At 41.0% G+C, this 62598-nt stretch overlaps 1 protein-coding gene across 1 annotated transcript; it reads right to left on the reverse strand.

Annotated features, from left to right (window-relative positions):
- Positions 1-17457: 17457 nt before the first annotated feature.
- On the reverse strand, positions 17458-51245 carry ERICH6 (glutamate rich 6). Its single transcript, XM_024769036.1, has 14 exons — positions 50966-51245; positions 50132-50189; positions 45640-45731; positions 41545-41607; positions 41202-41257; positions 40985-41101; positions 37913-38026; positions 36634-36791; positions 36120-36190; positions 35128-35273; positions 27790-27875; positions 25638-25793; positions 22980-23208; positions 17458-17721 (listed from the first exon to the last, which is right to left on the reverse strand). Exons 1-14 carry the CDS (start codon positions 51243-51245, stop codon positions 17458-17460), a joined length of 1890 nt encoding a protein of 629 aa, XP_024624804.1.
- Positions 51246-62598: the final 11353 nt, after the last annotated feature.

Here is a 62598-nt window from a genome sequence, read left to right on the forward strand (position 1 = left end):
AGTAGGGCTTCTCAACGTTTTTGCTGAAGCACAGGTCTGCCTGGGACTACGGCTTGATGTGATCCTTTGCAAAATACAATTTTGCCAAATACTTATTTTAAAATTCATGCAAGAAATTCGCTCCAAATTGTTCATGTTGCTTTTAACATAAAAATTTTGTTTTATTGTTTTAATAACTCCCTAAATCTTCAAGCAAAATTCAGATTCCAGGAAACCGTTTCTCCTGAGACTGTGTAATCCCTGCTCCATTGCTTATTTTTCTTGGTGTTGGTGTGTGAGTGTGTGTGTTTGTACACACCATCTTAGGAAACATGGAGTGATCTACATTATAGTCATTTTCTTTAAATGTACATAAAGTTTATATATAATCTGCACTAAAGCTTTGCACTTAGGACTTATTACAATAACTGAAGAGGATGTGTTCCAGGAAATTTGTATCCAGAAGATGCATGTGGGAAGATAATGTGAGAAGCATAACTGTGAGTTTTAAAGTGTTAAATAGAGTTACAATACCAAAAAACTAAATACTGTCTAGAGTAAAGTAATGACAGACATGCTGATAACATAAGCCTCTGGAAGTCTTGAGGCAGGCTAAAACGGTGGTTTTATAAATGTTGCCTATGAATGAGTGGATGGATGGATGAATGAATGGATTTGGTTAAGGCAGTGGTTCGCAGCTGGGGGTTTTACCCTCTAGTGGACACTGGTGATGAGACTTTTTTTAAGCCTCTGTTTTATTTACTTTATTATTATTTTTTAAACATCTTTATTGGAGTATAATTGCTTTACAATGGTGGGTTAGTTTCTGCTGTATAACAAAGTGATTCAGCTATACGTATACATACATCCCCATATCCCCTCCCTCTTGTGTCTCCCCTCCCACCTTCCCTATCCCACCCTTCTAGGTGGTCGCAAAGCACTGAGCTGATCACCCTGTGCTATGCAGCTGCTTCCCACTAGCTAGCTGTTTTACATTTGGTAGTGTATATATGTCAGTGTTACTCTGTCACTTCGTCCCGGTTTACCCTTCTTACTCCCCGTGTCCTCAAGTCCATTCTCTACGTGGTGATGAGACATTTTTGACTGTTACTCTTGGGAGCGTAGGGTGTGTTGCTCCTGGCATGTAGCTGGTAGAGCCAGAGATGTTGTGAAACATCCCACAGTGTCCAAGACAGCTTGCTACAACAAAGGGTAATCTGGTCCAAAATGTTAGTAGGGCAGCTGTTGAGAACTCTCGGTTAGGAGAGTTGGAGGAGGGTGGTGGGAAAGGAGAAGAAAAAGACTGAGAGACAGAGACCAGTGGACCAACACATCATGCAGAGAGGGCCCTGGAATGGAGACTGGGAACCATACATAGCCTTTAGTTGGGACCTGGAGGGGAAGGAGGGTGGAAAAACTGATCAGCCTCCGGGGGCGGGGGAGAGGGCGGCTCTTTTCTAGCCAGGCTTGAAAGGATTTGCTATTAAGGAGGCCTGATGTGGTTTCAAAGGGTCTCCTTTGCCCCCCCTGAGTAGTTTTTCCATATTTAAATTTCAAATTACTTCAACAGAGGAAGCCTTTCATTCCAGTAATGAAATAAAAAGCTAAATTGAAGGTGACATATTTTTATGGGAAAGAACCGTCAAATGTAACAGGCCAACAAAGAGAAATGGCTCTTATTAAATCCTGTTTTTGATTAGGGAAAGGAGAGAAGAACTTTGAGGGCTTGAGGTTGGTAGTGGGTCAGAGCAGAGCACAGAAGGGTACATAAAGAAGAGACTTCACAGTGTTTCCTAGGGAAGTTCCTATTTTCTTGGAACTTGTGTGGGAAAGTGAAGCTACATGATCAGAAGCAACTTTGAAATAAATAACTTAAAAAAAGTGGCATTGGTGTAGGAATATTTTTTCCCCTTGAGACATTTGTATTAATGAGTTGGATGGTAAAAGAAGATTAACATTCCAGACTGGTAGAGTCCAGCAGTGGCTTCCAACGATTAAAATAACCTATGTTTAAATTCTCCAGGCTTCCACCTATCCTTAGGCTGACTGAGGGGGGAAAAATAGCTTTGGAGTCTGTACCGAGGGACAGGCAGATCCACAACTTGAAAGTCAGTCGTGTTCTTGGAATATTCCAACTTCAGAATAATGTTTCCATTTAGCTTCTTACAAGCATGTTTATATATATATATATATATATATTTATTTATGGCTGCGTTGGGTCTTCGTTGCTGTGTGTGGGCTTTCTCCAGTTGTGGTGAGTGGGGGCTACTCTTCCTTGCGATGCGTGGGCTTCTCATTGCAGTGGCTTCTCGTGGCAGAGCACAGGCTCGGGTGCGGGCTTCAGTAGTTGTGGCACATGGGCTCCAGCAGTTGTGTCTCGCGGGCTCTAGAGTGCAGGCTCAGTTGTTGCGGTGCACGGGCTTAGTTGCTCTGCGGCATGTGGGATCTTCCCGGACCGGGGCTCGAACCCGTGTGCCCTGCATTGGCAGGTGATTCTTAACCACTGCGCCACCAGGGAAGCCCTGCATGTTTTGAGGGGTTTCTTTGTGCCAGGTAATGTGGAGGATAACAGTTGTGAAGACGTCTAATACAGTTGCTGCATTCAAGCTTATAGTTTAGTTAAACACAGCACAACATAATAAGACCTCGTAAAAGAAGCCTAACAAAGCGGGCTACAGAAGCAGAGGGTGGGGCAGTGGCTCTAAGCCCTTAAATATAGAATTTTTGGTAGATGGGGGAGGGGGGTTGGGAAGGCACAGAGGAACAAAGAGCATTTTAGAGATGGAAAAGAGCACAGAGGCACAGGGTCTTTGTGATAATTCCTATAAGGGAAGGACCATAGAGGAGAAGTGTCTGGGAGGGAGTGGGTGAAAGAGGGGTGGGTGATGTGGTGGGAAATAGGCTGGAAAGGTAGGTTGGGGAAAGATGATTGAGGGCACTGAGAGCTGAGGAATTGGGCTGCATTCTATGGATGATAGCCAAGGAAGGTTTTTGTGCAGATGAGTAGTAGGATCAGATCTGGGTTTTGAGGTGATTTGGCTGTAGAGAGGATATGGAGGGCTGGAGTGGAGGGGAGGCAGAGGCTGTAACAAAAATATTATTCTGGCATCCTCGCGCGCGCGCGCACACACACACACTGATTTATTCAATTAAAAATCAGTGTCAGCTTCTGTGGTCATGGTCCCTTTATATTCGGGAGTTTTCTTTTACTTTAAGGTTTGGGTTCATGATAAAATTTACATTCCCTTAGAATTACCCTCCTTAAATCTAAAGTCTCATGTTTACAATTTACCTTTTAACCCTTGGGTATCATTTAAATATCTCTTTGTATCTATTTTCTGCTTGTTGACTAAGGAGCCTCCCTTTTTGTCCTGAGAGCATGAAATTCACTGTAATTAAAGTGTCTAGTGGATTAGTGTGATTATTGTGGGGTTTTTTTAAACATCTTTATTGGAGTATAATTGCTTTACAATGGTGTGTTCCTTTTGGTTTTATTTTACTTTATTTTTTTTTAACATCTTTATTGGGGTATAATTGCTTTACAATGGTGTGTTAGTTTCTGCTTTATAACAAAGTGAATCAGTTATACATACACATATGTTCCCATATCACTTCCCTCTTGCGTCTCCCTCCCTCCCACCCTCCCTATCCCACCCCTCTAGATGGTCACAAACCACCTAGCTGATCTCCCTGTGCTATGTGGCTGCTTCCCACTAGCTATCTGTTTTACGTTCGGTAGTGTATATATGTCCATGCCACTCTCTCACTTTGTCACAGCTTACCCTGCCCCCTCCCCATATCCTCAAGTCCATGCTCTAGTAGCTGTGTCTTTATTCCCGTATTACCCCTAGGTCCTTCATGACCTTTTTTTTCTTAGATTCCATATATATGTGTTAGCATACGGTATTTGTTTTTCTCCTTCTGACTTACTTCACTCTGTATGACAGACTCTAATTATTCATAGATATTTTATTCTTTTTGTTGCAGTGGTAAATGGGAGTGTTTTCTTAATTTCACTTTAAGATTTTTCATCATCAGTATATAAGAATGCCGGAGATTTCTGTGCATTAATTTTATATCCTTTACCAAATTCATTGATTAGCTCTAGTAGTTTTCTGGTAGCATTTTTAGGATTCTCTATGTGTAGTATCATGTCATCTGCAAACAGTGACAGCTTTTGTTCTTTTCTGATTTGGGTTCCTTTTTTTTCTTTTTCTTCCCTGATTGCTGTGGCTAGAACTTCCAAAACTATGTTGAATAAGAGTGGTGAGGGTGGGTAACCTTGTCTTGTTCCTGATCTTAGTAGAAATGGTTTCAGTTTTTCACCATTGAGGACGATGTTGGCTGTGGGTTTGTCATATATGGCCATTATTATGTTGATGAAAGTTCCCTCTGTGCCTACTTTCTGCAGGGTTTTTATCATAAATGGGTGGTGAATTTTGTCAAGCTTTCTCTGCATCTATTGAGATGATCGTATGGTTTTTCTCCTTCAATTTGTTAATATAGTCTGACATGGGTCTCTTGTAGACAGCATATATACGGGTCTTGGTTTTTTTTTTGGTTTTTTTGTGGTTTTTTTTGCGATACGCGGGCCTCTCACTGTTCTGGCCTCTCCCGTTGAGGAGCACAGGCTCCGGAGGCACCGGCTCACTGGCCATGGCTCACGGGCCCAGCCGCCCCACGGCATGTTGGGATCTTCCCAGACTGGAGCACGAACCCGTGTCCCCTGCATTGGCAGGGGGGGATTGAGTGAAGCTGGGTCTTGGCGTTGAGATGGAGATCTCTGGGAGGTTTTTGCCGTTTGATATTACGTGGAGCTCGGAGGTCTCTTGTGGACCAGTGTCCTGAAATTGGCTTTCCCACCTCAGAGGCATAGCAGTGATTCCTGGCTGGAGCACCAAGAGCCTGTCCTCCACACGGCTCAGAATAAAAGGGAGATAAAATAGGAAAAGAAAGAACGAGGGTAAAATAAAATTAAGTAAGATAAAATAAAATAATTACAATAAAAAGTAAGAAATAATTATTAAGAAAAAAAATTTTTTTAAGTAAAAGAAAAAAAACCCGGAGGGTTAGAACCCTAGGACAAATGGTGAAAGCAAAGCTATACAGACAAAATCTCATGGAGAAGCATACACATACACACTCACAAAAAGAGGAAAAGGGGAAAAAATCATAAATCTTGCTCTCAGAGTCCACCTCAATTTGGGATGATTCATTGTCTATTCATGTATTCCACAGATGCAGGGTACATCAAGTTGATTGTGGAGATTTAATCCGCTGCTCCTGAGGCTCCTGGGAGAGATTTCCCTTTCTCTTCTTTGTTCTCACAGCTCCCAGGGGCTCAGCTTTGGATTTGGCCCCGCCTCTGCGTGTAGGTAGCCTGAGGGCGTCTGTTCGTCGCTCAGACAGGACGGGGTTAAAGGAGCCGCTGATTTGGTGGCTCTGGCTCACTCACACCGGCGGGGAGGGAGGGGTACGGAGTGCGGGGCGAGCCTGCGGCGAGAGAGGCCAGCATGACGTTGCACCAGCTTGAGGCGCGCCGTTTGTTCTCCCGGAGAAGTTGTCCCTAGGTCACGGGACCCTGGCAGTGATGGGCTGCACCAGGCTCCCGGGAGCAGAGGTGTGGGTAGAGAGCTGTGCTCGCACACAGGCTTCTTGGGGGTGGCAGCAGCAGCCTTATCGTCTCATGCCCATCTCTGGGGGAAGAGTCTCAAACTCTCTTCTGAATGAGGAGCTCTGGGGCTGGAACCCAGTCATCTATGTTTTCACATGTCCTCCTGGGGTTTCTGATGCACACTAGACAAAGTTTGAGAACCAGTGATCTGCTAGTGTTGCAGGGCCTCCTGAAGAGGCAGGGGTTGGCTGTGCCTCACAGTGAGGACAAGGACACTGGTAGCAGTTCTGGGAAGTACTCCTTGGCACGAGCCCTCCCGGAGTCTGCCGTTAGCCGCACCAAGGAGCCTGTAGCCTCCAGTGCTGGGTCGCCTCAGGCCAAACAACCCTATTGTGTTTTTTTGAGAATCCATCTTTGCCCTTTGTGATCCAGTCCAGGACATAATCTTGGCTTCAGTCTCCAGGGGAAGTACTCTGTATGTCCTGTGAGTATTGATTTCAGGAAGGACACAGGTAGATATTTCTGTAGGGGATTAATTTTTCTTACTGTAAGGAAAGCTGTATGATGGATATTAAACTGATTATTTTCTTGGACTGAATGAGAACTCCATGTTACTACAAATATGAGTAGGACCTAAAAGTCTTGTCTTGCTGAAATCTTGGTTAGCCTATACTGAGCTGCCAGATATATATAGGATCCCCACTCCCTCAGCAGTCACGATGGCATAATACACTTGTTTTTCTCTGGAGAATAGTGGGCACTGACTGAAGATTTCTCAAGGGTCACTCATGATGGGGTTGTACCTCTCCATCTTGAAATTTCTGAAAATCATTGAGTTAAAAGATAAACATGTTGCAAGGGCATTCGTGCTTCTGGCCATGATGGAGTAACTGAGACCTAACTAACCTTCCTGAATAGATAACTAGAAGTAGATGACATTTGTGAAACAGCTACTTTCAGAAATTGGACACCAGGCAGTGCAGGACTCTGATCCCCAAGAGAAAGGAAAATAGCAATGAACCAACAACCACCACTTTCAGGCTTTCGCTTGGGAGGCTATCTTAGCTCAGGCTGCCATAACCAAATCCCACAGACTGGGTGGCTTGAGCAACAGGAATTTATGTTCTCACAGTTCTGGAGACAAGAAAGAAATAAACAAGGTGCTATCAGGGTTGGTGTCTGGTGAGGCTTGTAGGTAGCTGTCTTCTCACTATGTCCTCAAGACATAGTGGAGAGAGAGATCTGTTGTCTATTTTAAGGACACCAAGCCTATAGGATTGGGGCTCTACATTTATGAGTTTGTTTAACTTTACCTCCCTGAAAGCCCTATCTCTGATGTATAGTCACAGTGAGCGTTAGGGCTTCAACATATGAATTTTGGGGGAAGACAATTCAGTTCATAACAAAGGCACTTTCCAGGCTAAGATGCAGAGAAGGGGGATCCCCATCAAAGCACAGTCCTGTTACTAAGTTGAGGCAGATTGGAATTCGTGGAGGGGGCTAGAATTTGTAGGGCAGACAGCCATAGAAGAAGGAGCTATGCAAAGAAACGGCCACAAGGGCTTCCCTGGTGGCGCAGTGGTTGAGAGTCCGCCTGCCGATGCAGGGGACACGGGTTCGTGCCCCGGTCTGGGAAGATCCCACATGCTGCGGAGCGGCTGGGCCCGTGAGCCATGGCTGCTGAGCCTGCGCGTCTGGAGCCTGTGCTCCGCAATGGGGGAGGCCACAGCAGTGAGAGGCCCGCGTACCACCAAAAAAAAAAAAAAAAAAAGAAACGGCCACAAAAGTCTGCATAGGAGTTTCATTGAGTGTATTGCTGAAACTTCATAAGGCTGGGCAAAGAATGGGGAGTTGGCAAGCTGAACAATTACCTGAGCTCAAAAAGGCTGGGAAACATTCATGTTCTGAGCTGCTAGAATGGAGAGTTGTACATTTAGGGCATTCAGTAGAGACCTCAGAAGGGTCACATCTTGGCAGTAGGGCTAAACTGCCCAGAGTAAAGATTATCTTAAACTCACACTCATGAATTTAATAACAAGCCTTGAAAGGTTCAGCATGATCCAAAAGTAACCAAGCTGCCTCACTGAACAGTCTTACACCTTTTGAAGGAATTCACAAAATTCATCACTCCCCAATGCAGAATTTGCGGTGTTAATCCATTAAAAATTTACTGTACATAGAGAGAAGCTGGAAAATGTGAACCATAGTCAGCAGAAAAACCAATAAATAGAAAGCACCCAGAAATGACTAACGATAAGATTAGCAAAGATTTTAAAATAGGTTTTATACATATGCTCAGATATTTAAAGAGAAACATGAATACAATGATAAGAGGAATTGGAGATACAGAAATGGAACCAAATGGAACTTCTAGCAATGAAACCATACACTATCTTATATGAATAATTCCCTGGAGGGGCTTAAAAGAAGATTAGACACTGATGAAAAAGATCAACGAACTTGAAGACATAGCAAAAGAAAGTAAACTGAAGAAAGAGAAAAATCCAAAGTGGCTACACCAGTTTACATTCTCACCAACAGTGTTCCAATTTATCTACATCTTCACCAACACTTGTTATTTTATCTGACTTTTTGATTATAGCCATCCTAGTGTCTGAAGTGGTATTTCATTGTGGTTTTATCTGAAATTTTGATAACTAATGATGTTGAGCATATTTTCATGTGCTTATTGGCCATTGTATATCTTACTTGAAGAAATGTCTATTCACATCTTTTGCCCATTTTTAATTGGGTTGTTACTCATTAAGTTATAAGAGTTGTTTATATATTCTGCATGCTAGACTTCTATCAGATATATGATTTGCAGGTTTTCTTTTTTTCGTGGGTTGTCTTTTTTACTTAACGGTGTCCTTCGAAGCACAAAAATTTTTAATATTGGTGAAGTTCAATTTATCTTTTTTTGTTGTTACTTTTGCTTTTGGCATCATATCTGAAAAATCATTGCCTACTTCAAGGTCATCAAGATTTATGCCTATTTCTTTTTGTAAGAGTTCTATAGTTTTAGTTCTTACAGTTGGTTCTTTGATCCATTTTGCATTATTTTTGTATAGGGTTTAAGGAGGGTTCCAAGTTCAGTTTTTGCATGTGGAATACGTTTGCTGAAAAGCCTATTGTTCCTCATTGAATTGTGTTGTCACCTTGTCAAAATCCATTGATCATTCTCAATTCTATTCCATTGTCTAGCCTTATACCATTAGGGCACTATCTTGATTACTGTAGCTTTATAGTATGTTTTGAAATAGGGTTTGAGGAGTCTTCCAACTTTGTTCTTCCTTTTCAAGATCATTTGGGCTATTCTGGGTCCCTTGGCATTTCCATATGAGCTTTAGGATCAACTTGTCAGTTTCTGCAAAGAAACTAGCAAGGATTCTGATAGAGATTGTTAATCTGTAGATTATGTTAAATCAGTTTGAAGAGTATTGTCATCTTAACAATATCAAGTCTTCTGATCTGAGAACGTGGGTGTCATTCCATTTATTTAGGTCTTTAACTTTTTTCAGCGTTTTTGTAGTTTTCAGTGTACAGGTCTTGAATTCTTTTGTTAAAATTGTACCCAGATATTTTATTGATGGTATCATAAATGGAATTGTTTTCTTAATTTCATTCTTAGAATGTTCATTGCCAGTGTGTAGAAATACAATATATTTTTGTACATTAATCCTGTATTCTGTAGCTTTGCTGAACTCGTTTATTGGTTCTAATATTTGCGTGTGTGTGTGGATTACTTAGGGTTTTCTATGTATAAAATCATTCCATCTGCAAATAGAGATAGTTTTACTTCTTTTCTTTCAGATCTGGATGCCTTTTATTTCTTTCTCTTGTCCTGATGAGAACCTCTTGTACAGTGATTAGCAGGAGTGGCCAGAGCAGACATCTTGCATGTTCTTGATTTTGGTGGAAAGCATCCAGTCTTTCACCATTAAGTATGATGTTACTTAAAGCTGTGAAGTTTTCATAGATGTCCTTTATCAGGGTGAGGAAGTTACCTGCTTTTTCTGCATTTATTTAATTATGTCTTTCCCTCCCCCCTTATTCTACACTATTGTCTATTATATTAATTGATTTCCAGATGTTAAACCAACCTCATATTCCTGGGATAAATTTCATGTGGCCATGGTGTGGTGTATAATCTTACTTATATGTTACTAGATTTGGTTTGCTAGTATTTATTGAGAGTTTTTGCATCAATATTCATAAGCAATATAGATCTTTAGTTTCTTGTGCTATCTTTGATTTGGTATCACGGTAATACTGGCCTCATAGAATGTGTTGGGAGGTGTCTGCTCCTCTTCTGTTTTTCAGAACAATTTGTGAAGAATTTATATCATTTCTGGATGTTTGGTAAAATTCACTAGTGAAGCCATCTGGGCCTCAGGTTTTCTTTGTGGAAATTTAAAAATTACTAATTTTATATCTTATAGGCCAAGTCATATTTTCCATTTCTTCTTATATCAGTTTCAGTATTTTGTGTATTCCTGGGAATTTGTGCATTTCATTTATCTATTTTGTTAGTATAGTCCATAGTATTCGCTTATAATCCTTTTCATATCTGTAAGTTTCGTGTCTCCTCTTTTGTTCCTGTTTTAGATAATTTGAGTCTTTTCTCTTTTTTCCCTTGGCCGGTCTAAAGGCTTGTCAATTTTGTTGATATTTTCAAGGAAACAACTTTTGGTTTATTGATTTTTTTTTCTGTTGTTTTTCTATCTGCTGAAAACCAATAATAAAGAGAAAAACCTTATAAAGCAGCAGGAGGAAAACAAGACACATTGCTTATAGAGGAAGAGGAAGAGGAAGCCCTCCATACAGAAGATAAGGACACTACACTTAAAATGGATGCATTGAATTTCTTGTAAAAATTTGGTTTAAAAAAAAAAAAAGCACGTTTCCTTTGAGTCTGAATACTGTCAGTTTGATCTCTGCATGAGACAGTATGCTTTACAGGGAAGAACCCTTTCCCTGTCCCCGAATTCCCAGACAATACCATGTCCCAGAGTTCTTCATGGTGGAGGTGATGGTTTTTCCTTCCAGTACAAAAGGAAAAAACAACAACAAAAAAGCAGGCCCTGCTGAGTGTAGGCAGGAGTCTGCGCTGATTATGATGCTTTTAGGGAATTTTTTTTCTCCCTTCTTTTAACCCTAATCCAGTCATTATCAGCCTCAGCTGCACTTTAGAATCAGCTGGGGAGCTTTAAAAAACTACTGGAGCCCATCTCCATCCTAGACCAACTTAAATTTAGAATCAGATGGTGGAGCCAGCCATCTGAGGTGTGTGTATGTCTGTGTGTGTATAAATATAAAATATATGTATATATAAATATAAAATATGTGTATATTTTGTGTATATATAAATAATATATGTATATTTTATATGTATGTATATATATATGTATGTTGTGGTTTTTCCACTTACGTGAAAATTTTTAAATATATACTGAAATGGTGAGAATAGTGATCTTTAAACTGGGGATATGAGGACACCCAGGGGTGAAGGATTCCCCAGGGGATCAGCTTTAGCTGAATATCCAGGGTAGAATTGACACCCCAAATATGCTTTGTCCAGTTTCCCCACCATATGAGGTGCAAAATGGAGATGGTTCTTGGTCACGAAACAGATACTATTACACATAAACGCACAAACACTGTTGGGAGGAAAAATTTTCTTTTGTCACCTTAGGTCCTAGTGGTTGGGGCCTGTGTATTAATTGACAGCCGCCAGTTTGAAGATCACTGTCAAGGGGTTTGCAATTCTTTGCTTTAAATCAAATTTTAAAAGGGTGAGTCATAAATTTCCACTAAAATTTTACTTTCAATTAAAATTTGTCATGTTTTGATCAATTATGTGCTACTAGTAATGGTAATGTTAACTCAATCAAAATAATTTTTTGAACACTTACAGCCTTAAGATCATAAGAAGTGAAGTTAAAAAATTTTTTTTTAAGTTTAAAATTTTTTAAAATAAAATACTTTTGTAGTCAAATACTTTTGTAGTCAAGAAGTATGAGCAGATGATCAGTAGTAGATCTTCAAACATAAAAATATATCACAGTCCAATAGACTTCTTTGAAGGAAGTAGGGTGAAAGTGTAAGTTCAAAAAGAAAAAAAAAAGAATGATGTTAAGAAGAGTTAGTTCAGGGACTTCCCTGGTAGTGCAGTGGTTAAGAATTCACCTGCCAGTGCAGGGGACACGGGTTTGAGCCCTGGTCCAGGAAGATTCCACATGCTGCGGAGCAACTAAGCCCGAGCGCCACAACTACTGAGCCTGCGCTCTAGAGCCCCCCGAGCCACAACTACCGAGCCCACGTGCCACAACTACTGAAGCCCATGCGCCTAGAGCCTGTGCTGTGCAACAAGAGAGGCCACCTCAGTGAGAAGCCCGTGCATCGCAATGAAGAGTAGCCTCTGCTTGCCGCAACTAGAGAAAGCCTACGCACAGCAACGAAGACCCAATGCAGCCAAAAATAAAATAAAAATTTTTTAAAATCACATATTTTTAATGGATAATGACGGGTATCATATTGCTATGGTATTTAGATTCCACTGGGTTCATTTCAGAAAGTAATGTTTTATTTCAAAATGTTAAGATTTATAATACATTGGAAATTAGATTCTTTGCAATTGCTTAAACTTGTGATGAATCATTATAGATGTCAACTGAAAAATGTACAAGGGAGAACATGCATTAAAAAAATTTTTTTAAGGGCTTGAGAAGGGAAAAGTGAAGATCACTGCTCTAGATGGATTGCTTCGTTTCCTTCTGGAGGGCCAAGGACCATTCACTAGAAGGTAATTTATTTTAAACCTTTTCTTCGTAGTTTAATGAAGCAGAAGTTGATTCATACTTCACAACTTCATCTGTATTAGGACTGATAACTAATAAACTCTGCAAAAAAAAAAGTGTGCTTATGGAAATTATGTGGATGTGTTTTGTATGTGCATGGCATTTTCTATCCATTCTCTGTCCGTGAAAGACAAATATGTCTGTATAGTACAAAGTTACTTTTGCTGTTGTCAGTACTTACCAATATAGCTTATGTCATAGCAATAATTAAATCATTCACTGTGATATCAGCCTCCAGTTCCTGTTAATTTTTAGTCTATGTGACCTATGTCTATAATCTATTTTTTAAAATTAATTTTATTTATTATCAGACCTCTCGGCAGTGAAAGCGTGGAGTTGCAACCACTGGACCTCCAGGGAATTCCCTGGTATGACCTTTATTAGCAGGAATAGCTACCAATGAAACTCACTTTGGTGTACATTGCTCACACACTATTAGAACTGCACAGAGGCCCATACACTGGATGTGCTCTTACGTCTCAGTTCTCCAAGGCTTTGCTGACATGCTTTGCTGCCAGCTTTACCTGAAGCAGAAAGTTTTCATTTCTTATCAGTTACATTGAAGTGCATATATGTATCTTCTCAAAGATGATCATTTTATCTGTTCAAAATGGTACACATAAAATGTAAAATATGCATGAACAAAATAAAAAAGTGAAAATCCTGAGATCAGGAATAAATGGAGACAAGGATTTGTAGTCCTACTTTAAGCTTTAAGTATATCAATAATTCTTTTGAAATTTACATCTGGAAAAACGTACACATTTAGAGTGTTTTCTTCTCCCTCAATTTATGCAATATTACTATATGACAACTTTATGGCTAGAAGAGTTTAATTTTTTTTCTTTTATTGAAATATAGTTGATTTACAATATTGTGTTAATTGCAGGTGTATTGTGTTAGTTTTCAGGTGTATGGCTAGAAGAGTTTAATTTTTCTTTCATTGAAGTATAGTTGATTTACAATATTGTGTTAAGTTTCAGGTACAAAGTGATTCGGTTATACATATCTATATATTTAAGTGTATACTTTTTAAAAATTCTTTTCCATTATAGGTTATTACAAGATACTGAATATAGTTCCTTGTGCTATACAGTAAATCCTTGTTTATTTTTTATATGGTAGTGTGTTTCTGTTAATCCCTCCATCCCCTTTCCCTTTGGTAATCATAAGTTTATTTTCTATGTCTGTGAGTTTGTTTCTGTTTTGTAAATAAGTTCATTTGTACTATTTTTTAGATTCCACATATAAGTGATACCATATGACATTTGTCTTTCTCTGTCTGACTTACTTTACTTAATATGATAATCTCTAGGTCCATACACATTGCTGCAAATGGCATTATTTCATTCTTTTTTATGGATGAGTAATATTCTATTGTATATATGTACCACATCCTCTTTATCCATTCACCTGTTGATGGACATTTAGGTTGCTTGCATGTCTTGGGCTATTGTAAATAGTGCTGCTGTGAACACTGAGGTGCATTTATCTTTTCAAGTTAGAGTTTTCGTCTTTTAGTTTCATTGGTAGCTATTCCATGCAGATACATGCCCAGGAGTGGGATTGTTGGATCATATGTAACTCTATTTTTAGTTTTTTAAAGAACTTCCATACTGTCCTCCATAGTGGCTACACCAATTTGCATTCCCACCAACAGTGTAAGAGGGTTCCCTTTTCGCCACACCCTCTTCAGCAGCATTTATTATTTGTGGACTTACTATTTGTGACCCGTGTGAGGTGACACCTCGTTGTAGTTTTGATTTGCATTTCTCTAATGATTAATGATGTTGAGCATTCTTTCATGTGTTTGTTGGCAATGTATATCTTCTTTGGAGAAATGTCTCTTTAGGTCTTCTGCCCATTTTTTGATTGGGTTGTTTGTTTTTTTGATATTGAACTGCATGAGTTGTTTGTATATTTTGGAAATTAAGCACTTGTTAGGCACATCATTTGCAAATATTTTCTCCCAGTCAGTAGGTTGTCTTTTTGTTTTGTTTATGGTTTCCTAGACGAGATTAATTTTTTTGAAGAGGTTTTTATTGTGAAAAATGAGAAAAAAAAAACACCGCATGAATTAACAGAATAGATTATTCAAAACCAAGATTACCTGAAACAGAGAAGTGGAAAAATGGACAGTGATAAATAAAATCTGTGGCATATCCCAATGCACTTTTGGTATACATAGATGCTCAAAATAAAATTTATCATTATTGTTATTTTTAACAACTCAGTCCCTTCAGTAAATACAGTTGCCTTGAAATATGACCGTAAAAGATAGCTAGAAGTAGATATAAACATTTTCATTTTTAATACATTTTAAAGAAGCAGCATAAATTGCTTTATTACACATAAATTATTTTAAATAATTAAATAACATTTTATTATTAAACATGAAGCAAAATTGTTGAAAGATGTTGTCTCATTATCCTGCCAATCTCCAGTTAATCAAGGCCTTATTCAGTATCCACTAGGGCTCAGCACACCCAAAAATAGTGTTTAATGATGTACAAAAACAGATCCAGTTAAGGCTTTGTTGTGATTGTTACATGTTACACTGTTATATGCTATTTTTCAGAGCTATGTTGAAACATACTAGCTCAATTAATATTTCTGTCTCACTTTATAGAAAATAAAATTTCACTTATCAGTGAAAAGGAAGAGGCAAAAGGCAAAAATAAGAAAGAGAAAGAGACATTTAGCATTGATCAAGACGTAAGCCTCGGAACCTCTTTTTCAGAAAGTAGTGGAGATTAGCAAGAATGGAAATGAAAAAATAAGAAAATTGAATTCTCAGTGTTGACACAGTTCCTAAAAAGTAAGATAATTAAAAGCAGCTTTTTAAAAAAAATTTATTTTATTTTTGGCTGCACTGGGTCTTCATTGCTGTGCACGGGCTTTCTCTGGTTGGGGCGAGCGTGGGCCACTCTTCACCGTGGTGCATGGGCCTCTCATTGCGGTGGCCTCTCCTGTTGTGGAGCACGGGCTGCAGGCGCACAGGCTTCAATAGTTCTGGCACGTGGGCTTAGTTGCTCCGCGGCAGGTGGGATCCTCCCGGACCAGGGCTCCAACCCGTGTCCCCTGCATTGGCAGGCGGACTCCCAACCACTGCACCACCAGGGAAGCCCAAAGGCAGCTTAAAAAAATTTTTTTTTCTATTTTAATTTTTAAATTTTGGTTGCACCTGGTCTTAGTTGCAGCAGGTGGGCTCCTTAGTTGTGGCTCTCTGGCTCCTTTAGTTGGTGGCACGTGCTCCTTAGTTGCGGCCTGTGGGCCCCTTAGTTGTGGCCTGCATGTGGAATCTAGTTCCTGACCAGGGATCGAACCCGTGTCCCCTGCATTGGAAGGCAGCTTCTTAACCCTGTGCCACTAGACAAGTCCCCTAAAGGCAGCTTTAAAAAAATTTTTTTTTCTATTTTAATTTTTAAATTTTGGTTGCACCTGGTCTTAGTTGCAGCAGGTGGGCTCCTTAGTTGTGGCTCTCTGGCTCCTTTAGTTGGTGGCACGTGCTCCTTAGTTGCGGCCTGTGGGCCCCTTAGTTGTGGCCTGCATGTGGAATCTAGTTCCTGACCAGGGATCGAACCCGTGTCCCCTGCATTGGAAGGCAGATTCTTAACCCTGTGCCACTAGACAAGTCCCCTAAAGGCAGCTTTAAAAAAATTTTTTTTTTAATTGAAGTATAGTTGATTCACAATGTTGTGTTAGTTTCTGGTGTATAGCAAAGTGAATCGATTATACATACATATTTTCTTTTTCATATTTTCCATTATGGTTTATTACAGGATATTGAATATAGTTCCCTGTGCTATACAGTGGGGCCCTGTTGTTTATCTGTTTTGTACATAGTAGTTTGTATCTACTAATTCCAAACTCCTAATTCATCCCTCCCCCACCCGCTTCCCCCTTTGGTAACCGTAAATTTGTTAAAGGCAGCTTTAAACAAAAGTGGTGAATGGATTAATACCAAGACCAGCCCCTAGTCTCCCAGTAGCTCACCTGCTTCGTGCTGCCCAGCACTCAGCCCTCCCTGGGACACAGCATCCTTCCACTCTTCCTGTCCCTTCCTTCTCCTCCCCATGCTTCCTCAGCGGGCTTTTAGTAGGAAAACAGTATGATTTAGTACCTCACGCTAACTGATCAATCACCGGTGGATAGGCTTAATCTCTCTTGCTACACCTTAGCACCAAATGCGTTATTCACTATAAGGAATGGCCCCTCCAACCACGTTCCTCCCTCTCCCAAAGAACAGGGAACTGAGAAGTCAGAGAAGTTCAGGAGAGGGCAGGGTTGGGCGGTCCAGTCTTTAGGGTTCTCCACATCCGATTCTCAACTCTGCTTTCTGCTTTGAAGCATCTTCATCACTGAGCAGAGGATGCTGTGCTGGGCCATCATTGCAGATCCAGCAACATCTCTCCTCCCTCCCCTCAGAAGGGGAGATACATACTTTTCCATAACCCTTTGCCGGCGGGAACCATTATGTTTCCCCAGCGGGAGGCAGCTGCCTGAGGTGCGGGAGGCGGGAGAGGAGCAGCAGCCGTCCTTCACCTCTGGCAGGAGGGTGGACTTGGGGAGGGGGCTAGCTGTTAGTCTTGCACTGGCCGGGATGTGAGGCTGCAGCTCTTCCTTGGTGCTGTTGGCTTCTTGGCTTCCTGAGATTCCCTCATTTCCCCAGCGACCTAAGGGCAGTTCCTTGACCTTCACTTTCCCAGCCTTTAGGAAGGGGAAGGTTGTGGAAGCACCTGCTCCCTCCCTGCTTTCGGTTTTCCTGATGGAACTCTGGCTGATAGGGGCACTTTGGCTGACTTGCTTGTTCTCTGCTGTCCTCAGAGTGAGTTGTTAGTTTTCCCACCAAGAATGCAAACCAGTGATGACTCTGGATGTGCTCTAAATTTGTAATAAAGCACATTCCTTGGTATTTCCTAGTCGTTTTATACACTTTTTGAAATTTCCGACACCCCCTCCCGGAGAAACTCAAGAAAACAAAGGAAAGCACCATCACTGTCGTTAAATCTTTTCATTTATCAAAGCTGCTATTGTTGTTATTGTATCTTGCTTCATACCAGAGTTGTGACAAAGGGCAATTAGTTTTAGAGAAAGTGAAGAAAGGTAGGAAGGTTGCTTTAATTTTTCCCAAACCTGGCTGGAGGGGAAATTCACACATCCTTCCAGTTTATGAAACAGGCGTCGGATCTTTATTAAACTGGCCAGCAGAAGAAGGTCGTCCCCGTTCAGGTGTCGGAGTGCTGGAATCTCTTCAGGGTTTGGTAGCTTTTCAGGAAAGAGAGAAGGGAAGCTCAGAGTCCAGGGTGGAAATGGTGACTGCTGAAGCAGGAGGTGGGAGGAGGCGAGAGGCGACGCTAATCTGGGGCTGGATTCCCTCTTGAGTCTAATTATCTATAAATAGGGGCAGTGGTGTTAATTCTAGTCCGAACGGGAATGAGTTGAGATGCTCTGGAGATTTGAGAGACTACAGCAGGCCAGACCACATAGAAATCGGATACTTTCTTTCAAATGCTTACAATGTATTCAAGTCATTTACCGGCATCTGCTGGGGGAAGCACAGAGATGCTGCAGGCACCCCGTCCCTGGGACACGCCCAGTGCGGAGAGCGTGGTGGGTGCGGGCCTAGAGGCTGGGAAGGCCCTGAACTGGGCTTTCCAGAAGGAGCCGGGATGACTAAGGCACCTTTCCTTCTAAAGCGCGCCCCAATATCCAGGAGGCCCTTCCACACGACCCTCCTTGCCCTCCACCCTCCCCACTTCCTTACGGCCTTGAGTGATTCAGGCTGATGCTGTCTCCTCGCAGCTGCGGGAAGGTCAAGTGTCAGTTAGGGCAGCCTCGCCTGAGGTGTTTCCCAGCTGCGGCTTCTGAGGCAGCGCAGGAGGGCTGCATAGCCTCGGCGGGGTGGGGCGGGGCGGGGCTAAATGCAAGCCCACCTATTACCTCCTGCAAAGCTGAGTGACCTCTTACCTGCCAGAGACGTGAGAACTCGCAGCATCTTCCTGCATTTTTATCCCTCCCCTCTTTGGAAGGGAGGAAGGAGGGAGGGAGGGGGGAAGGAGGATGAGATGCCTGAGTAATGAGGATGGATCTCCATTTTTAGTTTTCCTTCAATCCCAAATCCCATAAAATGGCAGAAAACATTTTCAGAGAGTAAATCAATAGGAAATAGGAAAATTTTTTTTTATCAGCAGGAATAATCTTAAGGAATTCCTGAAAATCAAGAAGCAGCTGGGACCACATCCGTAGAGAGATAAATGACCAGATGGAACCACTAATCCCAAACACATTCTGAGGTCAAAGTCAACAGCAATGGGAGGAGGAGAGGCCTTGAGGTAAATATTGCCATGGTGCCCTGGCCTCCCCTTTGTGTTGAGCCGCGGTGCCCACAGGCTGAGGCTGGAAGCCTGGCGCTGGAGCTCGCCTTCCACCCCTCAGCAGCACATGCCACTCCTCCACAGTTAGCAGAAGGACACTTCGGTAAGGAGAACATGCAGGAAAACAGGGCTTCTCAATGAGAGGCACCAGATTTACCTGTCAGAGATGCTAATATTCAGGGAAACAGACCTTAGAATATATGTGTGTGTGTGTGTGTGTGTGTGTGTGTGTGTGTGTGTGTGTGTGTATACAGTTAATATTTTCTGAGGGATTTGGGAGAATTGTCAAGGAAAATAACTAGAGGATTTGGAACTTAGTTCTATGCATATAGAAAAAAAGATACGTTAATTTTAGAATAACCATTAAAATATAACATATTAAAAGATCAAGTCTGTTAGGTTGAGGAGAGCAACAAAAGTTAGATGTGTTTGCAGGGACACATCTAACTCAAAACTACATAAAAAGGTTGCAAATCAAAGGATGAAAAAAGATGTATGAAGCCGGTGCAAACTAAAAGAAAGCAGGTGTAGCAATTTAACATCATATGAAGTAGCATTTAAGGCAAAGACCATTAAGAGGGAAACTGGGAATAATACATATTGATGACATTAACATTTTTTGTCAAAATAGAAACAAAAACCCTCAGTGATATGCTGAGTCATGTAATGGGTACAGCTGAAAGGCAAATAAGTGAGGTGGCCCAGGGGTGAAAAGTATAACTCACCATGAAGACAGTCGACACCTTTAATTTCCTAACCATAGAGCTTCAAGACAGATAAAGCAAAACCTGATAGAAATTGTAGGAAAAATGTACCAATTCAGTCATATTGGGAGACATTCGTACATCTCTCAGAAATAAATGAACCATAATAAAAAGAAAAGGATATAGAGAGAAGTGTAAATAGAACATTTAGACATACACAGTTTTGTGCTAGTAAACCTTTTGGGGGGGTCAAATATACATGGAACAGTCATAAGTTATGTCATCAACCACCAAGAAAGTATCAGTACATTTTAAACAGCAGGGAAAAAATGCAAGCCATATTCCTTGACCATTTAGAAGTTAATAAGAAAAAGATAGCAAATTTAAGAACTCTATTTGAAAATTCAATAACTACTGAGTTGAGGAAATCAGAATACAAATCATATACCCTTTAGAGGTGAAAGAAAATGGGAGCCCTACATATAAGAACCTGTGGCATATATATATGCCCAAAGGGGCACTCAGAGTGCCAGGGTAGGGGTGGGGGTCGTGCGAGTTTACACGGGGTGGTCAGGAAAGGACTCCGAGAGCAGAAACCTGAGGGAAGTGCAGCAGCTATGTGCTAAATGGGGGAGGAATATTTTAAGTTGAGTGAATAGCGAGTGCAAAAGCCCTGTGGCAGTGACATGCCTGGTATTGTCTAGCAACAGCAAAAAGGCCAGGGTGGCTGAAACTGAGTGGGTAGGAAAAGAGGACTACAGAGGGAATGTTAGTAGAAGGAAGTCCAGATCACATACAGTATTTCAGTTACAGGATCTTGGCTTTTACTCTGAGTAAGGTTAGAAGTCTCCAGTTTTCACCAGACTTTGGTTTTCAAAATATCACCTCCACTATCGTGGCAGAATTGACTTTGGGAAGACCGGAAGCAGGGAGATTTAGGAGGAGGCTACTGTAATAATTTAATCAAGAGATGGATTAGGTACATGAGGCAGATAAGGGTGGTAGTCTTGAAGGATGCCAGGAGTGTTAAGAGTCTGGAGATATGTTGGCGGTAGAGTTTATAGGACTTGCAGATGAAAGATGTGGGGTTGTGAAACAGAGAGGAGAGGAGGGTAGCAACCCCGAAGTTTTGGGTCTGAGCAACTGAAAGCAGTTGCCATTTCCTAAGATGGAGAAGACCCAAGGTAGAGCATGCTTTCAAATGTCATTTTGCTCTGTGAAGTTTCTAATGCCCTTTAGACACCAGATGGAGATGGAGGGTTGGAATCAGATCTGCAAGTTTAGAGTTCCTGGGAGATCCACGTGGAGATAAATGGAGGGGTCATCAACAAGCAGATGGTATTTCAGGACAGAAAACTGATGAGATCACCTAGGGAGTGAGTATAGCTAGAGAAAAGATGAGCCCGACGACAAGCCCTGGAGCCCCTCAATATTTAGAAAAAGGCGGGGGTGAAGAAAATAGGCAAAGAAAAATGAGAAGGAGTAGCCCTTGAGGTAGAAGTAAAATCAAGAGAGAGTAGGTCCTGGAAGCAAGGGAGGAAATTCTTCTAGGAGGAGGAAGTGAGCAGCTGTGCCCAATGCCACTGAGAAGGCATTAGATTCAACATAAATTAACTATAGTACATATGAAATATTACGTAGCAACAGAATAGACAAATATGCTTGGATATGTAGACATGAAAGGATCTTTAACACATGTTAAATGGAAAACAAAAACAAAGAGAACAAGCCTAATAATACAATCAGTGTAGTCTGATCCAATTTTTATTTTAAAAAGATGTATGTGAATAATTTATAAGTACATAGAAAAGAGAAGTACACACCAAATTTTCAGTGGTGATTACCTTTGGGAAGAGAATTAGAAGAGAAGAAAGGATGAAGGGGGTATCTCATTTTTTTACTCTCTATATTTCTATATTATTTGAATCTTCAAATATGAGAATGTATCCACATATCACTTTTGGAATTTTAAAAAATTGAAAGGGTGTTCATGAGGATGATGAGAAAAGCAATCATTTTTAACATCAAATTCTTTCTTTTGCACCAACTCTCTTTTCTGATTAAAATTCATTTCGAAGGAGGGAAGTGAGGAGAAAGAGCATTTTTGACATTTTTGGTAAAAATGCATATTTACCATGAATGTAATGAACCAAAAAAAGACTGTCTTGTAAATTTCTAACCAAGGAAGAAGCTTGTTTGCAGCCTGACAGCTGACTGCAGTAGCTAGACTGACTGGAAGTAGCTCAAATAATGCTTAGCACATTGTAGACCCTTGCTCCATGTTGGCTGAATCTGAAGTCTCCTTTTTGTTTGGTGTTTATGAAATATCCTTGCCTGTGTGGAATCCTGTAGTCATATTTCCACTCGATTAAACGTATAGACTTTTTAGATGCTGAAGATATCTTTGAAGTTTGGAACAATCTCTTCCTTGAATAATTGATGAAACAAGGTCCTCAGAGTTTAGGGGACTTATTCAAAGTCACATACTATATATGCTCTATATGTGACATAGATCTCTATTTATATCTTTCTCTACATGCCTATATATATTTCAGCTTTACTGAGGTATAACTGACAAACTCTACATCTCTACTGAGCTATCATTTGCTAAGTACTTAGTCAGTTCCAAGCACCATGCTAAGTACTTTGCATTCTCATTGAATCTTCACAGCAATCTGTAAGAGAGGAATCATTATCCCCATTTTGTAGAGGAGGGGACTGAAGTTCAAGTTCAGCCACTTAGCTAAGTGGCAGAGCTGAGGTTTGAAACTACGTCTCTGTAACCCGAAGTCTGTGTTCTTAACCGTTGTGCAGCATTTCTGGTCACTGAGAGTGTACTCTGGGCCATGCCCCGGGCAGGATAAAGGAATCAGTAAGACAGATTCTGTCCTGCAGGAGCTTACCATCCAGTAGGAAAGACAGCCATGAAGGCAAGTAAGGCACATGGTTCAGCAAGTGCAGGGACAGAGGTGAGTACATGGACAACCCAGAGAAGGACATTTTCGACCCTGATTGGACAAAGGGCTAGGAGCTCTGGGAAGTGTTTCCAACGAGATGGGGCTTGTGCTGGGTCTTGAACATGGTCAGAACCCAGGTCTCCTGACTCAGCTAGGTGCTTTCTGCTAGAGCACAGAGAAAAGCAAACCCAATACAAAGTCTCAAAACCAAACCCCCGAAGCCGCACTACCTCAGTCAGAGAGTAAACACTCAGTAAATGTTATTTGGAATCAAGTCTGAACTAAAAGGAATTTCTGAGGAAGAAATAACAGTAAGGTTGTCTCAATTCCATATGAAACTTTCACTATATGTTTTTTCATTGAACTCCAAAATTCACAGTAGTGCACAGTGGATTACACACAAGTATAATCTATCAGTAGTAACACTAACAAACATTGCTTTACTCATTATTCTAAATGCTTTCAACTGTTTATAAAAATGTACCTACCTTCACTTTGGTTCCGACACTGATTCTTGCCTGTTGGCCCATTGCTAGAAAAGTGATTGAAATCTTGTCTTGTTCTAAGATGCGGATTCCAACATAACGGTTCAAAGCCAGAAAGACAGGTTTAAATGAAACGAAGGGTGAGGACGTGACGGAACTTGACCAATTCCAAGCCCTTACTCTGTTGCCAGCTTGATCTGAACATTGACCGCCCAAGATATTGATGTATACCCTGGGCAGAAAGGAAATTAAAAATAAACAGTTACATTATAATTCAACCTTGAATTAGCCTGCTCACTTGCTAACCAAAGGGAATAGCAGTTTATACTAGCCAATAGCATATGAATAGTGGAAAACCTCAGGTAATCTTAGGAGCAATAATACTGTGACCGGATTCTATACTAATTTGAAGTACTGGGTATGGTATAAGATGTAGTAATAAACCAAAATGGGTCCAAAGGCTGGAACCGGGATGGTAAAGGGATCTGGAAAATGATGTGCTGGGGAGGATGAAGAGGGAGCACAGAAGGTTTAGTCTGGATAAGAAGAAATACAGGAGAGCAGGCTCTACATGGAAGAGGGGAGAAGACTCGTACTTAGATTTTCCCTGTGTCAAAATGAAGATCAGTGAGTGTAAGTTCTGGGAAAGGCCAAATTGGCCTGAGTACAGAGACCTGTTTCCTAACAGTGCCCAGCAACTGGGGCCAGGAGTCCTTCTAGGAGGTCTCTCATCAGGGCCAGTGTGGGCAGGAGAGGCTCAGGGATCATCTCTGAGATCACTGTGGTTTAGAAGAGTTTGGTAATGGAGCAGAAGGGGGAACTGAGGCCAGCCGGGCCTCCCCAATCTCTTAGAGTTGTCAATGCCACATTTTACCACATTACCTACAGATGTAGCCCTGCACAATCTGAGATCTAGTGGCACTAGTGACTGCCATCCTACTCTATGAGCTCCTTTGCATACCCTCTCACTTTCTTCCATCTGGGGTCACCATCTCTTTCTCGAGGAGAGAGGATAGGTAGAGTTCTGGGTACTTAGCTGGCTTAATTTGATAATAAATTATTTTTTTTAAACCAGATGAATTGGCCAGGAGGGCTCCCTAGAGTAAGATAACTCACATTGTATTTTCCCAGCTTTGATGAGTGGCAGTAATCTGATAACAAAAGTACAACTGAGAAATTGAGGTGATTATCTTTGTATCTGGGAGGAGGGAGATTTAGTTTTATCTTGGTACGTGGGTGAAAACATTTGGCTAAAATTATCTAGATAAATTGTTTATTTAATAAACTTTCTTTGAGTCTATGCCATGTACAGATAAATGTTATGTAGTGGCAAAGGTGCAGGGTGTGCCTTCAAGGGACTTCAGTCCCGCAGGGGAGGTGGGCTTGCTACACAAGAAGCAGCGAGAGGGGCTATGAGAGTGTCAAGGAGTCATGTCAGTGGGCCCGGGAGTTCAGTCGGTGGCTGGGAGGTCTTTACTGGTAAAGGGAGAAATCCTAGAAGCCAGTGAATATCTGGTGACAGTTGATACAGTGCCCCACCAGATGTGATGCAGAGCTGCTACTGAACCCTGAAGGATAAGCAGAAAGTCTCCAATAGACTTGGAGGTTTGGATTGACTACTGCTTTGAACTAAAAGTACAAATATCTCCCTGTGTCCTAACTTTCTCAAGTACTGGCAGTGTTCAAATTTCTGTCAATTATTGGCAGAGTGTCTCAAGATAAGATTGTTATACCTGTAAATAAGTTAAAGGGAGAGAATATCTCTTTCTGAAAAGCTTCAAAAGATTAAATTGTATTTGAAGTTAGAACCCAAATTTTACTTTCTCAGACTAAATGAAATAATATGAAATCACAGAGTGTGTAAGTTAGTAGATCGAAGGCATTAGGACCTTCATTTCTCTAGAGATTTTGTTGGTATATTATTGTTGGTTGTGGCTATGGGAAGCCTACTTGTTAGGGATATGTCTCAAACAGTAACAACACAGTATGGCAGCTGTCCATTGCGAATTATTTCCATAGATGAAGCCAGGATAACATTATCAGGGCATAGCATCTAGAGAGACTGCCTGGGTTCATAGCTCAGATCCCTAGGATGGCCATACAATTTATTTAGAGATGTTTTTCTAATATTAAAATTGTATAGTTTATATTTTCTTTCTGTTTATAGAAAAAAATATGATGAGCTTTGTTTTATGTAGTTGCCTGGGATTTTTTCCACTAAGCAGCATATGGAATGACATAAATCAAAAATTTATCTGAGTTGAACATTACTATCTAAAGACCACTAATATAAATAAATCTTCTTAAAGCTATTTTTGTCCTTCTAGTTATAAGATGAATAAGATCTGGGGATCTAATGTATAGCATAGTGATTATAGTTAACACTGTATTATAAACTTGAAAGTTGCTAAGAGAGTATATCTTAAATGTTCTCAACACAAAAAAGAAATGGTAATTATGTGACATGTTGCCTGTGTTAGCTAATGCTATAGAGGTAATCATTTTGCACCATATAAGTGTATCAAATCGACACGCAGTACACTTTTAACTTACACAGTATATGTCAATTATATCTCAATAAAGTTGAAAAAATAAAAGGAAAAATAAAATTTCACAAAACCTGAGAAACAAAATGACAGCAGGAGGAACATAGAAGCCTACCAGACATTTCCATTGGGATGATAGCAGGAACTTCGACCCGAAGAATCTAGCACTGCCAGGATTGCAGGGTTAGTGGGCATGTCTTCTTGGACTATGCAGGTGAAGCCATTTATCTTATTGGGCACTTGGATGATGGCTAGGTTTCCAGATGGGTAGCTGAGATCAGATAAGGTCATTTGAGTTATGCTAATGGTCTTTATACTGGGAATAAATTCAATTTATAAGAGAGCCCTTTGAAACTATAAAGCATTCTGAAAATGGGAGGGTTATTACAAAATAATTTCATGCTTTTTATGTGGATCAAAATATATTTATGAGACACAAAAATCCTCAACAAAAATACCAGCAAAGGAATCTAGCAACATATTAAAAGGATTATGTACCACGACAAAGTGGAGTTTATCCCAGGAATGCAAGGTTGGTTTACCATCTAAAAATAAATTAATGAAACATACTATATTGATAGAATAAAGAGCAAAAAACAGATGATCATCTCAATAGATGAAGAAAAAGCATCTGACAAAATCCAGTACCTTTCATGATAAATGATTCAATGAACTAGGAATAGAAGGGAGCCTCCTCAACCTGACAGAGAATGTCTAACAAAACCCCAGAGCTAACATCATACTTAATGATTAAAGACTAGGTGTTTTCCCCCTAAGATCAGGAACTAAACAAAAATGTTCACTCTTTCCACTGCTGTTCAACCTCACACTGGAGGTTCCAGTCAGGAAAATTTTGTGAAAGAAAAAGAAATGAAGACATTCAGATTGGAAATGGAAGAAGTAAAACTATCTCTATTTGCAGATAACATGTTCTTGTATATAGAAAATCCTAAGGAATCCACAAAATAATGTTAGAACTAACAAAAGAGTTCAGTAGGGTTGTAGGCTAAAAGATCAATATATAAAAATAAGTTGTATTTCTATACACTAGCAGTGAACATTTTGAAAATGAAATTAAAATAATTCCACTTACAATAGCATCAAAAAGTATAAAATATACTGAGGATAATTCACTAACTGTTAATATTCAGTCCTATCTCAGCTGATCGGAAGTCCAGAGGTGAATTAAACACAAAATTGATTCTGAATCATTTTGAAAATCAGCCATAGCCTTCAAAGGAGTGAAAACGAATTAAAGCCAGGGCAGGAAATGATAACGAATGATACAAGCTGGGGAAGTTATTTAAAATTTTTTGATATAATTAAAACAAAAAACCTACACTCTTTCTCAAAGGGCCTAGGGAACTAAAACTTCATTACACTTCCTATGCCATGAAAGCCGTTTTTCTGGTTTCTTAGTGGGGTTTGACTAAACATTTAGGCAACTATGACTAAAAATGACTTTCTCCTACAAAATGAGGCCCTTAGTTCACCAAAAGGTCCTTCTCATTTCATAGTTTCGTTTTACTTTCCTTGAGATATTAAATGGCCTTTGCGTCAAAATAGCAAATGGTCTGATCATCAGGCAGAATTCAATTGATCAATAACTTGAACACTCAATAACTGAGTGTTCCATAAAATGGATATTGAATTTTTGTATTAAAAAATAACATGCTGCTCATGGATGTGTAAACTGGTACACATTTTCTGGGGGGCAAAATCTATTAAACCTTTAAAATGTCCATAATTTCTTACCCAGAATTTCTATCCCTAGGTATTTAATTCAAGGAAGTAAGTGATAAGTGTGCAGCGAGGTATGCACAAAGCTGTTCATGTAGCTGTTGTATAAAACAGCCAAAAATTGTAAAAACACCTTTGATTAGTGATAGGGGATAGATGAAAGGAATTACAGTACATCACTGTGATGGAATGCCATGTGCTTATAAAGATGGTGTTGTATCTCTATATTTATTGCATATTATATACTCATAACATTTATGAGTATTGTATAATATTTATTGTATAATATTATGTAAAGGGTGCAAGTTACAAAATATAAATAGTTGAAGAATTAATTTTTAAAGAATTATATAATTACTCATAGGAAAAAAGTAAGGCAAGATGTATAAAAAGATGTTAACAGCTTTGCTCTGGATGGTAGAATTTGGTAATAACTATTTTTTCTTCATATTTTTCAATCTATTTTTTCTTTTTCTTTTTGTGAAGAAATAAAGCTAACGAAAACAAGTTGTTGAAAGAAAGGATACAATATTTGTGTTGTCCCGTCTGGAAATGAAGTCAGAAACTTGCTCCCATGTTTGTAGTGCTTTTCAAAGAGCTCATTTGTCATGATCTATACACCGTAGAAAACAAAAGCACAGTTACATGATGACAACAGACATCCTTTGCTTGCTAGACACTCACACAAACCATTTCTTAACTTAAATTTTTGATCCTGAATCAGCAACAGGGAACAATCCTTAGGAATCATTAAAGATTGTCCCTAACCCCTGCAGATAACCTGATTAAACCTTTCTGGCAGGAATCTGACATTACTTATCTGTTTGAAGAGTGTTTTTTGTTTTTTTGTCTTTTTTAAAAACTTAAAAACAATTTTTATTCAATAGAACAAGATAGAAGAGAGTGCTCAGGCTTCAGTCAGATTTAAGTAATCGTCATCATCATAACAGCAAACACTTAAAAAGAACTTATATGGTAGGTATTTTTTTTAATTGAAGTATAGTTGATGTGCAAGGTTATATAAGTTTCAGGCGAACAACATAGTGAGTCACAATTTTTAAAGGTTATACTTCATTTATAGTTATTATAAACTATTGGCTATATTCTCTGTGCTGTACAATATATCCTTGTAGCTTATCTATCTTATACATAGCAGTTTGTACCTCTTAAACCCATACCCCTATCTTGCCCCTCCCCACTTCCCTCTCCCCACTAGAAAATAGTAGTTTGTTCTCCATGTCTGTGGGTCTGTTTTCTTTTTTGTTATATTCATTAGTTTGTTTTCTTTTAGATTCTACATATAAATGATATAATGCAGTATTTGTCTTTCTCCGACTTATTTCACTTAGCCAAATACCCTCCATCCATGTTGTTGCAAATGGCAAAATTTCATTCTTTTTTATGGCTGAGTAGTATTCCCATATATATATGTGTGTATGTGTGTTATATATGTATGTGTGTGTGTATATATATATATATACATATATATATACACATATATATGTATGTGTGTGTGTATATATATATATATACATACACACACACACACACCCCACATCTTCTTTATCTATCTGTTGATGGACACTTAGGTTGCTTCCATATCTTGGCTACTGTAAAAAATGCTGCTATGAACATTGGAGTGCATGTATCTTTTCGAATTAGTGTTTTCATTTTTTTTCAGTTATACACCCAAGAGTGGAATTGCTGGGTCATACAGTAGTTCTATTTTTAGTTTTTTAGGAACCTCCATACTGTTTTCTACAGTGGCTACACCAATGTACATTCCCACTAACGGTGCACAAGGGTTCCCTTTTCTCCACATCCTTGTCAACATTTGTTATTTGTGTTCTTTTGGATGACAGCCATTCTGACAGGTGTGAGGTGATATCTCATTGTGGTTTTAATTTGCATTTCCCTGATGATTAATGATGTTGGCCATCTGTATGTCTTCTTTAAAGGAATGCCTATTCAGGTCTTATGCCAATTTTTCAATCAGGTTTATTTTTTATTTATCTACTTTTACTTTATATGCATATTGTTATAAAAACAAAAGAAGATTAAAAAAAAAAAAACCCAGCCCTAGCACAGTGGAGATATTCTGTGTCCTGGTTGTAGTGGTGATTACATAACTGTCAAAATTAATGGAGCTGTACATATAAGAAGGTGAGTTTTACAATAAATTATACTTCAATAAACTGACTTTACACTCCAGTGTAAGCTGCAGCATCTGGTGTCTTTTCAGGGTTGCTCTTGAAGTTCATTTGAGAAAAACACTAGTGGAATATGGGAAGATGAAGAAAGAAATACAAAGAGATATTCCTTGTTGTACCTCTAAGCTTAACTATTTTACTTTCTATGTAATACTCAATAGGGGAATGAATTTGTAGCCAACAATGTTTTATTTTTTAATTTTTTATAGACATGTCTTTTTAAAAAAATTAACTTATTTTGGCTGCATTGGGTCTTCATTGCTGCGGGCGGGCTTTCTCTAGTTGCGGCGAGCGGGGGTTACTCTTCGTTGCAGTGCGTGGGCTTCTCACTGCAGTGACTTCTCTTGTTGCAGAGCACGGGCTCTAGGCACGTGGGCTTCAGTAGTTGTGGCTTGCGGACTCTAGAGCGCAGGTTTAGTAGTTGTGGCACACAGGCTTAGTTGCTCCGTGGCATGTGGGATCTTCCCGGACCAGGGCTCGAACCCGTGTCCCCTGCATTGGCAGGCGGATTCTTAACCAGTGTGCCACCAGGGAAGCCCCCAACAATGTTTTAAAATGAACTAAAGCTTCAGTTGAATTCTGTTTCTTCCTAATCTTGAATTGTAATAAAATGCATACAAGAATTCCTAGGGCTAAACAATGAAACAATCTAAATTTTCATGTAAATGTTGCCATTTATTTTGAAAGATAATACACTTTTCACTTTTATGAAATATAAAATACATTCAGATAAGCACTAAAATATGCTATTTTGTTAATGCGTAATTATAATGTGAACACCCATGTTATCACCATGTGGGTCAAGATATAGAACAATGCCGATACTCTGGAAGTTCCCTCTGTGCTACCCCAAAGTCAGTGTTCTGTAATCTCTAAACAATATAGTTTAATTTTTCCCATTTTGAATTTTACATAAATGGAATCGAACATTATGAATTTTTAATACTTTGTTTCTTTTAGTCAACATTATGTTTGTAAGATTCATACACGTCCCAGTGTGTAGTTGTTGTCCAATTACTTCCATTTGTGTGTAGGATTGTATTGTATGACTTCATCATTATTTACTTATCCATTCTATTGTTAATGGATATCTCGGTTGTTCCCAGTTTTTGGCTTATAAACAATGATACTCTGAACTGTCTTTTGCATGTATGCTGGTACCCAGTTACTCTCAGATCTTATACCCAGAGGTAGAATTGCTGAACCCCAAGATATGCCTGTCTCCCACTTTACAAGGTACTGACAAAATGATTTTCAAGTTGTACCAATTTGCATTCACACTAGAGGCAAATAATAGGGACTGTTACTCTATATCCTTTCCAACACTCAATAGTATCAGACTTCACAATTTTTTTTTTTGCCAATATTATACGTATGTACTGATCTCTAATTGTGGTTTCAATTTTCCTCTCCCAGGAAATTACTAATGAGGTTGAACACCTTTTCATATGTTTATTGATTATTTGAATTTTCTCCTTGGAGAAGTGGTCAAGTTTTTTAAGTTCATTTTTCTATTAGGTAGACTTTTTTTTCATGTGGATTTATAGAAGTTCTTTATACATTTAGGATAAAAGCCCTTTGTATATCATATGTGCTGCAAAATATCTCCCTTCTTGGCTTGTCTTCCAAATTTTAATTTTTTTAAATATTTTATTTATTTATTTGGTTGCACCAGGTCTTAGTTGCAGCCGGTGGGCTCCTTAGTTCTGGCTCACCTGCTCCTTAGTTGCAGCTCACTGGCTGCTTAGTTGTGGCATGCAAACTCTTAGTTGTGGTGTGCATGTGGGATCTAGTTCCCTGACCTGGGATCGAATCCGGGCCCCGTGCATTGGAAGCGCAGAGTCTTAACCACTGCACCACCAGGGAAGTCCCCCAAATTTTAAGTTTAATTTATCAACTACTTTATGGATACTGCTTTTTTAAAATTGGTTAGTAAATCTTTCCCTAACCTTAAGTAATAAAGCTAGTCTCCTATTAAAAAAAAAAATCATTGTAGTTTTGCATTTCACATTTAGGTCTTTAATCCACTGGAACTGATTTTTATATGATGTGAGGTATGATTCCAATTTCATTAAAAAATATGGATATCCAATTGTCCCAGCAGTATGTATTGGAAAGATTTTCCTTTCTCCATTACTGTGCAGTGCCACTGCTGGCATAGATCAGAAGTCGGTGTGTGCATAAATCCGATTCTGAACTATTCTGTATCATAGATTTATTTGTTTATCCTGCCCCAACACTACACTGTCTTAATTACTATATTTTGTAATAGATTTCAGTATCTGATAGAGCGTGTTCCCCTCCCTCCCAGGCTTCTTCTTCAAGAAAGTCTTGGCTCTTCTAAGTTCTTTATATTTCCATGTAAATCTTAGCATCAACTTGTCAAGACCTTCCTTCCCCCTGCACACGCAAATATACAACCTTGTTAGAATTTGAATTACAGTTGCATTGGATCTATAGATCAATTTGGGAAGAATGTCATATTTTAAATACTCTTCCAATCCATGAATATTAGGTCAAATTTGTTAAATGGGTTGTTCAAATATTCTATCTTATTACTGCTTTTTTTTTTTTTGGTCTAATAGTCCTCTCAATTATTGAGAGAAGCAGGCTAAAGTATCCCGTTATGATTATGGATTAAAATTTTTTCCCTTTTACTTCCGTGAAATTTTGCTTTATTTTTTTTGAGGCTATGTTAATAGGGGAAACATATTTTGTAACATTATACCTTCCTGGTGGATTAAAACTTCTGTCACTGTGAAGTGGTCCTCTATCTCACTGATGTTCTTTAATATTTTCATGATACATCATTTTTGTTTATTTATATTTAATCTTTTTGTATCCTTTTATTTTATTTTTTATTTATTTTATTTTACTTTTGGCTGTGTTGGGTCTTTGTTGCTGCTCACAGGCTTTCTCTAGTTGCAGCGAGCGGGGGCTACTCTTTGTTGCGGTGCGTGGGCTTCTCATTGCGGCGGCTTCTTTTGTGGAGCACGGGCTTTAGGCGCACAGGCTTCAGTAGTTGCAGCACATGGGCTCAGTAGTTGTGCCTTGTGGGCTCTAGAGCGCAGGCTCAGTAATTGTGGTGCATGGGCTTAGTTGCTCCACGGCATGTGGGATCTTCCCAGACCAGGGATCAAACCCGTGTTCCCTGTGCTGGCAGGTGGATTCTCAACCACTGCGCCACCAGGGAAGCCCCTATCCTTATATTTTAGATATAGTCTCTTGTAATCAGTATATGGTTGGAATTTTTCCTTAAAAAAGTTGTCTGACACTCTTTGTTTATTAACTGAAGCATTTACTCTATTTACATATAACTACTGACATTCCTTGACGTGTTCTATTTGTCCTCTGTTATGTGTTTTTCTTTTCCCTTATCCTTTCTTATCTTTTGGGGGGCACTTAAAGTGAATTATTCTAATTTTTTTGCTCTGCCTCTGATAGCTTGGAAGTTATACTCTCTACTTGTTATTTTTCTGGCTACCCCAGAAATTTCAGCAAGCAAACTTAATTTATCAAAGTCTGAGTTTAAACTATGTTTGCCCTTCTCCCAAACCAAGGACTTTTATAACACTATAATTGCATTTAGCTTTCTTGCCAAATCATGTACTATTTTTTCAAGTATTTTTACTCTATACTGTTTCTTGAAAGTCCTTGAGCCATTATTATTATTATTGTTTTATCAGTCAACTTTTAGGTTTATACATATATCCCATGAACGCTTTTCTTTGCTCTTCATCTTTCTTGAATCTCATACTATCCAACTACACAAAGAACATTCTTTAGAATTCCTTTTAGTCAGAGGCTACTAGTGACAAACTCTGTTTTGCCAGACCATGTCTTTTGGGGGCATATTTTAATGAAAGATATTTTAACTGGGTATAGGCTTCTAGACTGACTGTTATTTTCTTTCAGCACACAGAAGACATTATACTGGCTTCCATTGTTGCTGTTGGGAGGTTATCTGATTTCTAACTGTTCTCTTTTAAATGTAAACAGACTTCTTTTTCTCTGCTAATCTTTAGATTTTCTTTTTGTCTTTGTGCAGTTTCACTATACTGTGTCTAGGATTTATTTTTATTTTACTTTATTTTATTTTTTTAATTCATCCTGCTTGGGATTCTTAAATCTGTGAATAGGTCTCTTTTATCAGTTTTGGAAAATTATCATCCATTCTCTCTTCAGATACTGCCTCTGCCTGATTATCTTTTTCCTCTCCTTCTGGGATTCTGAACAAATACATTTTAGACCCTTCATTCTATTTTCATATTATACACACTTTTCTGTATTCCTTACCTTTTTTTGCCCCCATGTAAATTTTGGGGTAAATTTTGATAGTTTTCTTTTAACCTTTCTTTCAGGTCATTAGTTCTTTCTTTAGTTGGGTCTAACCTGCATTTAACTCTCATCTTTTAAGTTTTTATATTTTTTTGTATAGTTTTTGTATTTTTCATTTCTAAAGTTCATTTTTTTCTTTTCAATTGTATGTCCCTTTATAGTTTTCTGTTCCCTCCATATATCTTCAAGCTGATCTTTTGTTTTCATAAACATAGTTAGATTACTTCAGTTTTCAAAGTCTTTGTAGATCTTCTCTTATTGATACTAATCCTCTGAGTTTTCAATTGTGGTGTTGAGTTTCCTTGTGTTCTTAATTATTTTTCACTGTGTGCTGGTAATTGAACTTGAAAGATAATTTGTAGGAGTGATTTCAGGGCTAGATAAGCAACCTTCCTTCAGACAGGATTTGGATTTGATTCTGTCAGAACCTCAGTTCACTGCCATGCCTTAAATTCTATGTCACCCAGGAGAAACAAAACTGGTCTCAGGAGTTTAATTTCTAGGGATCTATTCTGGGGAACTATATTTAGTATAGTGTAAATTTATACACAAAGATATTGAAAGCAATGGTTAAACTATATGAAAAGGCACATAGATATTAAAATGATGTTAATGTAAGCTATGTAATATCATGGAAAAATTGTTGATAATTAAGTTAAAAGGATAAAAATTACATGTGTAATATAATTACAAGTGTTTTAACAGAAACTTATGCTTAAAAACTCTAGAACAGTGCTGTCTAATAGAACTTGTAGTGACCATAAAAATTTTCTATATCTGCCCTGCAATATGGTTGCCTTTAGTCACACACAGCTATTTAACACTTGAAATGTGGCTAGCATGACTGAAGAATTACATTTTATTTACTTACTTAATTTAAATTATTTTAAATAAGCTATTTAATTTTAATTATTTTAAATTTGGATATCCATGTGGAGTATTTGTTACCATATTGGGCAGTGCAGATCTAGATAATATTGAAATATTAATAATGATTTGGGGGATGTGGGTGAGACTTCTGATGATTTTCTCCCATTCTTTTTAGTTTTCTAAAGGGTTCCAAATGTTCCTTACTATACACTGATCACATTTTAAAGTAAAAAGGCTTTAACCAAAATACCCCCTCATAAAACATATGTAAAGCATTGTTATAAAGTCTAGTGTAAGTTAAAAGGCCAAGTCCATACCAATTCTTTTTGACAAATAGTTAAATGTGTCATGTAGCCACGCTGCCATATTCATCATGACAGCTTTTATAATTTTAGGTAAAACTGATTTTTAAAGAGTAGCAAATAAAAAAAATTACAAGCTAATTACCTTTCCACATGCTATCGTAGAATCACAACAAACAATGGATATATTTCTTTTGTCTAGTTGATAATCAGTTAGTTCTTCCTTAGCTGACTCTACTTCTGGAATATCCATGGGAAGTTGATAAGAAATTGTTTTAAATTGCTTTGCATCTAATGGGAAAAGAATCACATGAAATACATATATGATGTTTAAAACTTTCCAAAACCTCTCTTCTAAAATGAAATTGCAAATTCTGTTATGGATGCATTGATTCATTGGACATATTTTTAATGGAAGAAAAATGAGGACCTCCTTCTTTTGTTTAAAAAAATGAGAAATTCTCATTTGGTTGAAAGAAAAATAATGATGATTTTCATTACGTGGAATTTTCTGGCCTTAGGTTTAGTAGAAAACAGTTGAATACCAAGGGATTTTATACTAGGGGTTTCGTTGAAAAAAAAAATCTTCTCTAAGTATCTTTTCAATGGCTCTGAGTCATAGAGGAGGAGCCTGAGGCTCAGAAATATTAAATAATTTATCCCCAGTTGGGCAGCCTATGAGGAGAAAAGCAAGGACATAAATCCAGAACTTCTGATTCTAAAAGCGGTGCCCCTTCAGTCGTACCAGTACTACAGCTATACTGGCCAGCTGACCGATGGGGCCTGCCTATAAGAAAGGAATCTGATTTATTTTTGACAGATTTTCCGTATCCTAGCTTGAAACAAAATGGACTGTGTGTTTGATAAAATGGGAGACAATGAACTCAAAAGCTCTTTCTAGCTATCTGTAAAGTGCTCTATAGATGTTGCTAATTTATTTCAATCAATAACAACAGTGAGCTGAAGACTAAAAACTTCAAAAGCCAGATGACGGAAAAGCGGGATTTTCTGAGCCATTTTGACTGATGTATTGACCAAAATGAAAAATTTTAATGTTATTTTTAGAATACATCAATTTTTGCTCTTGGTCAAACATATGAGCTTTCTGATCTATAACATCAGTGTTAAGGAACTTACCTTCTTCAGAGGAAGTAGTCTGTTCTTTTGTTAATATTGTATAGTGTTTGGCCATTCGTCGCTCCTGTCTTCTACAAAATCAAAAAATATGATGCATAAGTCTGAAATACGTTGGAAGTTTAAAACAGTATACTATAAATTTTTACTGTTTAAACGCTATTCCTTGTTATTTTTATCTGTTATTACTTGTGAATCAAGTCATTTAATCAGTGTGCGTGTGTTTCTACTATATTTAGTGGATAGATTTCTCCAATATAGGGATTCTGAATTGCCCTGAGAATTTGAGATTGGCAAATTTCTACTCTAAGTCAGTGAGTTCACTGAGTTTCTGAAATCTTCTGACACTTACAGTGTCCACCAGGAATTGCAATAGGTTTGCTTTGGCCAATTTTTGTTTCTTCACTGGGAATGCATCTTCAAAATTATCTATTTTGAGAAAATGAGGTTCATTTTACAAAAAACTCTCTAACTAAGTGGGCCTATCTGAGTTTCAATATCAAAGGCTCACTGTTACCTCCGCAAAGCTTTTTCCTTTGCTTCGAGTCTGTCGACTTCACTGCCGTGGGCGGCATGAGGGTCAATACAGATTAATTCAGCTTTAGAGCTCTGGATTTTTTGTTTTCCCTCATAGATGTAGTCAATCAGGTTTTGGAAATAACTACAACAGGAGGTCTGAAAAACAGAGTTCATTTTCATCTCATCAGTCCTAGATGATAATTACAGGAGGGAAAAAACCCCAAAAAAATGGTAATGGGGTTTTGGATAACAATCTATCATAACAGTTTTTTGGTAACAGTTTTATTGAGATATAATTCACATATCGTACAATTCACCCATTTAAAGTGTACAAGTCAATGGTTTTTAGTGTTGGGTTGGCCAAAACATTCGCTCAGGTTTTTCCATAACGTTGTAGGAAAAACCCGAATGAACTTTTTGGCCAACCCAATATAGTCACAGAATTTTCCAACCATCACAACAATCAATTTTAGAAACTGAAACCTGTACCCATTCATATAAATGGAATCATACAACATGTGGTACTTTGTGACTTGCTTCTTTCACTTAGCATAATATTTTCATTTATGTCGTAGCACGTATAAGTACTTCATTTCTTGTTATGGCTGCATAGTATTTCATTGTATGGATACCCCACATTTATTTACCCTTTCATCAGTTGATAAATGTCTGGGTTATTTTCACTTTTTGGCTGTTATGAATCACGCTGCTGTGAACATTTGTATACACCTTTCTGGGTGGACATATGTTGTTAATTTTCTTGGGTATATACTTAGGAACGGAATTGTTTGTCGGGTTATATGGTATCTGTAAGTTTAACTTTTTGAAGGATTGCCCGACTGTTTTCCAAAGTGGCTGCATCGTTTTCTATTCCCCTTCAGCAGTGTATGAGGGTTCCAGTGTCTCTACATCCTTGTTATTATCTGTCTTTTGGGTTATAGCCATCCTAGTGGGTGTGAAATTGTATCCCACTGTGGTTATGATTTGCATTGCCCTGACGGCTAACACATCACTCTCTTAAGAATGGCAATGCAGGGAATCCTCTGGCAGTGCAGTGGTTAGGATTCTGGGCTTTCACTGCCAGGGTCCCAGGTTCGATCCCTGGTGAGCGAACTACGATCCCACAAGCCACGCAGTGCAGCCAAAAAAATAAAAGAAAAAAGAAAAAGAAAAAGAAAGGCAATGCATTGGAAAGATGCAGAAGAAAATACTACTTATGCTTAAATTAGTGTCTATAAGTAACACTATTTCCTCCGTGAACCTGCTTTAGAACTTACATGTTCTACTAGTTCAGAACTATTGTAGTCACAGGAAAGATCCACATTGGAGAGAAATGTTCTTAGATCGCTCCCACAGAATTCACACGTGGGTGGTACCTCCTCCTCTTCTCTCTTCAGAGAGGAGAAAAAAAAAATGAAGACATGCCCACAAGGAGGCCCAGAGCCTCTGAGAGCAGGCGGAGCCAGAGCCCTGGACAGGGCCAGCGAATGTCCAGTCAGACAACAGGGTTGATGAGGGATGTACAAACCTGCTTGAGAACTCCTGTCAGACAACATGAGGGCTCCCAGTGATGGTTAGTAGGGAACTTTCAGGAGTCTGAGATCCTATATCAGAAGGCACCAAGCCAGCAGGATCTGTATATTCCAGAAATGAGACATCATTTCTATTCAAGGGCTCTTAAGGGCTGGGGAGGCTGAAGTGGTGTTTTGGAGGCCTCTGTCTGGTGCAGTTCGTTGGGGTGCAGCTGAGCCCATCAGGAGCTCTGTGGGTCCTTGGGATGCCTCCTCAGTGTAAGAAGAAAGTTGCAGAAATGATTTTACTATTGACATCAGTGTCCCTTGTCGAGCAGGGGGATGTACAGTGTGTGACGAGATGTGGGACACAAAGGATAACACATATTTGATTTTGTGTAAATGGTCTAAGGTGTTTAAATACCATAAACTCTTTCAAGAAGTGTCAGCTAAGGGCTTCCCTGGTGGCACAGTGGTTGAGAGTCCGCCTGCTGATGCAGGGGACACGGGTTCGTGCCCCGGTCCGGGAAGATCCCACATGCCACGGAGCGGCTGGGCCCGTGAGCCATGGCCGCTGAGCCTGCGCGTCCGGAGCCTGTGCTTTGCAACGGGAGAGGTCACAGCAGTGAGAGGCCCACGTACCGCAAAGATAAATAAATAAATAAAAATTTAAAAAGAAGTGTCAGCTAAGAAAAAGTCTTGACATTACTATGTAGGCCACTGTTTAGAATGCTCAACTTTCTAAAATAAATTAGAGTCCTTTCTGAAGGGAGGCCCCAGTTGGGGCACCACATTCTCCTGTCTGTGCTGTGAAGGTAATCCAGGAAGGGAGGGGAGGCTAGGGAACACAAGAGGAGGCTGGGAGTTACGGGCACAGGTGACTCAGTGAGGGGTGGATGCACTATGGCCCTCTTAGTGATCTGAGGTCATGGCTGTGACTACAGAGGCTCCTGGCAGGTGAGCAGCCAAGCCTCGGCACAGGCCTCCAGGAAAAGACCCAGATCATGACCTGCATGTCGTGAAACCACCAGGGCACCTGTAGTTACCATGGAAACCATTCTCCGAGCCTGGCAAAATGACCGCCCTGGGGCCAAAGGGTGACTGAGATGGCCGGTGCAGCCAGGGACCCTAGAGTACAGTCCAGTATAATTAGGCCATGGAAAGTACCCGATAATAAGTACTGCACATCGCTGAAAGCAGAACACTCAGGGAGGAAAGCCTTGTGAGAGAGAGATGGTGATGACGGATCCAGGACAGCTACCAAATGATGGAATGGGCAGGAAGAGCTTGGCAACGCCAGGCCAGCTACAGACTGTGCCACCAGCATCTCGGTAGTGAACTCCTCTGCCCATGGCCCCTTCACCCCTTCACCCCTTCACCTGGGGGCGAAGTAAGTAAAGATGCTTCAAAAGACATGAGTGGGGTTGGAATTTCTACCTCAAGAGGCTGTGGCTGAAGAGGAGAGCTGGCCAACCAGCTGCTGCTGCCCCTGAACTAGACCAGTGTCCAGGCCCATCTCAGAAGACCTGAAAGGTTGGCCCAGGGATGCAGGGGGAGCCAGCCCTGTCCAGGGGCCGGTGTAGGGACAGCTCTGTGGAAGGAAGTCCCCAAGGCCTTCCTCATGTTCAGGCGCATCTCTGGGTGTCAGGGGAAGAGAGCTCAAGAAACTTCCTGGATACAAGCCTTTGTGCTTCAGAAAAAGGAAGGTGCTATGTATGAAGAAAGAATTTCAGCCTGAAGAGTCTATAAGGTGACCATAAAATTTAGAAACCTGGGCAAATATAAACAGTAAATGTTGACTCATATTACGTTACGTGACGTATTTAATGTATCACCAGGCATGAGAATCGCATAGTTCAACGTGCTGCACAAAATGACAATGAACACCAACCACATTGGTGCATCCACACGGCATTCCCGTCGACTCCTGCACACACATCTGTGCCGTCCTGCCTCACATGATTGGTGTCTCTTATTTCAGTGAATAAGCCTGTACCTTTAGTGTACCCCAAAAGAAGTAATCAAGGAGGTTCCAGTCTGGGGAGTGTGCAGCTCTCTCCACATGGCCATGCCGTGCAAGTTTGGAAATAATCATACCACCGGTCAGTCCCTTACCTCTGTGGCAAAGCAGGGTGGTTTGTATCCTGTTGGAATTACTAAGGTGACCTCTCCCTTGCCCATTGAATGCAGACATTAATTGGTCACTTAATGTGATCAAATACAGCTGACGTTCACCTGTGCTGCCAGGCCTTATGACCACTGTTATAGGTTGAGTTGTGCTCCCCCAAAGGCTCTGTTGAATTTCTAACCCCTGGTACGTGTGAATGTGGCCTGACTTAGAAACGGGGTCTCTGCAGATGTAATCAAGTTAAGATGAGGTCATTAGGGTGGGCGCTAATCCAATATGACTGGTGTCCTTGGAGAAGAGGGACATTTGGACAGAGACACACAGAGCGTGCTGGGACAACCAAGGCAGAGATTGGAGTGATGCAGCCGCAAGCCAAGGAATGCCAAGGATTGACGGCCACCACCAGAAGCTCAGAAGAGGCAAGGAGGGACTCTCCCCTCCAGGTTAGACTTGCTGACACCTTGATTTTGGACTTCCAGCCTTCAGAACTGTGAAACAATACTTTTCTGTCGCTGTAAGCCACCTAGTTACTGGTATTTTGTTCCAGCAGCCCTAGGAAACGAAGACAGCCACCCTAAGTGCTATTCCAAGTAAATGAGCTCCTTGCCTTTTTTTTGTAGAAGGATTCACTGTCTTTTGTGCAGATCACCATGTGGCTTTTTATACCACTTATTACAGTAAAAGCAAAAAGAAATATAAATGAAAATTACCTTGAACTTAATGCCTAAATTGGAACTCTCTTGTTTGAATGTGAGAATAGATGGTGGCCCGATGCTGGGTAGTGTTCTCAGAGAGGGCTCAAAAAGTGTTATGAAGTCTTCTTTAAACTAAATTTTAAGAAGAGGGAGAAAGAAAAAAATTGAAGATTGAATAAGTGATTTTTACCATGAGTTCAGTGTACTAGTTGGACTGATAAACATTTCTTACCTCCAGCTCACATAAAATATTTAGTTCTGGCTCTTCTGGGTTAATTACCCATTTTGCTGAAGACAAAAAGACAGATTTAGAAGGAATGTTTGAAAACTTTATGCAGTGTATTCCATTTTCTCTAGTTTGAAGATCCTAGCCCGTGACACACACTCACTCACATACACACACACGCACACACGTGCTGTCTAAATGCCCTGAAACCCTACCTTCACCACCTTCTTGCATATACTTTTAGGGGAGCTCTTTTGTAAAGGGGTTGGACACCATCCAAGTTAAGGCTGGTTCCCTAAGGGCAGTTTGCCTTTGCCAGCAGAGGGGATGATGCCAAACATCCAGTTACCTCTTAACTTAGAAGGTAGATTTTCAGGTTCATCTTCCTTCTTTACAGAGGGCACTTCCTTCTCTGTAAAAAGAGTGTACATTTGTCATCAATCCTGACAAAGGATGAAAGGAGTCTAATAGAAAAGAAAATATGCCTCTTGGAAAAATAAGTGCCCTTTTTGTGTTTTATTTTTAATTTTTTTCCCAAATAACATTTTGTCAACAGTAAGTAACAAACAGAGAAGACTCACCACTAATGAATCACATTAAAAAATGCTTCCTTGCTTCTTTTTAGTCTTAGAATGTTACACGAATGCATATTTTATTTGATTATAATCATGGTTTGCAGACCCTTTTGTGTTCTGCCTTTTAAAATTACTGTTCTGTCTAATTTATGACTGCTATTCTGCAGAAGATTTTTCAGGGAGAAGAGTGCTGGCGTGGGGTGAGAGGGCGGTTCCGAGTTCAAGACAGTGAACTAAACCACCAGAATAATTCCCTCTGCAGATTCCAGGGCAGTACTGGAAATGGGGACGACAGCCATCTATCAACACACGAGCCTCTTGGAGTAAATATCTGGAAAGGTAAGCAGACAGGACTGGGATGATGAAAAACCAATCAGAACAACCTACAATGAGACAGAGGTGAAGGGAGAGGGCAGACCCATTTTCCCTGTGTAGCCAGGACTGGTGCTGGAGAAAGAGATGGGCTTCAGAAAATGACATGCTTCATATGTTGAGTACCTGAACAATTAAAAAATACGTTTTGGGCATTTTGCCCAACAGGAATACCAGCACAGGTATTAAAAAACAAACAAACGAATGAACAAGACTTTCATTAAGGCATTATTTGTCATAGGGAAGAGGTCAAAACACAAAACCAAACCAAACCAAACAACCCTGCAACATCTAACAATCAGATGTATTACATAAGTCACAGTAACTGTAGGTATATAAGGCAATACTACATAGTCATTTCAAGGAATTAGATCAATATTTCCTGACATGGAAAGATGTCCCTGATACACTGCTAAGTAAAAAAAATTAGAGATAAAACTGCTGTTATTCACAGGAAATGTAATTGTCTAGTGGACTTTTAACTGATAAAATATTAGAATAAGAAAGTTCAGCAAGGGAATCAGATACAAGATTAATGCATTGAAATCAATAGTTTTCCTATACATTGACAATAACCAATTAGAAAATATAATAGGAAAAAAAAGATTCCAATTATTACATCAATAAAAGACAACTGTAAAACACCTAGGAATAAACTAATAAGAGGTGCCTATCAGTTCTCTATTAAAAAAACCTACAAAAAAAGATATGAAAAAATTGAAAAGGTACATTAGGTTCCTGCTGTTAAAGTAATCAAACAAGGAAGCCATTAGATGAGGGGGCTCTAATGCCTTGGTAGCCAATCGTAAGCAGAGTGAAACCTAAGCCAGAGTCAGTTCCTCAAGGTTAATGCCTCAAGGTTAAGAACAGCTCATAGCAAACAGCCAACCGGGCTTTCCCAAATACAGTTAAGTCCTCTACACACGAACCTTCGAACTGCGAACTTTCAAAGATATGAACGTGCGTTCCCACGTCCAATCACATAAATTAGTTCACGTGTCTGGCGTACATTGTCACGTGCATGCATCCTCTACAAGTGGTTGTGCTTTTGTGTACTTTACTGTACAGTACTGTTGGCTGTGCAACACGAGGAGCTGACTAATGAAGACCTGATGGAATTGGAGGCCCAGAGAAAGGACGAAGAGAGACAAGAGGAAGGAGAAGTAACTGAAGAACCGAAGAGATTCACGACGCAGGAGATGGCAAGGGGATTTTCTTTATTTGAGGAGGCGCTGTTAGCTTTTGAGGCATAGGATGGTACACGAAGGTTGCGGCAGCCGTTCAGAATGCAATCCAGTGCTACCATGTCATCTATGACAAGAAAAAAAGAGCTACTACCCAGACATCGCTGGATCCTTTTTTCAAGAGGGTAGATAGAACTGAATCTGGCAAGGAACCAGAACCTGTGCCATCCATGTCTGGCATGAGTGAAATTGCAGCTTGCTTTCCGTCTCCTATCGCTGGCGACCCTTCAGCTCTACCATCTCCCACCCCTTCGCCCTCTTCCAGTCAGTAACTCTTCTTGCCTGTTCACTCGACGCCAGCCCCTGGATGCCAGCTGTTGTGCTGTACCACTGTACTTTTCAAGGTGCTGTACTGTGAGATTAGACATGGTTTCTTTATTTTTTTGTTTGTTTTTCATGTATTATTTGTGTGAAAAGTATTATAAACCTATTACAGTACAGTACTATATAGCCGATTGTGCTAGTTGGGTACCTAGGCTAACTTCGTTGGACTTTGAACAAAGTGGACTTATGAACACGCTGTCGGAATGGAACTCATCCGTATGTAGGTGACCTACTGTAATGCAACCTCGAGCAATAGCTATAGTCAAATGATTTCCTTGCTTTGCTCCCACGACTTCTCTATAAAAACCTCTCCTTAGCTCTTGTCTGTGGACATAACCACTTCTGCTTTGGCGCTGCCTGTTTCCAATCCACATCTGCTCAAATAAACTCTTAAAAATTGGAAAATGCCTCAACTTATCTTTGAACGCTGCAGAGCAAGACCAAAGAATCAACTTGTCAAACTCCATTGAAAAACTTCATCACAATTACATTGAATATATAGATTAATTTGGGAATAATTAACGTGTTTTTAATATTAGGTTTAATATTATATTAATATTTAATATTAATTATACATCTAATTTTTAATTTTAAAAAAATTTATTTATTTATTTATTTTTGGCTGTGTTGGGTCATCGTTTCTGTGTGAGGGCTTTCTCTAGTTGCGGCGAGCAGGGGCCCCACTTCATCGCGGTACGCGGGCCTCTCACTATCGCCACCTCTCTTGTTGCGGAGCACAGGCTCCAGACGCGCAGGCTCAGTAGTTGTGGCTCACGGGCCTAGTTGCTCCGTGGCATGTGGGATCTTCCCAGACCAGGGCTCGAACCCGTGTCCCCTGCATTGGCAGGCACATTCTCAACCACTGTGCCACCAGGGAAGCCCAAATTTTTAATTTTTATGTTAGATTGTGTCACTCCTCTGTGCAGACCCTCCAGTGACTTCCCACTTCATTCTCATTGAGTAAGATTTGGTCCTCATTGTCTCTCTGATTTTATCCCGTAGGGCTCACCTCCTTACTTACCCCACTGCAGCCAAGCTGGCTGCCTCCTTGTTCTAGAAGGAAGCACTTGTTCTTCCCTGTGCCTGGAACACTCTTCCCCCAGAGATCATTATCACTCTCTCTCCTCCTTGAGGTCTTTACTCGAATATTTCAGCTTCTCAGTGACGATTTCCCTCAGCATCCTGGGTAAGCTTGTACCCATCTACCCAACATTTCCCATCCCTCTCCCTGCTTTATTTTCCTCCTTAGCATTTACATTATGTAAGATATTGTGTATTTACTTACTTTGTGTATCATTTATCTCATTATTACCTCCATCTCCCACACTTTAATGGAAGACCATTGAGACAGGGGGTTTGTCTGCTTTATTCATTGCTGTTACCTTAGAACAGGAAACTGACCTATGACAGGTACTTGGTGTGTGCTCAATCAACATCTCATGAATAAGTGATATAACATAAAACAATAAAATTGAAAGGAAAGGCTGTTCATAACGATCACTTCTGAGGAATATACTGGGATAAGTTAAAAACTTAATGTTTACATTATATTTTTCTTAATGGTTTGATGTTTTAAAAACGGCACGCATGTTACTTCTATAATAAAAAATAAAGATGTGTTTCAAAATATGATGGCAGATTATTTCTTGATGTGAACACAGGTGCTACCATTTATTAAAGGCTCAGTGCCAAGGAGTTTAAATGTTGAGTTTCATTTTGATCGTCGTAACAGTCCTGTTACAGAAGGATTATTAAGGCCAACAGAGAAAGAAACAGAGTCAATGAGGTTAAGTGACTTGCCCAGTTGTCATGGTGTTAGTTTGTTTGGGGGCTGGGATTCAATCCTAGCTCTCCTGGCCATCTACACCAGTGCCCTTTCCAGTGTACAATCCCATGTCCCAGCAAAAGCTAAAAAACCAAACTACTCACTCGGCTGCTGCATACCTGACAATTCCTGAAGCCAACTTTCTTCTGTTTGTACTGATGTTGAAATTCTTGGATACAGGTTGTGATAGACAGCCCTGAAATTTAGACAAAATGTTAGTTTTCAGTATACCTATAGAGTTGTTAGCAGTTCTTCTAAATCTAGTACATTTAACAATCAAATAACAGATGTTCTCAGAAGATCCTGATTTCTTTTTCCTTTGAAATCTTTTCTTCCGTTCTTATGTCTTCAGTAAAGTCAGGCACAGTGTGCTTGCATCATATCTGTTCTTTGCAAAGCACTCCTCTCTCAATCCTGGAGGCTCCCAATACCGTATTATTTCTCTCACGGAGTAAATTACTACCCCTCTATCTGTGCTGTGTGTTGGTGGTGGTGGCGGCGATGATGGTATGTGTGTTTAAACATTTACTTGAATTTAAATTAGAACGTGTTGTTCATTTTAAAATAGCTTTAAAATAATCCAAGCTCTTTTTAAAGGGCTGAAGTTAAATGCGTTGTAATTAAGCAATCTGTATTCTTTCCACAAGCAGTTTAACCAGTTAGTTAGTTACATGATAGGAAGCAGGAATTTATTGACTTTTAAAGTAAACAATACCTATTGCTTTTCAAGTTCCTTTGCCTCTTTGAATTTCAATTTTTTTTGCCATAGTTTGCTGGCTCTTCTAAAATTATCAAACAAAATTTCCCAAATAATTTAGTCAACTTTCGGATTGTCACTTTTTCACCTTTCTCAGTTCTCTTATGTCTCCACCTTCCTTTTTTGGTGATTTGTTCCTTGAAACATTGTGTGTTGAGAACTCCTCTGCAGAAGCCACCTGAACAAGTGTCTGGGGGAGTCCTGATTGTCTAAGTTCCCATGGAAAAAAGTTATGGGACCAAGAGTAAAGGAACATTGACGAGCAATCCCTAGACAACATTTTACATTTCAGTGTTTTCCCAATACAGTAGTTAACAAAATCAATACATAACTCATCTAGGTCTCTGCCTCCCTTGAACCAACATGAAAGATTGTTTCTGAAATTCTGTGTAAAGATGGCAGACATTGGAGCATAAGAACAAAATTAACGTTTCCTGAGAACTTACTGTGTTGTAGTAGATACATAGTAGTTGCTTTACTTACATTACTTCATTTATCTTTACAAAAACCAATCAAGGTAGGAATTAGTATACCCTGTCCTTTTTTAAAAAAATTTTTATTGGAGTATAGTTGATCTACAATGTTGTGTTAGTTTCAGGTGTACAACAAAGTCAATCAGTTATATATATACATATTTCCACTTTTTTTTTTTTAGATTCTTTCCCCATATTGGTCATTACAGAGTATTGAGTAGAGTCCCCTGTGCTATACAGCAGGTAGTATTCCTTTTCTATAGGCAAGGAAATCGAGGCTCTGTGGGGCCCTCTCAAAATCAAACATGGCCGAGGCAGATGGGGCCCAGACCTATTTGGCTCCAAAACCTGTGCTTCTCCAGATTCATCTGCCTCCTAAAGTTTGCCCCAGAATAGTAATAGGGCAATTAAAAGTAGAAATGGAGCCAGTATTGGTTGCATTTCTGTTTCCTTTAAGGACAGATTTCCTTAAAAACACAATCTCACCAAATTCACCAGAGAATGCTTTGAAGTACAGAAGAAGCATCTTCTTAGGAAGATTTATGAGGAGAAATTAAGAATTTGATTTAGGAAAGATAAGTTCCCATATGATAGAAAGTCCAGGTCAAGATGGCACCTGAACACGCAGTTCTCCCCTTCCTTCCAAGATCTTATTGAACTAACAAACACTTCAAACCCACAAACAAGCAATAGCCCTGGAAAACAAGCAAGAGCAGTGTCATCAGTAGACAAGTAATATTGAAGAAGTCCTCGAAAGAAAATACATGGCCTCAGGTTGATGGAAAACTAGAGCAGAGACCGCCACAGCTCAAGATAAGAGACATAAGTAAAGTTCTTCCAAAGGGAACTCCTGAGAAGCTCCTAGCCCAGACTCGACCAAATGCACAGGGGAGGGGGCTGGAGATGGTCATCAGGGTAGTTCAAGGAGTGAACGTGGAACAGCTGGCCAGTCAGACCCCTTCCTCTCCTCTTACACAAGGCAGTTGGCAGCAGTTGTGTTCATTTCCAGATGAAGCCCAAAGAACTGGTTTCTAAAAAGCCTGCCTGGGGAAGTTTTAGGTCTGAAAGAGAAGGAGAGCGCAAGATGAGTTACTCAGGACCTACCCAACAGGCTTGGGTGAAAGAGGAGGAAGGGAGAGTCCCATGAAAGAAATACATGAGGAACTCCAGCCACACAGTAAAGTGTCCTTATCATAACTAGTAATAGTGGGCTTACCCACCTTGCCTGCTCCCTGCCGACACCCCACAGGAAGCTGGCTGTGACTGCCCTACCCACCCACGCAGGACTCACAGTCAACATTCCCCTGCCAGCCCAGTCAGGAAACAGAACTACTTGGCTGCAGGACTTCTATCCTAGTTTCAGCTACCTATCAGTCATTCATTGATAAATACAATTGGATAACCAAGGATTACCAGTCACTTAAGGACAATCCATAGCATGGAATAGAAGGACCAAGAAAAACAAACGGAACAAGTGATCTTGAAAGAAAAAAGAAGAAATACAAAGAACAAAGGAGAACTTTAGTATTTTATAACAGTACCCTCAAAGAGATTTAAACACACACACACACACACACACACACACACACCTCTTCAGAGAGTAAGAATCGGTTCTTGGAAATTATATGGATCCCCCAATAAAAAATTCTGTACAAAGGCTACATCGTAGCATGTAAACACCAAGAATCTTGAAGATATCCAAAAAGTCCAACAGCCAGCTAATAGCAGTTCCAAAGGAAAGAATAGAGAAAACGAAGGGGAGGAAATAAATATTAGAAGGGTTTGAAAATCAGACTGATCAGCAATACTAGATACTAGAAGGCAATGAAGCAATGTCTTCGGAGCTCTGAGGGGAAATGGTTTTAAACCTATTCTTTTATTCCAGGTTATATTATTAATAAAGTATGAGGGCAAAAGGAAGAAATTTCAAGACAGGCGAGAACTCAGAGATTTGACTATGCATGAGATCAATATGAAATAATTACCTGGGGAGTTTCTCCAGCAAAAAGAAAAGGAATAAAAGAAAGAAAACAATATGGAAAACAAGAAAGTATGGCCGTTGAGCCCAACTCAGAAAAATTGAAGACAACTAAAAACAACTGAGAGTTGAGAAGTTCTTCAGACATAGGATTTCATTTTCTTGTGCATGAATGCAGCCACATCATTGGGTTCTTAGCAGGAAATTGTGAGTATTGGTTATTGGTCTTCAATTTTTAGAATCAACTTGTACCCAAAGCACTAAGAGCTAATTATAATTACAAAATATGCAAACACTATAAAACCTGGTAAAGTAATATGACTTTATAGGACTATATATTATATATTTTAATAAAGTCTGTTACATAATTTGTTAATTGGGAGAGGAAAGGGTGAGAGGAGAGAGAGAAGGAAGTAGAAGTGCATTAAGGTATTAATTTCTCAAAATAGAGTTAATAGTTACTAAAATTGATAAATCAAGAAGTAGAGGTTTAAATACTTTAAAGTCCTAAAGGTTAGAAAATATAAAAATAATCTAACTACTGAAAATGGAGAGGAGGGAAGTAGTGTGTTACGTTCCTCAGCTTTCATGGTGGGAAGTCAGTACCTATGTCAAAAATTAATAAATCAAGGAATGAAAATATGCTATTTAAATTATACTGGAAACAAAACAAACTGTTAACAATATGTTAACTCCGGTGAGTGGAAGTGGGAGCAGAGAAGGGTACAGAAATTTTAAATTTTATAGCTTTGTCTACTTTAATGTTTTAACCATGTACATATATTATCTTTTATTAAAATGTTGACTTGGATAAATAAAAACATATTAGTGGGGCAGAACAATTCTCTTTCTGCTTAAAAATGGAAATTTGCTTATAAAAGCAAAACTTAGGTGAACAATAATGTGAGATTGTGGACCCATGTTTGGTGTGAGGTTTCAGGGAAGACTGATGAAGATGTTCCAGATGTGTTTCTCTGGTGTCTTCCTATTATAGTCAGAAGTGCTTGGAGGCTAATAGCAATAACAACAAGAAAAAGAAACCGTACTGTCCACTCTCCACCACAGGTGTCCCTGATCACTCCTAAATTTAGCCAATAGAGACTTATGTCCTAAAGCCTCATAGCACTTACTGTTGTGTGCATGACATTTATGATTTCATGCTATATTAGTAAGTAGACATGTCATCTCTACAGGTAGATAATAAGCCGGTGATGGGCAGGGACCCTATCTATCTCCTCCAATAGTGTAGATTAAAAAACACCTTTTTGAATAAATTGGTTGTAAATGCCCTGGATGATTTTACTCTACTTCCTGACATGTTTATTCCAAAAGTAAACATCATCAGCTTCAAAAAATAATAATATAGAACACTGAAAACAATTTCTTACCTATCTAAATTCGTTTCAGACACGTCTTTTTTAAATGTCTGAAGTATTTTAGGAAAACCTGTTGAATGAAACATTAAACAATTTAGCCATTCCCTTTAAATCAGTGGCTCTCAAAAGGACAATTTTGCCCCCCAGGAAACATTTAGCAACGTTTAAAGACATGTTTGATTGTCACAAAGCCCGGTAGGGGCTAACTGGCATGGTCAGAAGTGGAGACCAGGGATGCTGCTAAACATCCTGTAGTCCATCCAACTGCCCTCAACCCACGCGGCCCCAACAAAGAATGATCCTGACCAAAATGTCAATGCTGGGAGATGGACAAATCTACTGTAAGTAACTGCTGTGCCTCTCTTTTTAAGGAAGTGGCTGGAGTGGTTTCAGTCCAGGAAGTTAAGCACAAAAGTGAATTATTTTTGGCTGGGCTGTTTCAGTAGCAGAGCGCCCTTAAAGCACTACTTCTTCAGGAGTGGGGCGCGCGCGCGCGTGTGTGTGTGTGTGTGTGTGTGCGCGCGCGCGCTCGTGTTTGAGGGGGGCGGCGGGGGGAGAGAATGAATGTAAGAGGACGCGGTCACTGAATGCACGAAGTGTTATAAAATGAGCACTCCGTACAGCACTGCCTGTTTCCAGTTTGACGAGGCTCAACTGTGGACCATCACAACCGCTCAGCCAAGACTTCAGTGTCTTGAGGGACTGAGATAAGGGTGTGTGTGAAGTCTTGTGTGTATTTGGAAACAGACTGCCGGGTAGACGGAGGCTCTAGAGGAGTTGGACCTGCTCTCCGCTAGGGACAGGGAAGCCTTCGAGGAACGGGTTGGGCGGGCCGGGGAGCGGTACTTTTTGGGGAGGAGGTGCTGGAGGGTGCACTTTCGCTGGCCACCGGCGTCTGGCTCCACTTCAGGCTCGGCGTTCGGCTGAGCGTCGGCGTCGGGCTCAGGCTGGGGCTGACTACGCTGGCTAAGCGGGGACGAAAGGCTTTCCATTCTTCCTCAGTGCCATCTCCGAAGGCCAAAAGCTTCCATAAGGACTCCTCGCTGAACCCCGCATCCTGGTCCGCCGCCGCCGCGTCCTCCTCGTATTCCTCCTCGGGCTTTTTGAAGCTGTGATGCGAGTGCATGTTGGCCGCGGCGGGCGGGAAGCGGGATCGCGGCCAGCGCAGGGGACACCGGCGGGTCCAGGCCTGGGGCGCGCGAGGCCTCCTGTGCGTCCGTCTCCCTGGGCAACGGCCGGCCGCGCGGCCCCCGAGTCTGGAGATTAAAGTCGCAGGACCCTTCAGGCCGGAGGACTGGCGCTGCGGGGGGAGGGGCGGAGAGGCACGGAGCGACCATGGGGGGAACTAGGACCACTGAAAGCTCCTTTCGCACCTGCTCTCCGGAGTCTCGGAGAACCCTAGCGGCTTGCCGTGAACTGATCTTCCTTTCCAATCTCTCTCAGCTCCTTTGGAGCCAGTCTTTAAAAAATTTTTTTTTTTTTTTTTTTTTTTTTTGCGGTACGCGGGCATCTCACCGCTGTGGCCTCTCCCGTTGCGGAGCACAGGCTCCGGACGCGCAGGCTCAGCGGCCATGGCTCACGGGCCCAACCGCTCCACGGCATGTGGGATCTTCCCGGACCCGGGCACGAACCTGCGTCCCCTGCATCGGCAGGCGGACTCCCAACCACTGCGCCACCAGGGAAGCCCTTTCAAAATTTTTTAAAATATGGAGGTATGGTCGACTTACAATATTATATTAGTTTCTAGCGTACAACATAATGATTTCAATATTTTTGTAGACCATACTCCATTTAATTTTATTATAAAATATTGGGGAGCCAGTCTTTTTTTTTTTTGGACTGGGGAGGGGGCGTGGCTGCTAGCTATGGGCACCCGTAAGGCCTCTTGGTAGTGCTGATGCCGGCGTTTGGATGCTTGCTGGAGCTTACAATAAAACTTTATTTACAAAAGCTGGCACTGGTCCTTGGTCGTAGTTTGCTGGCTTGGTTTTTTAAAACACTGCCTTAAATGTTGTTTATCTTGATTAGTGAGATTTTTGATGCCACTTACATTTTGCGACCGAGGTGAGTGCCTTGCTCTAGTCCAGGGCCTGATTGATGCTTGTTTCATTCATCCATCCAGGAGGTGGAAAAAGCTTGAGGCATCTGGCCACCAAGGCATCTCCTGCGTCTTTCTGGGGCTTTGTTTTCAGCTCATTGTACTTGTTACCCCCGGAGCCAGAAACCAGCTCGGGTTTGGCTGCTCATTGCTCAAAAGTCGATGGTCAAGAAGCAAGGGTAGGTGGAAAAAGAAAGGGGCTTTGTTCAGGAAGCTGGCAACCTGGGGAGGTGGCGAACTAGTGTCCCCCAAACCATCCCCCAATGGCCAGATCAGAGTGCAAGAGCCTTTAAAGGAAAGCTCCAAGGATGTGCAGGCGGGGGCTATGTGCAGAGCAGCACAGTCAGCTCTGACCGTCATCTTGAAACTGGTCATGCGGTGGTCTGGTCAGCGTCATCTTGCTTGTTTTAAGCACAGTAAATCTTCAGCTCCAGGATCGGTGTGTTGCCATTTTCTTGAGGCCAGTCCCTGGAATGGTGCTAGCCATAGGTTCAGTACTGCTCAGAACGGAGCAGCTTATATTATGACTACAGTCTGGTCATCATGCAGTTAGCTTTTTCCCTCTTTTGGTGGTTATAGTATATGCAAAACAACTCAGGAATGTGTCTCAGATATTGTTATCTGTGTCCTTCAGGGAGAACTAAAGATTCTGTGACTGCTCTTTGGCTGAGTTCCTGTTTATTTATTTATTTATTTTTGGCTGCGTTGGGTCTTCGTTGCTGCGCGCGGGCTTTCTCTAGTTGTGGCGAGCGGGGGCTACTCTTCGTTGCGGTGCACGGGCTTCTCATTGTGGTGGCTTCTCTTGTTGAGGAGCACAGGCTCTAGGCATGCGGGCTTCAGTAGTTGCGGCATGCGGGCTTCAGTAATTGCAGCATGCGGGCTCAGTAGCTGTGGCATTCAGGCCCTAGAGCGCCGGCTCAGTAGTTGTGGCGCACGGGCTTAGTTGCTCCATGGCTTGTGGGATCTTCCCAGACCAGGGATCGAATCTGTGTACCCTGCATTGGCAGGCAGATTCTTAACCACTGCACCACCAGGGAAGTCCCGATTTCCTGTTTAAACTGTTACTAGTCCTCTAGGTCTAATTCCTATTTTTGTCACTACATGTCTACATCCTTTCAATCATTAATTCTTGAACCAGGCTTTTGTGACTCAGGGGAGGCTCCTAGGAGACTAAAGCCTTCTTCTACAAACAAGAAACAGGGGACACGGAAGAACTTTTGTACCTGGGAGGGTCCCGCAGCATCCTGCTTGGCTTCATACTTGCTAAAATTTGTGTAAGATATTTGTATACACACAAAAAAAGTATACAGAATAATATAATGGACATCTGTTTACCTACTACTCAGACTGGAAGCTATGACTTCACCGTCCAGTTCAGCTTCTTTTGAAAAGCCTGTTAAGACTGAGAAGGGTTCCTGGTGGGAGGGATTCTGTTCTTGCTGTTTGACTTCAGCTCTAAGTAAAGGATGCCAACTGAGATTCTGTGTGGCTGAGGACATCTGGATGTTGTGAAGAGGGTCTGGATTTGTCCTTACATTAAGTGACCAGGGTTAGGTCTAGAAGTCCCCCTGTATAATCTCTGCTAAATAACCCTTCATTGTCCAGCCTCAGTTTCCCTGGGAGTAAATTGGGAATAATAATACTTACCCCCTAAGATGTATGTGGAGACGATTACAGGGCTTTCAAGGAAGCAGAAAGTGAAAAGTTAAGTGTCGAGAATCACTAAGCAATATTTTATGATTATCAGATCGAACTAACATTTATTGAGTACTCTGAGCCAGCTCTCTGCTGAGTGCTGGGCCATGAGTGAGTAGGAGAAGTGTGTCCTGCCCTCACTACCTGCCAGCAGTACCTGAGCATGGGACAAGGGTCCGGCAAGCTCTCAGGCACTGGGGCAGAACACGGCAGGTGAGAGGCACAAAATTGCCGTGCACTTCAGGGAGTCAGCGAGAAAACACACAGAATATTGTTGGAAGAGGAGCTCTTGCAGGCTATTGGAGCCGTCAACACAGATGAGAGGACATTTGAGCTGCTTTGGAAGGAAGGGGAAAACGTGGGTGTTTGGAGAGGAGAGTGAAACCCGTCCAAAAGTATTCCAGCTCTCCCAGGGTAGGAAAGGGGGCCAGCGCAGGGAAGTATGGGTGGAGATGTCAAGGTACAATTAAGATAAATGGATTGAAAAATTACCCAACCCTTTTCTGGGCAATAAAAGCATTTTGATGCTGTAAGGGATCCTAAAATTCATGCAACTCAGCTGGCCACTTCTACTTAAGGGAAGTGGCTTGTTTGAGGAGAGGCAAGTTTGTTTGTTTCCAGAGCCCTCAGCAGAATGGGAATCAGGATGTGGGCTGGGAGAAAGCAAGGGTACAAGTGTTTATTTTCATGGCGGCCACAACCTGCTCAAAGCCACCTTCCTCCTTGCAGTCTCTGATTCCTCTCCTGGAACTCAACTGTGGTCTTCCCAGAGGACTCTGTCACTGCATCCAAGCACCTAGCAGGTGGTGTTACTGAGAAGGACAACAGTGACATGATTAAGGACATGGATTGGAGGAGCAAGACGACATGGGTTTAAATCCTGGCCTCCAAACTGACCAGCTGCACTCCCTGGCTAAGATACCTGACTTCTCAATGCCTCAGTCTCCACATCTGCAAAATGAAAATAATATTTTAATCTTCCTGACAAGCGCATGAAGTGGGCACTAGTATTCTTTGAAACTGGTTTATAGGCTGCTCACGAGGGTTCAATGAGTTGATATGCATAATAAGTTAGAACAGCTCCTGGCACACTGTACATATTGCATTATCTATTCACGTTTTAGGGTGTTCATTGTCTGGCAATAAGAATGAAATTAAAGTTTGTGGCCAGAGGCAGCCATGTGGAGGCCCCTTTCAAAGCTTGTCATGGATCCAAAAAATAAGTGAGAAGGTTAAGAAGAGAGAGATTTAAATAGGCATAGATGATAAATACCCAAGTGTATTTATAGGCTGAGAAGGAAGCGGCAGATTGATTGGAAATTCCTTGCCAAATCGGATTCTCCTCCACTCGTTAGCTCCCTACTGTCTGGAATTTTTTAGCAAATGAGTAACTGAATAAATGATGGCTGACCCTATAGGAATGTTACATGTGGGAAGAGCGTAGAGGTGCAACATCTGTGAGCAGGGAGATATGCACAGGTTTGCTCTTTACTCTATTTTCTGGATTATAGTTTTTATTTTCATCCTTACATTCCAGTAAGTGCTGACAATCCACCAGGCCTTGGACATCCGAGAGTAGCTGGCCATGGGGTTAAACATCTTGCTTTATTTGCTAGTGCAGCTTTAATGAGGAGGGTAAGGTGTACAGCCTGTTGGTTCAGGAGAGGCCCTCTGAGGGTGTCTCAGGAGTCTCGGTCGTGTTTCTATGTTCACCTTGTCCCATCAATGATGGTATCAGTGAACAGGGCAGCCAGGGTTTGGTTGGGGGCTGATTTAATAAGCTGTGGCCCTATTTCTCCAGTGATGTCTCATTAAACTCTTACCCACTCCTGTGTTCAGGTCCTACTGATGTCTTTGCAGTCCTTGAATCCACCGTGTGCCTCTCCCCTCAGGGCTTGCAGCATGTGTTCCTACTCCTGTGTGCTCTTCCCCTTGCCTCACCTGGCTAACACCTACTCGTCTTTCAGGGTTTCCAGGAGGTGCCCCACTCCCCCATCGCCCCTGATGCTACTCCCTTCAGAGATTGCACAGATCACAGGCATTTCTGCTTGTGTATTTGTCTATTTGCACTTACTAGTTTCTAAGTCCCACCAGGGCAGGAAATGTATCTATTTTGTCCTCCACTGTGTTCAGAGGGCCTAGTAGATACTTAATAAAAGTAGATGGATCACATAAAAGTAAATGGGTTTTAGGTATAATTTAAAATAACCCCTAACCTCACAGGTGAACAACTCTGACTCAAAGATACTTGATGGTTTATCTTAGCCCAAAACTAGTTAGTGGCTGCATGGGAACTAAAACTCAAGTCACCTGGTTCCCAGGACAATGCTATTTTCACAAAACCAGAAACACTTCATGTCCTTGACACTTTTATGATCAACCTGGGGCAATTTTTAAAAATGCAAACTTTTAGTTAAAATACACATGCAGTCTACAGTCGTAGAGAGCAAACGTATGGATACCAAGGGGGAAAGGGGGGAGGTGGGATGAATTGGGATATTGGGATTGACATATAAACACTATTGATACTATGTATAAAATAGATAACTAATGAGAACCTACTGTATAGCACAGGGATCTCTACGCAATGTTCTGGGTTGACCTAAATGGGAAGGAAATCCAAAAAAGAGGGGATATATGTATACATATAGCTGTTTCACTTTGCTGTACTGTAGAAACTAACAAAACCTTGTAAAGCAACTATACTCCAATAAAAATGTAAGAAAAATAAAATTATGGAAAGAAAAAATAAAATAAAATACACATGCAGAAAAGTGTATAAATTATAAGTGTACAGCTTGACAAATTTCATGAAGTAAACACATTAGGACAAATTTTAGTGACTAAACATTAACTAAAATATGTATAATTAATATAAGCCTCTCCACAAACTTGGTGTGAAAGTGGTCACACTCACTGTCTTTTCCAAGTTAATCACTTAAGCCCTTACCTGCCTGGCTGGCACAATCCCAACCACGCAGGCTGCTGCCCTGAGTTTTCCAGAGAGGATAAGCCACATCCTGGTTGCTGAGTGCCCCTCGCTTGGGTTCACAAACTTACAGCTCTTATCCCATTCGGTTCCCATCATAGCTGCCCCGGACCAGTACCCACCCCTCTCAGTACCCACCCCTCTCAGACCCAGAACCACTGTCTGCCTTCTCTCCCAGGCTCTGCCCTTGAGGGAGGAGTTTTCCCTTAAAAACTCAGAGCACGAAGAATCTGAAAAGGAGGTGTGCCTTTCCCCTAGACACTGAACTTCTTGCCCTTCTGACCGGGTGAAATAGCATCTCAGAGAGACATCCCTAGGAATTCCCAGCTGCCCTACATATGCACTTAGGGAGTCTGGTCTTGAATAGGTGGCTACAAATTCCTTCCCTCCCCTCCTCTGTAATGTAGCTGTAACTTTGCGGCTTCTCCCCTCAACAGGTGGAGTCCATTTCTCCACTCTTTGAAGTTGGTTCTGGTCACGTGATTTGCTGTGGCCAATGGAGCGTTAGCACACGTGACGTAAGCAGAAGTACAAAAGCACTCCTGCCTTGGGAGGCTTGCCTGTTTCTGTTGCTGGGAACCCCGAAGTCTCCATATGCTGAAGCCTGGGCTAGGCTGCTGGGGCCCGGCCCAGCTATTGCAGCTGTGGGCCCTGCCTCCACCAGTCAGCCGGCCAGCCAGCTGCCTGTGAATGGGCATTCCAGCCTACCCACCAGCTGACCACAGGGAAGAACCAGCTGGCCTAGGTCAGGACTGCACAGCTGAACTCCAGAACTGTAAACGAAGTAAAATGGTGAGTGTCCTGGTTTGTTTTTAAAGTCATTACGTTTGGGGATGGTTTGTTATATGGCGATAGATGACGGAGTTAAAAGTGATTTTCTCTTCTAGCCTAGAGAGTTCAGTAGCTGAAACTTCTCTAAAGAAAGGAACAAACACACGTGTGATGCCCCTCAGGTACGGCAGGCAGCACCCTAGATACAGATGGAGATAAACACACACGCATACACATACATGCAGGAGAGGGCTGGCTTTTTGTTTTATTGTTAAAAACAAATTCCTCTAAGAAGCAGGAATGAATGGGGTGGGGTGGGAGAGTGAAGAAGTCCTTTAACTTCAGCTCTATGTATACCTGTATATAGATATTTTGCAACACATGTGTATTTACAGTATTACCCGAGTTATTCTGAAAAGTATGTACATCCCCATAAGCACGCTGAGGAGCTTTCATGATGTCCCCAACTTGTGGCCTGGAGGACTAAAGTCCCCTTCCCTCTCAGCCATAGCCCTGTGTGGTTGCCTTTCCCTCAGGAGGTGAGAGGAAACATGCCCAAACATGGCTCAGTATGGGAGGACTCGCAGCAGCTGGGAAGCTCTCTGCTCCCCTTTCACCTGCTGTGGGCACTGGTGGAAGCCTGGGTGAGCGGTGGGTGTGGGCAGCAGAGAGAAGTTGGGGAGAAGGGGATGGAGGAGGAAGTAGAAATGTGTTCTGCTGTTTCCAGATGCAAAGAAATAACCTCAGGTCTTTGAGGGCAGTGCCTAGGGCCTTGTTCTGGTCTGTCCCATCATTGCATTTGCTGACCCAGAAGCTCCTTCCAAATCTCACTGGATGGCGCAGTAGAAAAGTTGTGGGACCTTAGGTTTCGAATGCAGAACAGAAAAGTTGCAAACAGACAGTGTCTGGGCTTCTGGAGACAAAAGAAAAAGCAGGGGTTTGTATAGGAAAAGAACATGGCTTGAGCAGAGAGGAAAATCTGATAGCTGAAGTTTTATACTAGGGATGAGTTTGATATGGAAACATTATGAAATTTCACGTTTCCCTTGGTTTAATTTCACGATCTGTCTGCTCTCCATCTGGTACTTGTGGTTATAAAGCCTTCTGGTGGACAGTGAGATTTCTTCTCTCTACTCCTTCCTTGTGGAGAGCCCATTTCATGGGATTTCCATGAGGAGGATCTCTCAAAACCTCTCGCCATAATCGGGGGTTGGCACATGGTTTCCTAATTCTAGAATTTCGACTGGGAAATTATATGGAATATAGAACATACATTAAAAAATCTTCTCTGTCCTTCATATTTTAATATTTTTGAATTGAAATTTTCAGACTTGTCTTTTGTCTCTGCGGTACGCGGGCCTCTCACTGTTGTGGCCTCTCCCGTTGCGGAGCACAGGCTCCGGACGCGCAGGCTCAGCAGCCATGGCCCACAGGCCCAGCTGCTCCGCGGCATGTGGGATCTTCCCAGACCGGGACACGAACCCGTGTCCCCTGTATCGGCAGGCGGACTCTAAACAACTGCGCCACCAGGGAAGCCCGTCTTTCGTCTCCTTTAACATTGTAGGCATAGTTATGTTTGCGCCTATGTCTGAGAGCTCCCATATCCAGAATCCTACATTTGCTGTAGGAAGGAACCTAGAAGAGCTCGTAATGCAGGATCACCTTAATCCAATTTCAGTGATTGCCATGATTTAATGCTAGATTGCATCCCTACAAGGGTTAATCTATTTCCACTTCAACCTGTACTTAGAATGCAGCCTTCAGTGTCCCAGTCTCAAGTGTGGGGTTACCTGCACTCTCTCCCAGACTTGGTGGGCTTAGACTCTTTTTTTTTTTTTATTCCCTTAGCCCATTTAAGGCTGTCAAAAATCTTGCTTGGCCTCTCAGTTGCCTCATCTAGAATTGGCAAGTACCCAGGAAAGTAGCAAGTCCAAATGCATCTCTGGATTTCCCCCTTCTCCATTTTCTTAGTTTATTTTACCTGCCTTGCTAGCTCTTCAATGCCTGTAAGTAGATTTTTAAAATTAATTGTACCTGGCTTTCGTAGAGGTCCTCAGTGGGCAAGTTGGTCCAAATTACCTAGCCCATCAGTAGTGGAAGTAGAAGTCCTTTATGTAAAGTGGCAACTTGTTTTGGATGGGAACATATATAAAAGGTGGGTTTATGGGGACAAATGCATGAAATCTCAGCCTTAGGAAAGGAAATAGGATTATAACTCTAGGAAGGAAGCTCTGCCCTCTAAAGAAAGTACAGGCTAGGTTATGACAAAGAGAAATACAGTAGTTCAAACAATGTCACATTGCATTTGTTTCTCTCTCACATAATACTTCAGAAGAAGGTAGGTTAGGTTCTTGAGGTAGCTCTGATCGAGGAGTATCTAAGGACCTAGGTTATGTCTGTCCTGTTGCTGCCCCAAAGCAATGTCGTCTTCATCATCGTAGCCAAACATCATATTAGCATTCCAGTTGGGGAGGAGGGGAAAAAGAAGAGGAAGGCAACCAGGTTTGCTTGTTTTTTAAAGATAATCTGGAGGTCGCATGCATCACTTGCATTCATATACTCTTGGTCCAAACTAATTATTTGCAGAGCCATATCTAGAGTCAAGAGAGGATTAGATATGTAGTTTCCCGCTTGTATTAGTAGGAGAGAGAAGAGTGGAATGGATCCTGAACAATTCATAGTCTCTGTCGTGGGTCCTGGATAAGAGAGGAAGAATGACATCTCATACCCAGGATGGGCTAATGGGACAAGGAGGGGAGACACCAGTATGACTTCACACAAAAATAAGGGCACCTGGGCTTCCCTGGTGGCGCAGTGGTTGAGGGTCCGCCTACCGATGCAGAGGACACAGGTTCGTCCCCGGTCCGGGAGAATCCCACATGCTGCGGAGCGGCTGGGCTCGTGAGCCATGGCCGCTGAGCCTGTGCGTCCGGAGCCTGTGCTCCTGACACGGGAGAGGCCATGACAGTGAGAGGCCCGCGTACCACAAAAAATTTAAAAAAGTAAAAAAAATTAAGGGCACTTGATGTCTCTGTGTGTTAGGGAGGATGAATTCGAGTGGCAGTTGTCAGATTTGAGCATGCATCAGAATTGTCTAAAAGGCTTGTTAAAATATAGGTTGCTTGTTAGTGCCTCCCCAGAGTTTTGATTCTGTGAGTCTGGGGTAGATCTGCGAATTTTCATTTCTAACAATTATCTGATGTTGATGGTTCTGGTCCAGGGATCAAACTTTGAGAACACTGCATCTTGGGCAGGACTAGCTTAGACCGGCTTTGTTTCTGAGAGTTGACAAAAAGGGGTGTGTATAGCAGTAATAATATAGTTGAGCACTACGTTTTCAGTTGTAAAGTTCTGGAATCCTTCACCATGGTATTATGGACGGGATTATTCAGTCTAGACTAGGTAAACTCCTTAACATAGACGAGCATAACCATTTTACTTTTGACTTCCTAATCCCCAGTTTCTCTCTCCCTGCTAATTCCAGTAGAATATCCTGGAAAGCCACTTAGAGCTCTTCACTTGAACCATCTCTGATAAGCAGATTTCACTGTGTGTTAACTTCACTAAGATACGTGCAGCATATTATTTTTGCAGCTTTTTATTTATATTTCAATGAGAATTTTATGAATATAGGTCTTGGTTCTTTGGGACAAAATGAAACATGATATATTTATTTTTTATTGGAATAAAGTTGCTTTACAATGTTGTGTTAGCTTCTGCTGTATAATGAAGTCAATCAGCTATATGTATACCTGTATCCCCTCCCTCTTGGACCTCCCTCCCATCCCCCCCTCCATCCCACCCACCTAGGTCGTCACAGAGTGATTTATTTAGTTGCTTCCTCCTCTTTAAAAAAAATTAGGAAAGATTCTATTTACTAACTGAGGGACCTGAGTTTCTGTATACTATTTATAGAATGGAATTGAGGGAATTCCCTGGCAGTCCAGTGGTTAGGACTCAGCGCTTTCACTGCCGGGGCCCAGGCCCAATCCCTGGCAGCGTGGCCAAAAAAAAAAAAAAAAGGAATTGGAAACAAGGACAGATGAATTTGAAAACAATTGTTTCCTGAGGAAATTACCAAAGACTGGATGGAATGGATGGAATCTATTTACCGGCTTCATTTTTTATTATTGATTTCCACCACTTGGCTGAGCTTTGGGTGGTTTTATTTCAAATTCCAAATGGCATTTAGCAGGCAGGTGGGGAAAAGAGAGAAGGGTGATCTTTAACCCTGCAGTATGGCAGTTGACCCTGAGCGGGACATTAGGGGGCACAACTGGGAAAATGGGAAGGATCCCAAGTATGAAGAGAATAAGAAGTGTGGGAAGCAAGGCCAGGGAGGAGGCCACCATTCAGGTCAACTCCCAAGCAGCACGCAGCTCACCCAGGGCAGTTCTCACTTTCGCAAATCTAATATGGTGGAAACAAGCTGGAGGTACCGTTTGAAAGAAAATTTGGTAAAGATCCTTATGTTAGTTTCAGAGCTAGATTACTGCAGTCATTTTGTCAGAAATCCAGGCAAAAACCCGGCATGGAGAGAAAAAGTCAAGAGACCCATGCAGGAGGTCAGGTAGGACTATGGTCACCACCCAACAGCGTCTCTGAAACATTCAGGCATTTAGATGTCATGCGGAGAAGTAACTGTCAACCCACTAGTTTTCTGGGCGAGCACGTTGTAGAGAAGGTCAGAACAGTTTCTTGGCAGTTAGATGCTGTTTCAAACACTGCCTGGGCTGACCAAGTGACTCTCCCTGGGGCTGAGGTTTTTTGGATACCCAGGCTGAATCAGGAAGGTGCTTTCTTTAAAGCTACCTATTCAAATGTCTTAACTAAATGGAAGACCTCAAATCCTGAAAAGACTCAAGCGTCTTTTCCTCTGAAAAGCGGTGCCTCTTTTTTTTTTTTTTTTTTTTTAAGCTGGGCCTC

This window comes from Neophocaena asiaeorientalis, unplaced genomic scaffold, assembly GCF_003031525.2.
Source record: "Neophocaena asiaeorientalis asiaeorientalis breed wild unplaced genomic scaffold, Neophocaena_asiaeorientalis_V1.1 scaffold118, whole genome shotgun sequence".
In the NCBI taxonomy this organism is placed as follows: Eukaryota; Metazoa; Chordata; class Mammalia; order Artiodactyla; family Phocoenidae; genus Neophocaena; species Neophocaena asiaeorientalis.

Bases quoted from the DNA above. Each gene is read 5' to 3' on its own strand.
- ERICH6 (XM_024769036.1), bottom strand. From the start codon at position 51,245: ATGCACTCGCATCACAGCTTCAAAAAGCCCGAGGAGGAATACGAGGAG. The intron at 50,190-50,965 runs GTACCGCTCCCC...TTCATTCAACAG, and splicing joins CAGCACCTCCTCCCCAAAAA to GTTTTCCTAAAATACTTCAG. The intron at 45,732-50,131 runs GTAAGAAATTGT...TCTAAATTTCAG, and splicing joins TCTGAAACGAATTTAGATAG to GGCTGTCTATCACAACCTGT.